The sequence below is a fragment of the Mesoplodon densirostris genome, chromosome 19 (assembly GCF_025265405.1).
Source record: "Mesoplodon densirostris isolate mMesDen1 chromosome 19, mMesDen1 primary haplotype, whole genome shotgun sequence".
Taxonomy (NCBI): Eukaryota; Metazoa; Chordata; class Mammalia; order Artiodactyla; family Ziphiidae; genus Mesoplodon; species Mesoplodon densirostris.
In genome coordinates, this window is record NC_082679.1 from 64,155,002 (window position 1) to 64,217,648 (window position 62,647).

General features: G+C 51.8%; 1 protein-coding gene across 4 annotated transcripts; it reads right to left on the minus strand.

The window, feature by feature from the left end:
- Positions 1–15,930: 15,930 nt before the first annotated feature.
- FBXO31 (F-box protein 31) lies at positions 15,931–59,446 on the minus strand. 4 transcript variants are annotated; one of them, XM_060084538.1, is made up of 10 exons: positions 59,083–59,446; positions 44,334–44,405; positions 41,031–41,117; positions 33,295–33,371; positions 30,324–30,491; positions 29,630–29,704; positions 22,227–22,336; positions 21,486–21,639; positions 20,045–20,400; positions 15,931–18,093 (listed from the first exon to the last, which is right to left on the minus strand). In XM_060084538.1, exons 1-10 carry the CDS (start codon positions 59,429–59,431, stop codon positions 17,871–17,873), a joined length of 1,671 nt encoding a protein of 556 aa, XP_059940521.1. In that variant the 5' UTR covers positions 59,432–59,446; the 3' UTR covers positions 15,931–17,870. The 4 variants fall into 4 exon arrangements, with proteins under 4 accessions (XP_059940521.1, XP_059940520.1, XP_059940523.1 ...); XM_060084537.1 differs by lacking the exon at positions 59,083–59,446 and adding an exon at positions 45,498–46,002; XM_060084540.1 differs by lacking the exon at positions 41,031–41,117.
- Between the last annotated feature and the right edge of the window lie 3,201 nt (positions 59,447–62,647).

The window sequence follows — 62,647 nt, forward strand, 5'->3', positions numbered from 1 at the left end:
GAGCAGGTCCCCACTTCACGATATTCCCAGGAGTGGCCGGCACCCTCACGACCCACCACCTGCACCTCTGCAGTGGGGCATCTGCGTGGTACTGTGGCGGGACACATGGGTGGGAGCTGGGAGGCCTGGCTCTGTCCTGAGCCTGGCGGCCTCCAGGAACAACCCTTGGGCACAACGTTTAGCCTCTCTGAGCCTCAGAATTCTCGGCTAGAGAGAGGGCTCTGCCAGAATCTTGACAACATTGGTCAGAGTCTAAAATGGATAGTCTTTGGTCCAGCAATTGCACTCCTGGGACTGTATCCCAGGAGGACACATGTGCATTTGCTCAAGAACACTCAGTACAGTACTGGCTGTAGTGACCAAACAGCCTGAATGCCTATAATAAGGGACAATAAATAATGGAGGTGGGAACAGACAGAATGGGTGGGCTTTGGAAAGAATGAGGCAGACCTGTCTGTCCTGACACAGAATGAGCATAGAGACGTGATATTAAGTGGGAAATGCAGCACTGTATGCTACCATTTACATTTTTTTTTAAAGGGAGGGGGGCTTTCCTGGTGGTGCAGTGGTTGAGAATCCGCCTGCCAATGCAGGCGACACGGGTTTGAGCCCCGGTCTGGGAAGATCCCACATGCCGCGGAGCAACGAAGCCCGTGCGCCACAACTACTGAGCCTGAGCTCTAGAGCCCATGAGCCACAACTACTGAAGCCCACGTGCCACAACTACTGAAGCCGGTGCACCTAGAGTCCGTGCTCCACAAGAAGAGAAGCCACCGCAATGAGAAGCCTATGCACCGCAACAAAGAGTAGCCCCTGCTCGCCGCAACTAGAGAAAGCCCGTGTGCAGCAACGAAGACCCAATGCAGCCAAAAATAAATGAATAAAATATAAATAAATTTAAGAGAAACCAATTTCGTTCATGGGGCAAAGTGGCCAGGCCCCAGGGATCAGCCAGTCCCGCTGTGCCAGCAAACAGTCTTGGTTGTGGGGTGGGGGGCAGTCAACCGGGGCTTCTGAGAATGTTTTATACCTGAGAAGAGAGGGAGCGTGGGAGAGCAAGCCTTTGGAAGACTCTGAAAGACTCACTTTCTGCCGTGTGTAACACGGTGTAAAACCGACCCGTGGCCACCGTCTAAGAACACTCGAAGTGACAGCACCAACACTCTGAGTGGAAGATGAAGAGAATCTGGGTCCCTGAAGACATCGTGAAGCCGAAACACCAATACGAGAAGAAGCCTCTCTCTCCCAAAGACCCTGGTTGAACCCACTGTGGGTCAGTTTTCTGTTTCCTGCAGCTAACACTTCCCTTCTGATGGAACAGGGGCCCGAGGAGCAAGCGGAAAGGGGACTGGATATCCAGGCAGGGGCAAGGTCAAGAAGGACCCCAAGAGTTGTGTCAGGGAGTTTGGTCCATATTCTTAGGGAAATGGGTCTCCACGGGGGAGTGACAGGACCAGATATATGGTTTTAAAAGCTCACCAGCTACAGATCAGAAAATGGACCGTCAGAGTTAGAAAGGATATAGGCAAGACCAGCTGGGGGGCTGGGCAGTCATCCTGGTGAGATGTGCTGGGCACCTTGACTTCTATATTCCTTCCACCCTTACCCCTGACACCCAGCAACAAAACTCAGTGGGGAGACTGCTGGAATCCGAGCCAGAGACCTAGATTCTAATCCCTGATCTGCTATGGACTGCGTGATCTTGGACAAGCCCCCGTCACTCTCTGGACCTCAGTTTGCCCATCTGCTAAAGTGAGATGATAATACTTACTCTGCCCAACTTTCAAATGATACAATGACCAACAGGAGGGACTGAGGCTATCACCTCTGCCTAGAACAATATGACTTAGTCATCTTGATACACTGACCCCTTTGAGAGTCTATTAAAAAACAAGAAATGAGAGATTCCACATTCTACAATCAGTACAGAGTCTACTGATATTAAAAGGGCAATAAGGAAATATTATGAACAACATTATGCCAATAAATTCAACAACACTGATATAATAGACAAAGTCCTTGAAAGGTATAAACTATTAAAGCTCACTCATGAAGAAATAGATAAACTAAATAGCTCTGTATCTATGAAAGAAATTACATTTGTAGTTGAAAACCTTCCCACAAAGGAAGCTATAGGCCCACATGGCTTCACCAGCAAATTCTACCAAACACTCAATGAAGAAATAATACCAATTCTACACAAAGTCTTCCTGAAAATGAAAGAATGCTTCCCAACTGATTCTACGATGCCAGGATTAATACATCATAATTAAATGGGTTTGAAAGGTTGGTTTAACTTTTGAAAACCAATCAATATAATTCATCACATTAACAAACCATAAAAGAAAAACTATAAAATGATTTCAATAGACACAGGCAAAATCCAATGCTCATTTCTGATAAAAGCTCTCAGCAAACTAGCAATAGAAGGGAACTTCCTCAGCCTGATAAAGGGCATCCAAACTTACAGCTAACATCATACTTAATGGTGAAAACTCAAACGTATCCTCTAAGATCAGGGGGAAAAAAGGATGTCTGTCTTCCCCACTCCACTTCAATAGTTTACTAGAAGTTCTATCCATGTATCAGACAAGAAAAATAAATAAAAGGCATACAGATTGGAAAGGAAGAAATAAAACCATCTCAATCTGGAGATAACATAATCATCCATGCAGAAATTCTGATGGAATCAGAAAACAGCTACCAGAATGAGTTTAACAATATTGTGGGATACAAGATCAAAATACAAAAATAAATGGTATTTCTAAATATTAGCAATGCGCAAACATAAACTGACTTTTAAGAACAATGTCATCAAAATATGAAATACTTATAAATAAAACTGACAAAAGATGTGCAAGACCTGTACACTAAGAACTGCAGAATACTGCTGAGAAATATTAAAGAAACCTAAATAAATATAGAAATTACCATGTTCATGGATCAGAAGACTCAATATGGCTAAGAAGACAATTTCTTCAAATTGATCTACACACAATCCCAATCAAAATCCCAGTAGGACATTTTTGTAAAAAATTGACAAACTGATTCTAAAATTCAGGTGGAAATGCCAAGAGCCTACAATAATCAACTTTGAAAAGCAATGTTGGAGAGCTAACACTACCTGATTTCCAGACTTTTTATAATTATAAAGCCACAGTAATCAAGTTAGTGTAGTACCGGTACGAGGACAGACAATCAGATCAGCAAACAGAATACCGCAACAGAAACAGACCCACGTGTGTATGGACAATTGGTTTTTGACAAAGCTGTAAAGGCAAGTCAGTGGAGAAAGGATGAGCTTTAATAATATGTGGTATTTGAACAACTGGACATCATCCATGTGCAAAAAATGAACTTCAGTCCATACCTCATGCCATATACAAAAACTGACTTAAAATGGACCACAGACCTAAATATAAACAGTAAACTACAAAAATTCCAGAAGAAAGCATAGAGGAAACCTTTCTGACCTTGGGTTGGCAAAGGTTTTCTTAGAAATGCATAGAAAGCATGATCCATTGTTGTGCTGGGGACAGGCATGCCTAAACAAGATCCAGAAAAGATTAAGTTGATAAACTGGACTTCATCAAAATTTAAAACTTCTGCCCTTTGAAAGACAGTGATAAGAGGATTAAAAGACAAGCCAAAGACGTGGAAAAAACACTTGCAAATTAAATATCTGGTAAAGAACTTGTATTCAGATATATAAAAAACTCTCAAAACTCACTAATCTAAAAAAAGCAGCCCAAGGTTTTTAAAGGGGCAAAAAAGACACAAATCAAGTAAGATATGCAGATGGCAAAAATATATGACGAGATGCTCAACATCATGAGTCATTGTGGAAATACAAGTTAAAACCTCAATGAGAGGGAATTCCCTGGTGGCCCAGTTGTTGGGACTCCACGTTTTCACTGCCAAGGGTATGGGTTCAATCCCTGCTCTGGGAACTGAGACCCCACAAGCTGTGCGGCCAAAAAAAAAAAAAAACACACACACACACACACACACAATGAGATACACACCTAATAAGATGGCCAAAATTTAAAAGACTGACCAAACCAAGTGTTAGTGAAGATGTGAAGAAACTGGAACTTTATACGTTGTTGGAGAGATTGTGAAATGGTACAACCACTTTGGAAAACAGTTGACAGTTGAACAGATACCTACCATATGATGCAGCAATGCCTTTCCTAGGTACTTGCCCAAGAAAAAGGAAGGCTTGTTCACACAAAGACTTGTACACAAATGTTCACAGCAGCTTTATTTGTTGGACAAAATAGAAAAAGCTGGAAATGATCCACACATCCTTCATTGGATGAATGGATAAACTGTGGTTTACCCATATAACGATACACTACTCAGCAGTAAAAAGTAATGAACTATCAATGCACACAACCACGTGGATGAATCTGAAAAATAATCATGCTGAGTAAAAGAAGCCAGACAAAAAGAGTACATATTAGATGATTCCATTTATATAGTATGAGTTGGTGGACAGTGGTGAACATAGCTGCCTTCCATTTATATAACATTCAAGGAAATGCAAATGAATCTATAGTGACAGAAACAGATGCACGGTCACCTGAGGGCCGCGGGGCAGAGAGGGTTGAGTGGAATTTCAAAAGGGCACAAGGAAACCTTTTAGGGTTGCGTACATGTACTACACTACTCCATTTTATACAAGGGACTTGAGCGCCCTGGATTTTGATATCCACAGGGCTCCTGGAACCAATCACCTTTGACTGCCTAGAGATGACTGTACACTGTCACAATTGTAGTGGTGGTTTCACAGGTGTGTGCATATGTCACGATTTATCAAACACTACGTTTTACATATGTGCCATTTATCATATGCCAATCGTATCTCCATAAATCTGAACCCCTGATCCCAGTCACCTACCTGCTTTCGGGGTCTCAAGGACAGAGGGACCCAGTAAGGCAGCACTGCCTCAGCCCTGGGCACCGGCAGGCGGCCCCCGAGTTTGGCCTGTGGCACTCACAGCAGATGGGCTCTCGGCGAACAGAGCTGGGGACAGGGCACATCTGAACAAGAGGCAGAAAAAAGAGAATTGGATGTGATGCTGCATTAGTGATGTGAGTCAAGGTACTCTCTGAAATAGTAAATCCATGCTCAGAGGGAGCAAGGTTAAGACAGGGCACCCAGGGGCAGGTGCAGGGACAGGAGCCGCAGCTCCCGAAGCTCACAAAGAGGCAGGCTATCTCGGCCTGCCCTGAGGCCCTCCAAAGTCACTTAGAGGGGGACCACCAGAGCCTGCAGACCAGGTATGCTGGGATGTGCGACCACTTACAGCCACATTACCATGAGCAAGTCTTGGATTTCCCCCCTAAAAATGAGGAAGTACAACCAACTCTAGCAGGGGTTGGGAGGGGGGAATGATTGCTCTTTTTGTGGTAATCCATGTCCATCTGCATACCGTGCTTTATGTTTGCAAAGGCTTCCACAACCACCCCATGTGATCCCACCACACCCACAGGCAGGAGGAGAGGAAAAGTCATCCTCTCCAGGGGCAGATGGGAGCTGATGCCCAGAGCAGATACTTCAAGGGGCAACATTGGTTCTCCCAGGCCTCCTGAATCCCTGTCATGAAGAACGGAGCGGTGGGGGAGGCGGTGGGTAACCCTACATAGAGATCTGGGGGCTGGCATGGTCCCTGAAACCACGGACTCCCCTGACACACCCTCTCATGAGATGCTGCTTCTGGACCCACATTCTCTGCTCTCCCCACCCCACAGGGGTGTGTCAGAGTTGGGGCAAAGTAGTTGAGATTTGCTTTCCTTACCGAATCATCTATGGGACACACTTCTTCCCCAAAAGTTTGAAATGTGCTTCTTTCCCTAGAAAAGAACAGGAAGGCTTAGAAAGTTCTGGGCTTTGTGTCAAGTGGGAGCCGGAGTACTAGGGTGAGGGCCTGGGCCAGCTTGGCTCATACCATTAAACCCCAAGAGTGGAAGGGGTTATCATTCTGAGCCTAAGAGGGGGCAGGGGGTGACAATAGAAGCAGGTATGTGCACACTCACATGCTAAGGTCTGGGGGTTCCCAGATGTCAAGCTATTTGGGAATCCTGCATCCCCAAACCTACGTGCTTCAGGCACACTCTAGCTAAACCCGTGCTAGGCCCTTTGGGAAAGACAGGAACTTTCCAGCCTGGTGAGAATCTTCCCAGACGTGGAGCTGCCAACCACAACATCTACGATGCTTTAACAGACACCCCGAGCACACTTGGAATACTGCAGGAAAACATCGTCAAAGCTCCACATCTAATGAAACTCCTTGCAGTAGAAACACCTGGGTGCTCTGTCTCTGGGATGACACAGCACCTGGGGCGGCACAGACTCTGTCACTCGTCCCATTCTCCCCCAGACAAGTTGCTAGGACGTTGGCCACTGTAGGGAGAGTGTCCGGTGGGCATGACGCCAACACAAAGCCAGGACCAGCTTCCCTGAGAGCGATGTGTAACATGGAAATGGTAAAAGCGATGCCGTCTTAATCCTCACTGTTACGGCCACCTCACTGCAGCAAGAGCTTCAGGCCACGGAGCTCAAGTCCCCCCGCTGACCCTTGACCACACAGGACGCGGGACGCTGCCCTGCACAGCACCCACGCCCCCGGACGCCCACGACAGCATGGCTGTTTCCTTGCGGGGGGCCACAACCCCAGCCAAGAAGGTGAAGCCCGCTAGTTTCCGAGGCTGGCTCAGAACTGTATTAGAACCCAAGTCAACCCAGTGAAACCCATCCTGGGACTTGGTTAAAGTTCCTGGGAAAGGGCATGTCCTTTTCTGTTGAGGTTGTAAGCCTCCGGAGGTCTTGGTGGTCATTTTGCCTCCAGGAGGGGAAGAAAGCAAAGCCGAAGATGGAGACAAACAGCCCTTGACCACCGTCTTGAGCATCTGGATACACCCATTCCTGACGACCTACTCCTGACATCCTCAGGAGACACAGTGAAGTGCCCTTCTGGGCTCACATGATGGAGGTGTGGTATCTGTCCTGCCTACCTGGTACAAGCTTCTAGGGGACAGGGTGATTTGGGGGTCCTGGGGCTTCCCCGGGCGACTCGGGGTCCGGGTTCCCCAGGTGACTCGGGGTCCTGGGGCTTCCCTCAGGGGACTCGGGGTCCGGCTTTCCTCAGGGGACTCGGGGTCCTGGGGCTTCCCTCAGGGGACTCGGGGTCCTGGGGCTTCCCTCAGGGGACTCGGGGTCCTGGGGCTTCCCTCAGGGGACTCGGGGTCCGGGTTCCCTCAGGGGACTCGGGGTCCGGCTTCCGGGTTTCCTCAGGTGACTCGGGGTCCGGCTTCCCCAGGTGACTCGGGGTCCGGGTTCCCCAGGTGACTCGGGGTCCTGGGGCTTCCCTCAGGGGACTCGGGGTCCGGGTTCCCTCAGGTGACTCGGGGTCCGGGTTCCCTCAGGTGACTCGGGGTCTGGCTTCCCCGGGTGACTCGGGGTCCGGGTTCCCTCAGGTGACTCGGGGTCCTGGGGCTTCCCTCAGGTGACTCAGGGTCCGGGTTCCCCAGGTGACTCAGGGTCTGGCTTCCCCGGGTGACTCAGGGTCTGGGTTCCCTCAGGTGACTCGGGGTCCTGGGGCTTCCCTCAGGTAACTCGGGGTCCGGCTTCCCTCAGGTGACTCGGGGTCCTGGGGCTTCCCTCAGGGGACTCGGGGTCCGGCTTTCCTCAGGGGACTCGGGGTCCTGGGGCTTCCCTCAGGGGACTCGGGGTCCTGGGGCTTCCCTCAGGGGACTCGGGGTCCTGGGGCTTCCCTCAGGGGACTCGGGGTCCGGGTTCCCTCAGGGGACTCGGGGTCCGGCTTCCGGGTTTCCTCAGGTGACTCGGGGTCCGGCTTCCCCAGGTGACTCGGGGTCCGGGTTCCCCAGGTGACTCGGGGTCCTGGGGCTTCCCTCAGGGGACTCGGGGTCCGGGTTCCCTCAGGTGACTCGGGGTCCGGGTTCCCTCAGGTGACTCGGGGTCTGGCTTCCCCGGGTGACTCGGGGTCCGGGTTCCCTCAGGTGACTCGGGGTCCTGGGGCTTCCCTCAGGTGACTCAGGGTCCGGGTTCCCCAGGTGACTCAGGGTCTGGCTTCCCCGGGTGACTCAGGGTCTGGGTTCCCTCAGGTGACTCGGGGTCCTGGGGCTTCCCTCAGGTAACTCGGGGTCCGGCTTCCCTCAGGTGACTCGGGGTCCTGGGGCTTCCCTCAGGTGACTCGGGGTCCGGGTTCCCTCAGGTGACTCGGGGTCCGGCTTCCCCGGGTGACTCGGGGTCCGGCTTCCGTCAGGTGACTCGGGGTCTGGCTTCCCCGGGTGACTCGGGGTCCGGGTTCCCTCAGGTGACTCGGGGTCCGGGTTCCCTCAGGTGACTCGGGGTCTGGCTTCCCCGGGTGACTCGGGGTCCGGGTTCCCTCAGGTGACTCGGGGTCCTGGGGCTTCCCTCAGGTGACTCAGGGTCCGGGTTCCCCAGGTGACTCAGGGTCTGGCTTCCCCGGGTGACTCAGGGTCTGGGTTCCCTCAGGTGACTCGGGGTCCTGGGGCTTCCCTCAGGTAACTCGGGGTCCGGCTTCCCTCAGGTGACTCGGGGTCCTGGGGCTTCCCTCAGGTGACTCGGGGTCCGGCTTCCCTCAGGTGACTCGGGGTCCTGGGGCTTCCCTCAGGTGACTCGGGGTCCGGGTTCCCTCAGGTGACTCGGGGTCCGGCTTCCCCGGGTGACTCGGGGTCCGGCTTCCGTCAGGTGACTCGGGGTCCTGGGGCTTCCCTCAGGTGACTCGGGGTCCGGGTTCCCTCAGGTGACTCGGGGCCTGGCTTCCCTCAGGTGACTCGGGGTCCGGCTTCCCCAGGTGACTCGGGGTCCGGGTTCCCTCAGGTGACTCGGGTGCCGGGCCCCCAGGTGTGGAGTGGTGGCCCAGAGTTTAGGACTGAGGGGGCACTTGCCTGTCATGACGCGCTCGGGGTGAGTGCGCGCTGACAGACCGAACGGACACCCGAGGGCTCCCGGAAGTGCCCGCCGCGACTCTAAGTCGTGGTGAGGGGGTTGACGAAGCTCAAGATGACGGCGGTGACGAAAGCGGGCACTGGCCCACGCGTGTCACTCCTCCCACAGACCGTCCTCCTCTCTGCGCCCTGTCCCTCCCAGGGGCCTCCTCCGACCCCCAAGGCCCCTCCTCTTCCGCCCCCCGCCCCTCAGAGGCCAGGCTCTTCCGGCGACGGCCCTCTGCGCAAGCCGCTGACTGGCCCTCGTTCAGCCAATCAGACGCTGCCTTCTAGGCACTTACCTGGCAGCTGATTGGGCCCTGGCGCCACGGGCCTCGGGGTCAGCGGGGCGGGGCGGGGCTCGGGGACGGAGCGGAGGTCGGGCAGGGTGCCGTTGACCGCGTTTCGGTTGTGGCCCCGGCCTGGCCTGGATGGGCGTCGGCCCCGGAAGACACCCCCCCCAACTCCCGGGAATGCCCACTCACCATTTCCGATGGATGGGCCTGCGGGGTTGCGGGGCGCACTAGCCAGGGTCTCTGTCCCCTGGAAGGAGAGAAAGAGGTGGGACGCGCCCCCCGAAGCCGCAGGGGCGCGGTGCCGGCCCAGGGCCGATTCCGGGTACCGGGGAGCATCTCGGTAGGAGTGTGTCCCACGCAGGATCCGGGACGTACTTGTAGTTGAAGTCGTTGTTTTTCTGACGTTCAGATTTAATCGGGCGCCCCGCATGTCACTGGCTGAATCGGGCTCAAATTGTGACTTTAGAGAATGTGTGTTTCTTAAGCAACCTGGGGGTTCGAAGGCTGTGGAATTCAAAACAACTGATATCCAGAGATGCCGTGCGGTTCTGAACGCTCGGCCCGTTTCTCTACCCGTTGGTCTCTCCTTCCTCCCCCTCGCACGTGTGCGCTCTGGGCACTTTCCGAAATGAAGACACGATGTTTGTCTTCACATTTTAGTAAAATTGAATGTTTTCTGCCTGTGATCTTTATCACAAGATCGTATTTGTATTTCTTGGAAGCATGGGAGTTCCCTGCTGACCTAGTAGTTAGGATTCCGAGCTTTCAGTGCCTTGGCCCGGCTTCAATCCGTGATCGGGGAACTGAGATCCTGCAAGCCACACCGTGGGGCAAAAAAAAAAAAAAGTATTTCTTGGAAACAGACTTCTCAGTGTTTGTTTTGCTTTTTTTCTTTTTTGGGGGGGGCACATCTCCACGTGCTGCGTTCTAGCCATGGACAAACAGGAGTTCCCAGGCACTGCTCAGGATTCTTAGCTCCTTTATTAAACTGGTAAGTTCATGACGTGTAAACAGGGCTGAGCTTCCAGCCAGTACCCCCACGCAGGCTCTCCGGGCCAGTACCGACGCTGATTGGGCAGCACCCCACCATGCTGGCTGCTAATTATTTCAGACACCACTCCCCACCGCATGTGTGTCTATAAATAATGTCACCACTGGTCTCTTAGTAGCTAATGACAAAATTATCCAGGAATCTCACCATTAGCCTAGCAATTTATTTATGGCTGGCTCGTCTCTGCCAGCCTTGGAGGGCCCTTGGCTTCCTTGCACTCTCCATTCTCCTCCTGAGCCCACTGGAACATCGTGGTAGCATAGAAGACAGGTTTGTGCCCCCGCTAGAAACTCTGGCCCTCACCCCTGGGACTTGCCATCTCATGTCAAGAGTGACTCATCACCGTCCCCATCCCCACCAAAAATAGTTAAAATGTATATTCAGGATAGCCTTGCCTAACTGACCTGTGACAGGCATAGGAGTTCCACAAACCTGAATCCTACGGGTTAAGTGAAATCATGATTTTCAAATAAAATCTAAATAGGAACTGTAATTCTTCAGTTCTCATGTCTCATGACTTTTTGGGTCTCTCCGATGTTGAGTACTCAAGTCCCTTCCCAGCCCAAGCCGCACAGCCGTTTTGGTCAAGATCACACCAGGTGCTACTGTCGCCATGGCCCTGGACATAGGACTCACTTTTTACACGGATGGCGGCCCTGCATGATGCGACAGGTTCCCACCGGTGGACAGCATGATGTCAACTCTGCTGCCCCAAACCGTACCCTTTCCTCGTGGGACCATAGGCTTCATCGTCACCCTCACTGACCGAGACACCTAGACTTCTCTCTTCGGTGGCTGACATCAGCGTCTTGGCTTCCCTTCCCTTCTTCACTGCGAGCTCCTGCAATCTGCTGGGGGACACAGGACCACTGCCATCCTCCTCCTCACTGCTGTCAGAGCACTGTGAAACGGCACAGCCAAGCCAGGCCACCAGGCTAGGAGAGTCTGTTCGTTTTCAGATGCCTCTGTCACTGTCTCACCCCCACCTCCGAGGTACCAGGGGCCCCATCCTAGTGCTTTCCCCGAAATCACTGAAGCGTCCTCTAGGAGAGGGCTCGGCACCACGTTCCCTGCACCCACGGCGCCCCGTGGGAGCTTGCCTTCCAATAGAACTGTGGAATGCTGGGAACAGAAGAGACATTCCATGGCAGTGGGGCCATCCACCTGGGCTCACACAAGCACACAGACCCACACAAATGCATACAGTACCTATAAACTATATCTGTGGTGTTAAATTGTCATGGGGAGTATTAGGGGAAAAAATGTCTAAAAAGGCTCCTTGGAGGGCAATGATAATGAATAAAAGGCTGAGAAACTGCTGATGAAAGAAACCAGACTAAAAAAGCTACATACTATGCAATTCCGTTTGACATTCTAAAAAAGGCAAAACTAGGGATGGAGAACAGATGAGTGGTTTTGGAGCAGGGTGCTGGCCAGGAAGGGGCAACACCAGGGATTTTGAGGAAGATGGAACATTCTGCATCTTGACTGTGGTGCCTGTTCACAGCTCTATGTGTTGGTCCACTGAAAGAAATAGACTTAAACTAAAAATTGACATAATTTATATCTCAAAAAACCTAACCATGAAATAAAAAAGGACAGTCCAGTGATTCCCACTACAGTGCCAAGAACAGCTATGTGTTTAAAATCATGTTCCTTGAGGTATTTTCTCTGGAATCCTCTTCCCAAAAGATTTTGGAAAAGGAGGTATTTGTGCAACATCAGAATCCTTTGAGGGGTTTGCAAAACTAGACTGCTCAACCCCTCTCCCCAGAGATCACAGTTCAGCATGCCAGGGCTGAGCAGGCATCTCCCTCCTGCTGAGGACCTAGTGACGCTGAGCTTCACACCCACCCACCCTTCGGGAAGCCAAGCCACCAGCTCGAGTGGCAGGCAGTGCTGCTGTTGATACAACAGCCATTGCCCCCTCCTGCCCACCAGGAGCCGGGGAAATGCGCCAAGGACGGTGCCGGTACCAGGGAGGAGCCCACGGCTCTGGAGCTTTGCGGACACCCCGTTCCTGGGCCCCTGCTGAGGTTCTGGGAGTGACATCCTCCTGGGTAGAGGGAGACAGGTGAGGACACAGCACCTCGCCCACCGTCTGGGCCCTGCAGGCCAGGTACCACATGACCACCTGCACCAGCTTCCATCTCAGCCTTGACCCCTCATTGCACTGGAGACAGATCATCACCTGATAGGGCACCCAAGCATCAAGGGGAGGCTACCTGAGCCCACTTGGGGGATGTTCTGTTCTGTGACCTGTGCAGGACTGAGACCCTGCCACCCGTTCACTGCTGTGTCCCCAACACTTGGCACCCTGTTTGGGGCATGGAGGTGCAGGTACTTACCCAGGGTTTCTCCACCAGGTGACAGTCCCCAGGGGACTCTGGCCGCATCTGGAGGCTTTTTTGGTTGTCACGATGGGGGAGGCCAGGGATGCGGCTCAGCCGCTACAGCAAGCGGGGTGGCCCAGCACAGAATCACCTGGCCCCCAGCGTGGAGACCTCATGCCCGGTGGAGAAGCCCCGCCCCAAGCAAGCAGCCGGGCTTGGGGACTGAGCAGCTCTAGGGGCCGAGGCAGCGGCGGGGCTGGTTTCCCCTCAACGGTCTTGTGTCTGGGGCTCGGCCTAGGCTGCGGGGGTGTGTGTGCGCCCCGAGAGCAGGACCGTCGGGTCCGCCTCTGGGGCCCCCGCGGGTGTCCCGGGCGACCTGCTGCCTGCTTGCGAGTCCGCTCCCCGGGAAGCACCGGTTCACCCCGGGGCGGGGCAGAGCTGCCAGCTCCCCTCCCCCAAGTGTCCTGAAAGGCAGCCTTCCACCCCTCATGGAGTTTCAAGTCAAAGTGGGGGGAAAGGTCTGAACACTTTACCCAAGTGGCGTATCTCTCTTTGTTGTTTTCACCTTGCTGGCTGGGGTCACGCAGCATGTAGTGACTCTACGTGCCCACTAGAGGCCGGGCTACAAAGGGACCCGGTCACAGGGACGCCGGACTGGAGGGGAGCACACTCCCCAGGGCCACCTGCCGCAGGGAAGGGCGAGCACGGTGCCTTCAGGGATGGGGTGATGCGGCGCCCCAGATGGGGGAGGGGACCTAGCCCCAACCCTTCTCAGGGCTCCAGGCCCAGCTGGATGGGAACATGAGGTACTTTTACTTCCTACATAAAATATTTGAATTTTTCACAAGATTACTTTTATAAACAGGTTAAAATCATACGTAAATGAGCTCCTCAGCTGTATGCCCAGCCGCTGAGCACATCCCCTGCCCTATCTGTCCTGCCCTTCTGTTCTCAGAAACAGCAACTTGCTTAGACTTCGGACTAAGAAAACCCACTTCGGCCCTGCCCTCAGGGCTGCCTTGCTGGGGAGGGGGACACATGTCTGCTGGGTCAAAGGGAGGGATCCAGGGACCCAGGGTTGTCTGGGTTCCCTGGGGGTCACTCACCACTCCGTTCCATAACTGGGAAAATCAAACTTTTGTCAAGATCCAGTGTGAAAAGCACAGGCCCCTGGGGAGGCCCCCACCCGTGCCCCAGTCCCCTCCCACGACCGTCCCCTGTCCACATCCATAGGCCATGTTGCTTAGGGCTCCAGCCTCCATCTGAACCACATTCCAAAAGAAACAAATTACAAAGCACACGACAAGATTTCAGAAGCTGCTTTATGGAGAAACAACCCCGCATGGTTGTCGTGTCCGGGTCACAAGCCGGGGCCCAGGCTCGCGGCAGCTGCTTCCTCGGGTCCCGGCCCTGCCCCCGCCGCACCCAGCAAGCCCCAGCGGATGCCTGAGGGCGACCAAAACTCTCTCCATCTGCACTGTTGTCTTTCTCACTCAGGGGGTGGGGTTTCAAGATCACACAGGATGAATGTTTTTCTTCTCCAAGCGGGCTATATGATCTCAAACAACAACCAAAAGTACTGAATTAAAGCTAAAAAGCAACATGTTCTGATCCCTTCACATGTTCTGGCTGGTCTCCCGGCAAGCCCAGAAAGGACCCAGAAGAGGGGCTGCCTTTCTGTCTGAGCCTCAGGTGCCACTGCTGGTCACCTTGGCCCCATGAAAGGCTGGCCTGCGGGCCACCGAGCTGTAAATGACACCGCTCCATATGGCTCCCATGCACAGCATCAGGCAAACGGACGGCATTGTGGCTTTCTTCTGTCTCTAAATTGTTCCGAGAACATACAAATTACACTTCAGATCTCCCAAAAGGAAAGACAGAGAAGTTGGCCTACGTTAACACCGGGATGGACCATGAATTGGGTCATCTATCTTATCCTCAAGGCAGGTGAGGGTTATATGACAACATTCCCGTAGGCATTCTTGAAAGTATCCAAAAGAACATGGCTACTGAGTCACAGTCAGGTGCTCCCAGTCTACACTGGAGACACCGTGGTCACAAGGAACTTAGGAAATTCCCCGAATGACAAAGGGCTGAGCAGGTTTCTGATCCTCGTCAGCTCAGCTCACAAGCACTGAAGTGACCTCACAGCAGCAGCTGTGCAACCTGGGCAACCCGCAAACTGCAACCAGCCCTGAAGGTGTCGGGCTGAGAGGGCAGCTGGCTAAGGGAGGGGTCTGGCCATCTAGAAACAACTCAGTAAGAAAGTCTGGCAGGACAACGGCACCCCTGCGCTTGTTCTGCAGGAAGCGGGAATGTAGCTAGTTAGACCGCTGTGCACTCTCCCGCCCTCCGCGTTGGCCAGGGACGCAGGCACCTGGCACTGAGCAGCCTGGTGTCAGGGGCAGGAGGGGGCAAGGGGTGGAGCAGGGCAGCTGTGGCTGTGAGCATCACCCACAGTGAGCTGGACTGTACCGGAGCAGGGGCCAGGCCCACGTCCCACGGCCAAAAAATAAGGTCATTTCCCACAGCTTCACACCAAAAAACGCTCAGCCCCAACAGGGAAAATCGCCAGTGACCCGTGTCTGAAATCTCCAATCACATCATTTCCAATCGACTAGCAGAGCGTGGAGCCCGCCCAGGTACGCAGAGGTGCACCTGAGCTTCCTTCCCCAACCTCATGGCAGCAAAGTGGCAGTGAAGGCTGTGCCAACCATGGGAAACATCCAAAGACCCTCCGAGGTCCACCCACCACCCCCAGATCAAGCCCCACGTGGACGCTGCCAGTCCCTAACCTGGGTCGAGTGCACCACTGGAACCTGCTTTTTCCAAAGCCCGGTTGCCTTTAGGCCTCGGACAATGGCGTCAGCCTTTTTGAATCCTCGCCTACAAGTTAAATGGTTGGAAGTTCCCCTCCTGAGCTGGTTCACCGTCTGCCAGGAAGGGGAGCGGCCACTGCCGGCTTTGCACACAGAACCGCCACTGTCCCTACACCTCACCTACTGACATCAAGAGCTGGCTGAGCACGGGTCAGACTGGGAGACCTCTGCACGACCGGCTGTGCGGATGACAAGCCCTCGCCCTTCACGGCTGCTGACCTGCCTGGCGTCACCCAGGCCACTGCCAGCTAGACAGACCCCACCCACAGGCCCGGGGGCCCCGCCTGACACCAGACACAGAGGCCAACGTGAACGTGGCCAAGAAACCAGGGTTATTTTAGTCACTGTTAGTGGAAAGCATGCATAGGCCAGACACTAGAGGCAGAACAGCATTTAGTTTGAGACTGGTTTTTAATCAGAAGTGCTCATCTTCGATCTGTGTGCGCTTTGCAACGCTGGGGGCCTCAGACGGAGACGGTCCCTTAGCTCTGGGTAAAATACGCATTTTCTTGATTTTATTTAAACAATGATGAAACCTAGAGAGGAACAGCCTAGCCCAGCTGTCCTCTGTTTTCACGGTCCTCAAGGCTTTGCGGCCAGTTGTCACCGTTGAGGAAGGCCATGCTTGGCACGAGATAAGAACAGCCACATTGTGAGAGGGAGGGAGCAGCCTCAGGCTCTGAGGCTCAGTCCTTCGAGAGACGCAGGAGCTGGGACCACGTTCCCACCCAACCCCGGGTCCTGGTGGAAGGGTCTGGGAGGTGGGCCTACGTGCCTCGGACGAGACGGCCGACAGTGCCCGGCGTGCCCAGGGCAGCCCCATGGAGCTTCCGGGGAGGCCCAGTCTGCGTTTCTAGGGCATGCCCAGAGCTTGCTGCTTCTGTGATTCTGGGAGCAAAGGAAGGCCAGAGTCGCCAAATGTGCTGAAGCGGGGCGGTACGGGGGTGTTATTTTAGAAAAGGGCCAGTCAGGGAGAACGCTATCACGAGACACAGGCCACGTTTCGTGGGACACCTCAGGTTGGTCTCTACATGAAGGCACCACAAAGCTGCCCCTTCCCTGGGGCCCCCACCCCCAGTGTGAGGGCTCAGCGCAGTCCAGCCGACAAGGACGAGCAACTGGGAAGGAACAGAGTCCGTCCACCTCGGGAAGCCACACGCCCTGGTAGGCAGCTGCAGCCTGGAGGGAGGGCTGAACAGAACTCCAGCAGGTCTGTGCACAGGCACGTGGGGCTCCGCTCTTCAGGAGACAGCAAGATCAGAGCTCACAGGGGTCCCCAAATGCAGGGGTCAACATGACACAGGGACAATGCCAGCAGAAGGGTCAGCGCTGAGGGTCTGCATGCTGGAGGCTCCCCGAGGGTCCTGGTCTCCAAAGTGCGCTCCCTACGTGCAGCGTCCAGAAAGCCCCCGGACCCCCCACAAAGGGACGTCACGCTCACCTGGCACAACCCCTTCTGCTGCTTTGCCTCTCTCAAGAGTGGCACCTGTGTAAACCAAGCAGGAGGAACAGACGCAGGTCATCTCAGAGGGTGCCCTGTCCTGGTTCTGAGACCAGCGGCTGCAGCTCAAGGTCTGACACCAGTGGGTGTGGGGCAGGGGCAGGGCGTGAACTAAGTGAATGCCTGTCTGAACAGCTGCAGTGAAGGTCTAGGTTCTAAAGCCTGAGAGAGGCCGGGCAGGCACACGGCACCACAGGGACCAGGGTCGGGTGGTGCTTGCAGGGCATCCGAGCTGCTGAAAGGCCTGCAGTGGCGTTCCCTAGTGACCCATATCATTGGCCCATTTCACTGATTTGGAAACTGAGATCAGGGTGATATGCCTTTGTCCAAAATCCAAGCAAGTCAGTAGAGAAGTGGGTCCCAAGCCCGACTTCCTGGAGCTCTTATTCCACACACAGTGCCCCCACCTGCCCAGGCTGTGTCGAAGTCACCAAGGCCCTCTGGCTCACTTCCTGCAGAGGGGACGGTGGAGCCCGCACACCTCACCCATGATCCCTTCCATCGGCTGGAGGCAACAGACTCTGTTGCGTTGTGAACCTCCCTGGAGGAGGATTTTGTTTTCCCTAGAAAATGGCCAATTTCTCTGGTTCAGTCACCTACATGCCCTGCAGCCCGTCCTCTAGGTCGGTTTGTTCTGGTTCTGTTGTTTGTTTCAGACATGCTCAGCTTTCCCATTGCTACTGGCAGATATGTGGGCATCCATGGAAAGCAGCTGGGGAGGCCGCGCTGAGGCTCCTATGAGGAGGTGGGTGTTCCAGTCAGAGGCCGCGTCTCCTGAGCGCACACTGCTGCCCTCCCAGCCCGGGCCGCCCGCCACGGGGGAGCGGGCCATCAGGAGGCGAGGGACTGGATGTTCTTGAGCATTTCCTCGAAGGCCTGTGGGGACGGGGCGTCCGCGTTCCGGAAGGCGGCCTGGACCCTGCTGTACAGGCTGAAGGACTTCAGCTCCAGCCAGATGAACCCAAAGCGATCCTCGTCAAACAGGACGAAGACCCCAGGGGTGCGCTCGGGGCTGGTGAAGCCATGGCCGGCGATGAGGCCCGTGCCGTAGAAACTGAACAAGGACAAGAGGGAAAGCACGGGGAGAGGGGATGAGCGGGGCCTCGAAGGCGCGTGCTGTCCCAAGCCCATCACCTGTGGTCCTGGACGTTCTGGAACATTCTCCATTCCACCTCCAGGCCACTTCCACCATCTGCCGGCTGCTCTGCACAGAGGTGGGGCCCTGTGCCTTCGGGGAGGCCGGCGCTCACCCCACACAGTCGGGCTCACCCCACCGACCACTGCTCTCTCTCTACCAGCTCACCCAAAGGACGAGGGTCCCAGGCAGCCCCACCTCGTATCTCTATCCCAAAGTACACGTCTTTATGGTGCAGACCCAGGTAACAGAAATCTCAATCCCTGGGACAGTTAGGTCCACGTATGAACAACTCAAATGTAATCAATAATGATTTATTGGCATGCAACTGACATTAACCAGAAGCAGAACTTTCAAATACCCATTACAGCCAAGTTTTGAGACTCAGGCTGTAATATGTTTATTTCTTTCCTGCAAAGAACAAGTGACGAGGAGTTAGGGGCTGGCCTGAACCTCCCAATGCGTGGAATGGTGACTGGGACGCCCACCTCCGCCCACCATGCTGAGGCTCTGCCTGGCGAGAGGGGGACAGTAGCCCTGCGCCTGAGGGCCCGTGGCTCAGAGAGTTTTGGGGGGGTGGGGCACCAAGCTTAGATACACAGAGACGTGTGTTGCACAGGCACTGTGGCAGTGCCAGAGAACGGATGAGCCCCTCCTAGCCGAGCCCCTGATGTTTAGCACCGGGTGGAGGACCATCCCATGACACAGCCGGGGGCTGGGCCAGAGCTCCCAGGCCGGCGCTGCCAGAGGGCTCTGAGCTGGCCCTGAGATGCTGCAAGTTGTCAAGTTTCCCAGGGATGACAAAGCCTTTTCCTTTATGACCTTTCAAAAATTCACACATTCACTATGTGTACATCTCCCTCCAGAAAAACCCAAATTCAGCCTCTTTTATCACAACAGTATTAACATGAAGAAAATGTAATGAATTTTTTCCATCAAGTCCACGCAGACGCCTAAGTTCCCTTTGGGGAGCTCGGCGTGCACCTGCCTACATGTGAAAAGCCAAGGAGACCACTGCGGGCACACGAGAGGCAGGAGATGGCCCAGAGGTAAAGAAAGAAACCTTCACACGTAATGTGACAAAGGCAGAGACAAGTCGGCTGTGATAATCTGCCAGGAGGCTGACAGGTTCCTCCCTCAATGAACCCCGAGGTGACTGTCCATGAGAACTCTCTATGGCAATGGAATGTTCTAGACCTGCACTGTCCAACACACGAGTGACCACTGAGCACGTGAAATGTGACCAGTGTGCCTGAGGACCTGAATTTTTCATTTTATTCTCTGTAATTAAACTAAACAGCCCTGGAGTGCAGGGGACCAGGGCAGGGCGTGCATCTCTAAGACAGGACCGTGCAAACAGCACGCCAAGGGAGGGGCTGGCAGCAGCGGGCAGGCTCTGTCCCAGACCGGGGCCCACGGCCTCTGTGGGGAGGCTGTTAGAGCCGGGGAGAAACCACACGAAGCAATGAGGAGGCGGGGAGACCCCAGGACAGGCCTTCCCTGCAAGGCCATCCAGGACGCTGCGAGCAGGCTTTCCAGTGGAGGCGCGGGGAGGGACGCCACGGCCTGCTTTCAGCGCTGCCCGACGTCTCACCTGTCTGCCTGTCTACCTTTGACCTTAGTGGCTGTGCGGGGAGAGGCATTGGGGAGGAGGCCCACTGCCTGGCAGCTGAGGCCCCCAGAGGGGTGAGGGGACAGGAGCCTCACAGTCTGCTCGGCCTGGGCTGGGACCCGGCCCAAGTAGGCAGAGCTTCCCCACCGGTGCAGGGCCCCCAACGCGGGGTCGGCCCCACCGCAGGCCACCTCCCTGCTGGCCGGGCAGAGCCCCCCTCCGGGAAGCCCCGTCTTGCCCGCCCCGCGGCATCCTTACCACATCCTGCAGGTCCGGGGATAGTCCTCGTTCCTCGAGCTCACGCCCACCGGCAGCACAAACGGCTGCCCCTGCCCCGACTGGGCGGGCGGCTCAGCCGCGGCCTGGGCCCCTCCATCCCCGGGCCCCTCGGCCTGCTCGGCGGGCGGCTCCGCGCAGGACGGGGGGCTCTGCCGGCCGAGGCCCACGGCGTCCCCGCCTTCCTGCGGCTGCTCCTGGCGCAGCTGCTCGCGCACCTCCAGGACGACGCGCGAGAGCTCGTTAAAGTCGCGGAGGCGCTCAAGGTCGGGCAGATGGATGCGGCGCCTGAGGTCGATCTCTACCGTCTGCTGCCCGGCAGGGATGTTGGGGTCACCCTGCGGAGCCAGCGGGCGGCGGTCAGCAGGCTCAGAGACCGCGGCCTCCAGCCCCGGTCACACCTCCGGCCGAGGGCGCTCGCTCAGCCTTCCTACTGATTGGGTGGCGACCCCTTACAAGTCAGAAGATCCTAGAAGCCCTTAAAAAGCAGCACCCGGCGCAGGCAGCCTTCTGTGAAGGACCTCTGAGGACAGGGAACAGCAGCACCCACGAGTGACCCTGGGAGGGCCCGCAGGCACATCTGCACCCAAAGACCTCAGGTGGGAGCCAGCCTGCGTGACAGCTGAAGAGATGCGCGGCCTAGAGAGGTCCACGGACCCTCCCCGGTCAGATGGGGGCAGGCCGGAAACACCAGCCCAGACCGTCTGCCTGGAACACGAAAGCTCCCCAGCATGGACCTGGGAGAACGCCCAGGCCCCGCGGCCTGGTCCCAGGCCCTCGTCCACAGGGAGCCCGGCCAACGGAGCTGCGAGTAGTGCCCTGTGAGGACCAGGAAGAGGCCTGCTCTGCGCCTCCACAGAGACTCCCCCAACACCTGCACAGCGACAGGCAAGCACGTGAATAGCAGCCCCTAAAGCGGGTGACAGAGGGCCTGTCATCCGAGAACCCCACTCAGCTCAGAAATCCTCCCAGTGCGTTCCCCAGCTGCTGAGGCCAGGACGGGCCACGGGGGCCAGAGTGCTAATGCAGAGGGTATCCACCATGGCCACACCTCAGGGTCACCCAGGGAGCTCCTGGAGCCCCTCACCCGGCCCACCCCCATTAAATCAGAATCTCTGGGATGGGGCCCCATCATCAGTGTCTCCTCCACCTCCCCAGGGATCCAGGGTGTGGCCAGGGCTGAGAGCCGTGTGGTAAGGCTGCCTTGGAAACGTTCAGAATCGCCGGGAGATCTTGTGGAAGGCAGGCCCTGGATCAGCAGGTCTGGGTGGGGCCTGCGTTCCCAGCAAGCTCCCCGGGAAAGCGGTGCCACGGTCCGGGGCCCACACTGAGCAGCCAGGGTGCGGCCCGAGTCACACTACGCCACGCCGATGTGATGGAGTCCACATGGTGCTGGGCCTGCCAGGGCAGCCCCTGGACTCACCGTGATCTTCGTGCCCCTGGCGTGCTTCCCGTGGAAGCTGAGCATGACGATCTCTAGGCCATGGCTGCCGTAGGTGCCCTTGAAGAGGCCAGGCCTGATCAGGTCGTCCGGGTGGCTGGGCGGGAGGTAGATGCGGCGGTAGGTCAGGCAGTTGCTGCAGGGGGAGCAGGCAGCATGAGAGCTCGGCCACAGAGCCGCACGGGAGCAGGGGCAGTACAGAGCTCATGCACCTCCGGCCATGCTGCACAGGGCGGGCTGGGCAGGGTGGCCCAGGGCAGCCAGGCTTAGCTCCCCACTAGGGGCACCCCTAGTTCCTGAGCTAGGCTCCCCCCAACGCACATGTGCACAGCACACCTCACACCTTCTCCATCACCCTGGGGCAGGGACCCCTGAGACTGCCAAGGGGCCAAACAGGGGCCATGGGACAGGGTCCGGGGGCAGAGGGCACAGCAGCAGGGAGGCTAAGAGGCCCCCCAGGTGGACGTGGGAAAGCAACTATGAGGCTCTAACACACAGGCTAGGCCCGTGACAGCACACGCTGGTGGGTGATGATAGTCCAACGGACAGAAAACAGACACCGGGGTGGGCCAGGAGGCAGGGAGTGTGCTCATAGTACCCTGAGAAAAGGACCGTGTTCACAGTATGCAGAGAGAGGGACTGTGCACACAGCACCCACCAGGAGACCGTGTTCACAGTACCTGAGACAGAGGCTGCTCACACCCAGCGAGGGGCCGCACTTACTCGTACTGACTGGTGTAGATGAACTTCATCAGGATGAGCTCCTGCATGTGCTCGTGGAAAATGTCCTCCAGCGTCCGCCCCCATTCTTCCCTCAGCCACGTGCGGAATTCCTTCGAGAGAACACAGGTCACGAAAACCACAACGCTAGGGCTCGGAGAGGCTGTGATGCTGAGTGCATGGGATGAAGACAGAGGCTGGGCAGGAGGGAGGGGAGCTGCTGTGTGTTTGGTCTCCCAGCTCCTGGCCTCCCTTCCTGTTGAGGCGTGGCGCCAGGGGCTCTGGTCCCCGCTTTCCCCGACTTCAACAGGAAGGAAGCGCGGGGACCGTGGGGGTCCTTCGGGGAGGATGGGGCCGCAGCCCGTGTCGAGAGCACCTAGGAGGCAGCTGTGCAAGCCTCACTTCTGTGCCACCCACACAGGTGGCATCTACACTGAGCCTGGTTCTCAGGTTTCTGGGGGAGTGGGCACAGCAGACGCCCGTGCCGGCCGAGTCAGCAGAACTGCTTTCTGCAGCCACCAATGAGGAACAGGATAGGGACACGCGGGGCGGAGAGTGTGGGCGGATTTTCCTTTTTAAAATGCTCCTTCACTGGGATTGACATATACACACTACTATATATAAAACAGATAACTAATAAGGACCTACTTGTATAGCACAGGGAACTCTACTCAGTACTCTGTAATGACTTATATGGGAAAAGAATTTTAAAAAGTGTGGATATATACGCATATGTATAACTGATTCACTTTGTACAGCAGGAAATAACACCACATTGTAAATCAACTACACTTCAATAAAAATTTTTTAATAAAATAAAATAAAATGTGCCTTCACAGTTATGTTCAGTAAGTATATTTGTAAAAAGAAAACTTTCATAAACACCTCATCCGCAAAGCCCAATAATTCATTATGGAATCGAACAATGAAGGATCGTTAGTGCTTAACAGTTTCATTCTGTACACTTAACATAACTAATCCACAGCTCTGAGATCCTGACTCAACACAGCATTTCTAATGAATATTTAGAATTAGCTCTACAAACAGAAGCAAAAGCAATTTACAAAAAAAAAAAAAAAAAAGCTACAATCTGTCAATTGCTTTAATATGTTACTGCCCAAACCCTGGCAAAGAAGAGAAATTACTAGTGACTGAAATAAACAACTATTAGAACTACAAGGTCAACATATAAAATTAACTGAATTTTTGTATACTAGCAGCACAAAACCGGAAAGTAAAAAAAAAACTTAAAAATCCTACTTACAACAGCCTCAAAAGACATAGGACTTAGGAATAAACATTACAAAACACGTGTGATACCTCTACTCCGAAAACCACTAGATGCTGCTGAAAGGCGGGGGAAGAGGCCTACAGAGCAGAGGCACCTGCGAACCGGGAGACTTGGTATTAGGTCAGCAACTGTCTCCAAACTGATCTACAGACTCAACATCAGGCCAATCGTAATCCCACCATGCTTTCTGTAGAAACTGACAAGCTGATTCTGGAATTTGTTTGGAACATCCAGAGCAATCTTGCAAAAGAACAAGGTTGGAGGATGTACACTAGCGTGCACTGTGACCCACTACAAGACGACAGTAACCAAGATGGTACCTGAGCAAGAGGGCAGAGCTAAAGACAGAACCTGGAGGGAGTTCCCTGGTGGCCTAGTGGTTACGATTCCGGGCTTTTGCTGCCATGACCTGGGTTCGATCTCTGGTCGGGGAACTGAGATGCCGCAAGCCGTGTGGCCAAAAAAAAAAAAAAAAGAGAGAGAAAGAGAGAGAGCCTGGAAACACCCACGTGTGTCTCAGGAGTGGACTTTCGATCACAGTGTCCAAGCCACCCCCCAGGGAAAGAAAGTCTTTTACACAAATGGTGCTCGAACAACTGCACAACCACAGGGAGCAAAGGAGCCCCGATCCCCACCTCACACCACACACAGGAACCATTCAAGATGGGTCACAGATCGAAAAGTAAAGTGAAGCTACCAAACTTCTAAAAGGAAGAGAGAGAGAGAGAGAGAGAGAGAGAGAGAGACACTCTCTTTGCAACTGGAGGGTAAGCAAAGTTTTTTAAGACAGAAAACAATAACCACTAAGGAAAAACCTTGACAAATTAGACTTCACCCAAACCAAAACCTTCCACTTAAGTGGCTTAACTCATGAAGGGTAGTCCCTTAAAAAAAAATCAAATAGAGAAATAACAGATAAAAATGGAAGTAAAAGAATGTAGTGATTTCAGTGTTGCCATGGTGCATAATCAGACTTGAGCTAAATACCATGAAGCTGGCCTGTGAACAATCATAATCTTATTTACTTTGCATGAGAAGGTCAGTCATTAAGAATACCAAGCAGACCCAATTACTCAGAACAAATATGCTTACTATGAAATTATCTTACCAGATATGTATCCACAAGGAAAAACACAGGGGCCTAGAACATATCAGACAAGAGTAAGTCCACTGTGGACCCAGGGCTCGTCCACCACGGCCAACACAGCCCCATCACTGCTTCACTCTGCACAGCGGCCTAGGAGCTGGGTGCTAACATCTTCCCTGTTCTACAGAGTTTTGGGGCTTGGAAAAGTCAACAGACCTTTCCAGAGCCACCCAGCTAGCAGGTGGCAGAATTAATCCTAACCAAAGGCCACGTGCTAACTGGTCTCATCTCTGCCAGGGCCAATGCCAAGGCTGGCAGGAACGTGGTGAGGCAGGGGGCTCATGTGCCCTGGTGGGCTGTAAATGGGGACCAGCAAACTGACAGCATGTAAAGAGAATTTGGAACATCTTCAGGGCCTTTTACCCAATTCCATTTCTGTACAATCCAAAACCACAACGTTTTTCCAGAGTTCAGGCAACGGGTCACAGTAATAATGCCCGGCATCTCTCCTGGGTGGCTCCAACCAGGCCTGGCACTAAGTCATTCACCTGCAGCGTCTTACTCAACCCTCCAGAATCACTCGGCACCGCAGGTAATCTCATGGCCCCATTTTACAGACAAGGGCTGAGGCTCCCAGAGGCTAAGTCACTGAGGCACATGGTCAGGAGGGTAACAGGGGAATATCTGACCACAAACCCCAAGTCCAACTGCAGGACGGTCACACACCTACACACCTACAGTCATTACAGCGCAGCAGATGACAGATGGAACGCTGCATTAAAAATAAAGTTTGGGGCTTCCCTGGTGGCGCAGTGGTTGAGAGTCCGCCTGCCAATGCAGGGGACACGGGTTCGTGCCCTGGTCTGGGAAGATCCCACATGCCACGGAGCGGCTGGGCCCGTGAGCCGTGGCCGCTGAGCCTGTGCGTCTGGAGCCTGTGCTCCGCAACGGGAGAGGCCACAACAGTGAGAGGCCCGTGTAACGCCAAAAAAATAATAATAATAAAAATAAATAAAATAAAATAAAGAAAAATAAATAAATAAATAAAATAAAAATAAAGTTTGTAGGGACTTTCCTGGTGGCCCAGTGGTTAAGATTCCACACTTCCACTGCAGGGGGCATGGGTTCAATCCCTGGTCAGGGAACTAAGATCCAGTATGCTGCACAGCATAGCCAAAAAAAAAAAAAAAAAGTTTGTAAAGAATTCTAATGAGACTGGGAAATGTTTCTGGAATAACGGTTAAGCTAAAAAAAAAGAAAGAAAAACTATCCAAATTAGATAGTTAGACTGCAATTACATCACGAAGGCTGAAGGAAACTTGAAGGGATGATGGAGGACGGGCACGGAGGCCGCTCCTCGTGGGGCTGTGTCAGCACTCTTTTCCCTCCCGATTCTGGGGATTTCGTATCTGATGATGACGAGGTATCACTTTAGGAATGTGGCAAGAAAGTACATAAGACAAAGGAAAGCAAAATAAAAGCCACTTGTGTGCAACTGAGGGGAGTCCAGCGCCAGAGCCTCTCTGCAGGGCCGAGCACACTGCAGGTAGGGCCAGGCCACACGCCCTTCCTTATCTCTGCTCCTCCTCACAGCGCCCCCCCCCCCCGATTTCCAGAAGCATCAGGCTGCAGGGCCTGGACGGGCACGGGCAGGGAGGGAAGATGGTGGCTCAGCCACGCCATCATCCAGGAAGAAGAGCAGGCAGCGTCTGCAGCCGGAGCCAGAGAGCAGACGCACTGCTGGGGTCTGGGCGGACGAAGGCCTGAGCTGCTCTCAGAGGCCCAGGAGATGAAGCTGCAGTTTGAGCAGCACAGGGAGGGCCCCCTGGAGGGGCACGTAGGAGCAAGCAGGACACCCCAGTCCTGAGGGGCCAGATCCTGCCGCAGGACGTGGCCTTAGAAGGTGCACAGAGCTGGCAGAAGTCCCAGAACTGGGGACTGGGACAGGGAGTGGGGTGGTTGGCAAGCCTCAGGATGCAGCTTATGCAGAGCTGGTCTTGGGTGTTGACGAAGGGATCACAGCCAGCACAGCCTGCAGGGGCTGGGGCAGGCATCTCCACATCTCTCCACGGTACCAAGGACAGCCTTCTGCCTGGAGACAGTGATAAGCAAGGCCCGTTCACCTTCCTACCCTCCTAGGCCACCAGGAGTCCTCCATTCCCTTGGGAGGCACCCTTGTGGCCCAGAATTTTAAGTGACTATCAACCATCAGAGCACAGAGCAGCCTGGAACCTGGGGCTGACTTTCACCTCTTCTTCAGAGCTGTCAGGACACACGGCAGTGCCCACCTCACAGCTCCTCCTCTCTCCCTGGTGCCTGAAGCCACGCTCTGGGTCTGAAAGACTCAGCTAGAGAGTGAAGATGTTTCAGGCTGACACAGGAATCCATGGGAGAACCCGTCCCCCAGTCCCCCAGCTCCCCCCTTGGAGGGTGAGAGGGAGGGAGACGGGAGACAACACAAGGAGCTGGCAAAGCGCCCCGGGCAACTGAGATGGACAGACAGACTGTGCCTCAGACAGCAGGCCCCCCTGCCCCCATGACTCTAGACTCTAGGGCGGTCTCTCGGCACCTCAGGCAGCCCAGCCCCTGCTCTGCCTGCAGGTGTGCGGCATCTCCCCACCCCAGCCCAGCAGGAGTCCCAAGTCCACTATTAAATGATTCCGAGGCCTAGAGACAAAAGAAAGGCTCCCCAGTTCTAGAAGCCAGCGAAAGACTGCTCCTAAAGCCAAAGACGGCACAAAAAACGTTAGACCAAGCCCGTTCGTCAATGCAGAAGTCCTAAATGAAACAGGACCAAAGAGCATCCAGGAGCAGAGAGAACTGTACCCCACGATCAAACGAGATCTCTTCTCACAACTTCAATGTGGTTAGAAATCTATTAACATAAGTCAGCTCATTACTAGATTAAGGGGAAAAAAATCACCTGATGGTTTCCACAGATGCTCAAAAAAACTGGTAAATTCAACATCATTTCTCAATTAAAACAAACAAAGCCCTCTTAATAAGACACGAATAAACAGCTCTATCCCTAGCATAATAATGTATATCTTGACCCGAGGCCACCTTGCTGCCTCGTGACAGGACCATGTGAACCACACCCACCACTAGACAAGGGTGTTGTCCTCACCACAAGGGGTTGAGGAAGAAGGAAATGTGATTATTTGCAGATAATCAGTATTATCCTGGAAAACTCAAGGTAATCAACTCAAAGATGCTCATAAAGGAAAGAGAAGGCAGTAAGATGGGTGGGTACAAAATTAATATGCAACAGCTTTTATATATAAAATCACCAGCTGAAAGATACGAGAGCCAAGAGTCCATTTACAACAGCAACAAAAGACCAGACACTTTACAACAAACGTGCAAGATCTACCTGAAGAAAATCAAATTCAAATGGCAGCACAGGACAAAGATGGCATTTTGAATCGTAGAGAAAATCTGGATCACTCAGCACCAGTGATGGGGTGACTGAGGGGTACCTGCACTATAGCCAAGGCAGGCTGAAGCTCACTCTACAGAATAAACCCACAGAACCAGCAATAAATGTGGGAAACACATGAAAATGAAAACACGAGCTCGTCTGTAAGTATAATTTCAAAGTGGGGAAAGGATTTTAAGATGACATCAAACTAAGAAGCTATTAAGGAAGGGGAACTCCCTGGCGGTCCAGTGGTTAGGACTCTGTGCTTTCACTGTCGAGAGCCCAGGTTTGATCCCTGGTCGGGGAGCTAAGATCCTGCAAGCCACACAGTGTGGCCAAAAAAAAAAGGAAAAGACAGATACAATTGCAAATATAAAAATTAAAAACTAAATTCTACAAGTGAAAACATACCTCATATCAAACCAAAAGACGAAAGAATGAAGGAGGAAAAAATATTTGCATCTCGTATCTTGAAGGGTTCACTTCCTCACAGGATGAAAGCTCCTACAAATCAGTTAGAAACATAACAACACCAAACAGGACCAGGCAAAGGATATGAACACAGATTTCACAGAAAAGGAACCACAGGACACTAATCTTAGCCTCAGACATAAGAGAAATGCAAATTAACCACCAAAGTCAGGATTCCAACAAAGCATTTTATTCTCACCTTAACTTCTAGGTGTTTTTCTAGTTTCCACAAGGAGCATGTTATTACCTTCATAATGAGAAAAAATACCATTCCGTCTCCAAATTGGTGAGGCCACACACGGTAGCTGGCTCACAGGAACTTTCTCTGATCCCAGAGTGCATATTTCCAGAAATCCATTACATGGCCCTTTTAAGGTCTCGACAGCTGAGGAGGTTCTATTCTTGGAAAATATGTTGTTGACGTCTTTCACTTAAATGTGGACTTGGAGCAGCCACTGATGGGTATGTGGTTGTATGTGAGACCGTGAATGACGGTGTCATTAGGGAAGGAAGCACGTCATTACCATCACCTCCACATACCATGCGTTTGGGAAAACAAGGGCCTCGTTTACCCTCAACAGATTCCAAGCAGCACGTGTGTACTGTCCATCTGCACTGTCTCCCCGCAGACCCCTGGCTACCAGGGACCCAGCAGACTCAGAAACGCTCAGAGATGCACCCAACAAATAAATGCAAGCTGCAACGAGCATCCTGCATTTAAAGGTCCGAGGTTTTCCTAAGACTGCTTCAAGATGGTGGTGTAACTAACACTCAAAGGCGATGTGAGATCATTCGTGTGGAAAGGAAATCCGAAGACACTCACGCAGGCTCACCCACCACATGGCTGTGACCTGGGAACCTCCACCACGGGATTCACGCCAATAAAGGCCTCTGGTCTCCCTGCAATTCACATCCAGGAAGAGACCCCACCGCCCACGGGCCTCTTGTCAAAGGGGCAACAGAGAACCAGGTAGAGAACTATTTCTACTCGGCCCGTTCATCCTGGGGGTGGTGGGGACTCAGAAGCTGGGCCCAGCACACACGCCCACAGCACCAGCATGAGCCCGGGAGGTGGCCCTCCCTTCAAACCACCCACCCTCTCGGCTGTCCCGCAGGACAGGAGGGTCCAGCCTCACCTCCTGCCTCCCACCAGACATCCTGTGGTGGTCCGTCTGGTTGCACTTGGTGGAGAACTCGTCCTTCTTCACAATCTTGAGGGTCCACAACAAGGAGAAAGGGTAACGAGTCAGCCCCTGACCCCCACCAGAGCAGGCGTGCACCAGTCCCTCCTGCACCCATGCATCCCACTCATCTACAGGAGCCCAAGAGGCCGCCAGATCGCGGCTGGTCTAAGAAGGAAGGTTGGAACCCCCCTGAGCACACGCTTCCCTCCCAGGGGGCCAGGCGTCGCTGTCCCCCGGGGCGTCCGAGAGCAGCACAAAGGGGCTGGCGCTCTCCTACTGAGACAGAGAACAGGCTTGCTCTCAGGCTGGCCACCTGCCAGGCCCACATCCGAGAGCAGAACGTCTGGTTCCAAGCTGATGCCCTTGCGAAGAGGAGAAAAAGGAACAGTGAGGAATCTCGCTTGGAAAGACAACTGGTTCTAACCAGAGGCAGAATCAGGGGAGGCTCCGGCAAGTGAATCCCTGAGGAGCAACAGCGGCATAAACAGCGCACAGAAGGGCCGGACCAGGGCCCACTTCCCGTTCCTGCTGACCAGCATGGGCGCGGTGCACAGCTGGGAAGACCCTGGCAAACAGCTGGCAGCAGGCCCGGGAGGAAGTGAGGAGACCCAGCCCCTTACCTGCACACGCTGCCCCGCGTGCTCACCTGGACGTGGCCATTGTGGGGCCCCCTGTGGCCGTACATGCACTCCACCGTGGCCGACTTCCTCTCCATCAGGTGGATTCGGAACAAGGGCTTGAACCGCATCGGGTCGTCCACATGAGGGTCGTGGGGAGGCAGGTACATCCAGCCAATGATGAACAAGCCATCCACCTGTGCAGAGGTCCACACACGGGTGAGGGGGAGGCGGAGGCTCAGCATCCGCACCCCCCAGATCACCACGAGGACCATTCCCGTCTCCACACTCTGGTCCTGCGGGGACCTTGGGGTCCCATCTAGCGCAGCAGGACGAGCACGGCCCCGCCCACCAGTGTGTGTTAATCGAAAAGTGGTTTATGCAACATGAAACATGGTGACTAAAGTTGATAACACTGCTATACCACTGAAATCTACTAAGAAATAGAACTCAGTGCTCACCCTACCCCTCAAAAAAAATTAAAATGTGAGGTGATGGGTACGTCAATTAACTAGACGGGAGAATCCTTCCACGGTGTGTACTTGTACATCAAATCAGATCACCACAAGGTACGTTTTATATATCTTACAGTTTTGTCAATTATACTTAAATAAAGCTGAAAAAGTAACTAAATGTTTTAATAGAAAATATAGTGGTTAGCCCCAAATCCGAGCAAACCTTTTAGAGAGAACTTCCAGCTATGAAGTGGGGGTGGGTAGGTGCCGGGAGCACAAGCTAAAAGACATAAGAAAGAAGCAGGAATGATCCAGAAAGTGCGACACCCAATAGGGCAACTGACCAGAGGAATACGGGGGTGCTGCTTTCCGCAGAAGAGACTCAGGAGGCAAAACAAACCAGGCAGCACGAGGGCCTGGTTAGATCCTCATGTGAACAAGCCAGCTGTCGAAGGCAGTTCTGAGACGGTCAGGGAGCCTCAAGCGTGGACTGGGTCTCACGTAATCCAGGAATTACTACCACTGCTGTGAGGTGTGGTCAGGACCTCACATGTGTGGGAACGTGGGAAATACCCACGTGGTTAGAGATCCACACTGAAGTACAAACATGAACTGACACGGGCCTGGGATTTGCTTTAAAGTACTGAAAAGAGGGGCTTCCCTGGTGGCGCAGTGGTTGAGAGTCCGTCTGCCAATGCAGGGGACACTGGTTCGTGCCCCAGTCCGGGAGGATCCCACATGCCGTGGAGCGACTGGGCCCGTGAGCCATGGCCGCTGAGCCTGCGCATCCGGAGCCTGTGCTCCGCAACGGGAGAAGCCACAACAGTGAGAGGCCCGTGTACCGCAAAAAAAAAAAAAAAAAAAAAAGTACTGAAAAGAAAAGGCAAAAGGGCAGAGACAGATACCGTGAACCTGGCGCACTACGGCCAACCTCTGAGTCCAGGAGGTGGGCGTCTGTGGGCGTTCACCCTGCCATTCCCACTACCCTTGTATGTGTTCAAAATGGCAAATGATAGAAGTGGTGATCAGGTTAAAGGAGGGGGCAATCTCCAGGCACATTCTCAGTGGAGGGGAGGGGGTGGCCTCTGGAGCCCACTTGGGATGCCCCAGCAGTTGCTCCTGCCTTCCTGGGGCAGCCTGGGTCCACAGCTTCCAGCTCTAGCGACAGAGGAGAGAACTTAATCGCTTACCGTCTGAGACAATAGCCAATTGGTGGTGTTCTGTCATGGGCTCTGTTTTCCCCTAATTATCCCCTGCTTTCAGAAGGCTTTTTTTTTTTTTAAACTCTATTACTCACTGCCAGTAAGACAAACAATTATCACCCTCCCCGACTAAAAGAAAGGAAAGAACCTGCCCACGCTGGGAGCTGTCTGTCTTGGCCCCTGTGAGAATGTTCTAAAAGCAAGGCTTCTCCAGTGATATTAAACAGAACAAATGTAAAGCAAGTTTCTTAACAGATGTTTCCACCAAATTATAAAGAATATGAAGCAATATTTATCCCTGCCCAAATCCCACCTGGTGAGCAAAATACAGAGTGACGAAGTAACCAGTCACCCCGTGGTCTACGTGAACCAGGCTCGGGGGAAGCCACAATGAGGCTCCCTGGGGGCCCCAAAGGCCACAGAGAGGCAGACCCACTAGCCGTGACACGAGCTGCGGCCAGTCCACTGGACTTGGCTTCTGGCCTGCCGAGCGCGTGTGCAGCGCCGGCCAAAGGGCACCTGGCTGTGTTTTCCCTGCATCATCAGCTGCGGCAACATCGAGGCCAGGCCCCTGCCCAGAGCTCAGCAAGTACAATGGCCCCACTCAGGTCCCGGCTTCTGTCCCAGAGGCACCACTCGTGCCTGGCAAGAGCACCGGCGAGGGCTGTATCCTGCTAGACACTGACAGCAGTTAAGCCCAAGAAAAGTCAGATCTGAGTTTCTCAAATGGACCCCAAAATGAGCAGCTATTATATGCTTCTAAGCAAGTGACCAAGAAGCATATAAAAATTGAAACCAGAAGACTCTTCTCCTGGCTACGACCAAGGAGCTTGTATCAAACAGCCCCTCCTGCTGAGACCAGCTATAAAGACTGAATAAAGTAAAGTTAAAATGCTGCTTGTAGACCTCAGGGGGCAAGCCTGAAGAGAAGGGACAGACACGTGCCATGACACCAAGCCTGTGCCACTTGGTAACTGGGTGGAGCAGGCCTGGCATGGGCTTTCTGTCTAGGGCCAGCCTCCAAGGGCCCCACACGGTCTCCTTTTCTTTTAGCCTGCAGACCCGATTTAGGGCAATGAACCAGTGCACAAACCAACACTGGAGTGTCCTGGAGGTGTGAAGGCCGATGGCCCTCAGTGTCCAAGAGGCAGGGACCGGGGAAGGCATCCCGTCATCACGAAGTTCGTGGGTGTGGCAGAAGCCAAGAGCTACTTAAAATGAATCTCTGCTCGTTTAGAAAATAAAATCTGGCCCAATGAGCCTTTGTGAACGACTGGCCTGCCCCTTGGAGGGAGAACACAGTCCCATCCGCAAGAACGCAGGCCCGACGCTCTGGGACTTACCACCACATTCAGCAGTCCTCCATACGGCCCGATATCCGGCTGCCACAGTCCCAGAATGTGTCTGTATCGGTGAAGCACTACAGGGAGAGAGAGAGGACAGGACTTCATTGTAGAGCCAGCTGATCTTCACTTTACAGTCAATAATTGGAGGAAAGGGCGTGAGAAAGAGGAGGAGGGACGTGTGAAGAAATCCCTCACGAAGGCTCATAACAGAGCCTTGCAAACAAATGTGGATTCAAGCAAATCTTACAAGTGTCTAAATCATTCTAAGAGTAAAAATGTAACAGACAACTGGGTCATTTTGAAACCCAGCCTCTGCGTATCAGCTCCAATGACAAGGAACTGCTGCCTTGAAGAACGTGCAGTGGGCGCCCTTGTGAAGCAATGAACCTCCCCTCCCATCAGTCTACACAACGGAGGAGATGTGGGATTCTTTACCAGGGGCAGAGTCCAAAACATCATGGGGCTGTAGAGTAAGATTTAATTGGGTCATCTGTCTTTCTTTTAAACACACACACACACACACACAAACACACACCTTCCCCCTTATTTCAAAAGCAGTGCATGTATATTCACTGACGGCAACGGGAGAAAAGGGCACCTGATGCCGACCTGAGACCCCACTGCACAGCCATGGCCAGCACAGTAAATGCCCTGGGGAAGAGTCCTTTGCTTCCATTTCCTCTGCATGTGTATTTGTTGAGTGAACAGTGAACAAGTGAAAGAATGAGCAAACTGCACAAAGAAGACAACCAGCTCATGCAGGGCCCTGCCTGCCAGCTTCAGGGTCTGGGGTCTCTCTGCAGCCAGTGTGTGGTGGTAAAGTTTATATGTCAACTGGACTTGGCCATGGGGGGACCAGACATTCTTAATCAAACATTATTCTGGTATGTCTGTGTTCCCAGATGAGAGTAACATTTAAATCTGTGGACAGAGAAAGCAGATTGCCCCCCCTAGTGTGGTGGGCCTTGTCCAATCAGTTGAAGACCCGAGTAGAAGAAGGCTGGTGCTCCCACCAGTAAAGAGATGCTCCTGCTGCCTGGCTGCAGGCTGGGATATCAGTCTTTTCTAACTTTGAAATCTAACTAAATCATGGGCTCTTCCTGAAGAGGACAAAAAGGCTAACCCTCCCACAAATACAGGGGAATTTTCTCCTGCCTGACTGCATTGAGTTGGGACATTGGTCTTTTCCAGCCTCTGGATTCGAACTGAAACATGGGCTCTTCCTGGGTCTGGAGGCTGCCGGATTTTGGACTGGAACTACCCCATCAGCTCCTGTGGGTCTCCAGCCTGCTGACTGGAGATCCTGGGACTTGTCAGCCTCCACAGCTGTGTGATGTAATTCCTTATAATAATCTCTTTATATATGAAGAAATTGGTTCTGTGTCTGAAAACCCTGCCTAATAGTGGGAGCCATGGACGGTCTCCAAGTGCTGGAGCTGCATCATCACAACAGACTTCAGGAAGGAAGACCAAGCAGCAGGGCCCAGAGGGACCTGAGCCCAGACAGCAGTTCTCTAGCCACCACTTGGTCTGAGGTACAGAGAAGAGGAATGTGAGGCCAGAACCATCCCAAGCCTGCAAGGCATTCAGACGGCTGGTGGGAAAATACCAACTGTTCCCCAAGGTTTCAGCCTAAAGACACACTTCTCTAAAGGAGCCTTGATGGTCTGCAGGGCGCCTGCCACTCATGCCCAGTGCAATCCTCTGAGTTGGTTTACAAGACACACATTAAAGTCAGTGGTTATTTTATGGCCATACCTTGATGGGTTTTGTGTTTGTTAAACAAGCAATAATAAGCAGGGTCAGGAGCCATAAACAAATACTGAACTCAGACAGTGCAACACACACTCAGGTGTTTAGGGGTGAAATTGACTGATGGCTGCCAGTTACCTTGAAATGTATCGCAGAACAGGATGGACAGATGGACAGATGGATGGGTGTGTGGGAGTGAAGTGGAGCAGGGTGCTATGGAATCGGGTAAAGGGGTGTTCACTGCACAATTCTTTCTACTTTTCTGTGTGTTTTTAAAATTTCACGATAAAATAGTGGAGAAAAAATTAAATGGGCCCCTATAGCATGGTCTTCTCTTGTCTCCCCTCCCCTCATCTCCCAACTTGACTGCTGGCAACGTCTGGTTCTTTCCAAGATCAATCAATCTGATCTCGAAGCCCCTGGAAAGACTGTTCAAAGAATATGCCACAGACTCAGCAATTCCCAAAGGGGAGTTCCTTGTTTTGATTTAAAAGCAACATCTCTTTGAAATAAAAGTTCAGCCTCCCATGTGTGCTTAGAGCAGCAACTGTCTCTGGATTTTAAGCTCTGTGCCCATTAGAAGACTCGGGTGTGCCCCTTGCTCCCACTGACACGACGCTGGCTCGCCCAGCCTGGGCCCACCCAGGACAATCCGAGGGGAAGTCAGAGACCAACGCCATCAGGTGGACTGTGAGGCACAGGATTTCCTAAGGCCACGCAACACCTGTGTTTTATAACGTGTTCTTTAAGAAGTCTCAGAGTTGGTCCGGCAGAAGTGACCTGAAAGACTCAGCAAGTCCAGAGAGCACTCAGACAGAAGGAGTCCACTTGAGTCACACGAAACTCTAGGTGTCAGGAGTGGGAGGGCAGCCTGTCCACACGGCGACCTTGTGTGCCCGGGGCCTGCTGGACAGGGCAGCTCTAAGGCGTCACCACCACAGGAGGTACGGAGCACGATGAGCTCAGGCACCGGCCCCTGTGCACTCCTCTGACCCGCACCCGGACCCTGCCTAGGGCACACAAGGGGCCTGCAGGCTTAAGACAGAACCCACAGCACCTCCTGGCCCAGGCGCTGACCACACCCCAGGGCTCCTCGCCTGGAAGAAGATTCCAGCTCAACAAGCCCTCCCGACGCTGTTTCCAAACAACCACTGACCATGAAGGAGAGTAAATGGGATTAAGTCCCAGTGACACCGGCTCAGGTGCAGACGGCGGGCTTGGGACCTAAGACAGCAAGTGGACTGGGTCAGACCCTTCGGGTGCTTTCCTGTCAGAGACAGGTGTGCTCAAAGGACCCAGCTCTCAGGAGACCACAGAAGGCAGGCATTCGTGGACAAGGGGACCCAAACACCAGAGAAGCACACTTAAACTCTTGTCAGAATAACAACACCACTCCTGCTCTCAGCCCCACGAAGCGGGACGTGGGCCTTCCAGAATGAACACCAGCTCAGAGACTCTTCCAACCATTGATCCCCGAGGTCAGCATGGCTGTGTTCAGAAAACCATCCCTGACTCTAACGCAACCCTCCTACTCCCCAAAATAGGAACAATGGTCCAAGATGGCTAAGGGATGGCTCAGCTCAGGAGCTAACAGGAAAAGAGTCCTAGTCAGGGTTCTCATCTGCCAACAGGAAGGGTCACTTAACAAGCCAAGTGGGAAACTCCGATACACTGGACAACACCCAACCCAAAAGATCCAGCTTTCCTTGCATAGCATGCTCTGATACTGAGCAGTCGCTTCCCTGCTGTCCTACCAGCAGCTGCCATTGCCCACCACACTGGGGACAGTGGCCCACCACCCAGCAAGGCCATAACATCATTCTTGAATCACCACATCTGTCACTGCAGAACTGAGGTTTCTTGCCCAAAGGAAAATCATACATGCAACTAATGGTATCTCCTGCCACTTGCTAGGAGCTTTTGGTAATTAGAATAAAATCAGAGGAGGGAACACTTCCAAACTCATTCTATGAGGCCGGCATTACCCTGATACTAAAACCAGACACAGACAGCACGATAAAAAAAAATTACAGGCCAATATTCCTAATGAACATAGATGCAAAAATCCTCAACAAAATATCAGCAAACAAAAATGGATCATAAACCATGATCAAGTGGGATTTATCCCAGGGATGCAAGGATGGTGCAACATCTACAAATCAATCAATGTACTACACCACATTTACAAAATGAAGGCTAAAAAATCACATGATCATCTCAATATATGCAGAAAAGGCTTTTGACAAAATTCAACATCCATTTATGATAAATGGGTATGGAGAGAATGTACCTCAACACAGTAAAGGCCATGTATGACAAACCTACAGCCAGTATCACACTCAAAATGAAAAGCTGAAATCTTTCGAAAGACAAGGATGACCACTCTCCCCACTTTCAGTCAATGTAGGATTGGAAGTCCTAGCCAGAGCAATTAGGCAAGAAAAAGAAATAAAAGGTATTCAAATTGAAAAAGAAGAAGTAATACAGTCACTATATGCAGATGACATGATACTATATATAGAAAATCCTAAGGACACCACCAAAAAGCTATTAGAGCTAATAAGAGAATTCAGTAACATTGCAAGATACAAAATCAATACACAGAACAAAATCAGGGGAAACATTCCATAGACACGTAATCAGCAGGGGGTCTCTCCTCTCTCAGACATAGATACCGTTGGTGCCCCACTGCCCTTTCCAGGAGCACCCTTCTGTTTTATTCTTACCAATGGTCTCCTTCCTTCCTCAGTAACCATCCTGCAATGTGTTCTTCGCTCCACTTGGCAGACTGGACTTTGGAGGGGCCTTCCCCTCCAAAGACTCTACCCTGTGTTATCTGCACCTGAGGATTAAAAGTGGTCTGTCCATCTCCTCACCAGTGGAGGGGGCGGGTTTCCACCAAATTCCTCGTATCTACTCGAGCAATCTGAAGCACTGCCCAGATGCTGGGTGTGAACCTCAAAACCCAGAGCCCTACAGGTACATGACGTTATTTTTAAGTTCAAAGTGCACTCAGACAGTCACCATCGATTAGCACACACAGACACATGTTAGACCCGTCGTAAAGGCAATCCCCTAGGACACTCCCGACGCCTTACAGACATGGATTATCAAGACCATCAGGAAGCTACATACACACATCAAGAGCAGCTGATCTGGGCCACAAGGCTGTGGGGAGACATCATCTCTTGGGTCCAAGGGAACGTGGCCCAGAGGACTTCAGGGGACCAGGGGACACGAGGCCCCACGGCTCTAGGAAGAGCACAAGTGGATGAGGAACAGCCCCAGGGCCTCGTTCCTTACAAGCCAGTCATCACAGCACACGTCTCTGGAGCTTTGGCGAGTGTCAGAGGATGAATTCCAAGCTGCCCTCGGTTAGGACACACTAGGACACTGAAACACAGAACACCTGGGCATACAGAGGTTTCAAATTCAGTTGAAACTGGTTTTTTGTTCATGCATGTAAGTTTTTCACTGATGTTTTAGGAGACCATCCAGGTAACAGACCAGTCCACAGAGAAAGGCAACCAATGCTGACAACTGGTTATTTTCATTATGTTTTCTAGATCTTTCAGGTCTTCTACTGTATTTTTATAACTACACTCACACCTCAATGGGACAGTAGTCCCCAGTTAAAACAAGTCTGCAATACAGCTACAAGCAACTGGGGGGCATCTCGGTATGTGGCTCTAGTCCAGACACTCTGGACATGGTCTCCTAGAAGCATGGTAGAAAGTCTGGACGTAGAACTTGTCCTCATCAGCTGCAGGAGTTTCTGCCCACTGCTTGGGGGCAAAAAGAACACCCCCCCAAACAACTCTAGGTGCTTCCTAGGTCCCAGCCACCGCCAGAGGTGGGTCAGAATTCCACATTAGCCCTATGGTATTAAGTTCCAGATAGGCTGTTGTTCCACAAGAAGCCTGTGACAGCGGTGTGACATAATGGACCTCTAAGTGCTTGTCTGCTTGTATCGAAAATCCCCCGGCACCCAGTTCCCGTCAGCACAGCCAGTGTCATTGATCCGCTGTTCTCATCAATACCCACTACGTCACCGTCTCTCCCGTGGGGCTGGAGAAGGCTCCGGGACTCACTGACTGCTAAGCAGAGAGAGCAGCGCAGTCCGTGACAAAATGTTCTAGAGAGCCTACTGCCGAGATGGCAGGGAAAAGAACAGAACTCGTGTCCTCATAGCCAGCCGGCCCAGCCCCAGACCTGTGGTGATGGCTCCCACACCCATCCCCCTGGGGCCTGGGTGACACACAAGGTGGGTTTGTTAGCCCAGACACCACCCCAAAGCATGCTGCCCACACCCGGGCAGCCCTGTCTGGACCCCAGGATAACCCCCTGAGTAAAACGGGGCCAGCCAGCACATGGCAGCTAGGTGGCTGGAGTCTGATGGGGGTTAGGAGAAAATCCACAAATGACTCTATTCCCTCTACTCTGAGTAGGTTTTGTTAGAAACTGGGCACTTCTTTTTTTTTAAAAAGATCTTTTTTGATGTGGACCAGTTTTAAAGTCTTTATTGACTTTCTTACAATATTGCTTCCGCTTTATGTTTCGGTTTTTTTGGCCGCTAGGCATGTGGGATCTTAGCTCCTTGACCAGGGATTGAACCCAAGCCCCTGCATTGGAAGGCGAAGTCTTAACCGCTGGACCACCAGGGAAGGCCCGAAACCGTGCACCTCTAAGACCCAGGAGTGGGTCTGCTCCACGGTGGCAATGCTGACATGAGGAGCACTCAGAGGGGTGGAGTAAAGAGCAGAAGGGGTGTCCCTGTGCTTCTCGAAACGTAAAAACAGCTTTCAGGACTTCCCTGGTGGCTCAGTGGTTAACAATCCACCTGCCAACACAGGGGACACAGGTTTGATCCCTGGTCCGGGAAGATCCCACATGCTGCAGAGCAACTAAGCCCAAGAGCCACAACAACTGAAGCCTGTGCACCCTAGAGCCCGCAGGCTGCAACTACTGAGCCCACGTGCCGCAACTACTGAAGCTGCACACCTAGAGCCCGTGTTCCACAACAAGAGAAGCCACCGCAATGAGAAGCCCGCGCACTGCAATGAAGAGCAGCCCCTGCTTGCTGCAACTAGAGAAAGCCCGTGCGCAGCAACGAAGACCCAACACAGCCAAAAATAAGTAAATAAAATTAATAACTTAAAGGAAAAAAAAAACAGCTTTCAGTGCATCTCGGCTCAACCCAACAAAAGGCAGGGACAGCGGGCTTCCCTGGTGGCGCAGTGGATGAGAGTCCGCCTGCCGATGCAGGGGACGTGGGTTCGTGCCCCGGTCCGGGAGGATCCCACATGCCGCGGAGCGGCTGGGCCCGTGAGCCATGGCCGCTGAGCCTGCGCGTCCGGAGCCTGTGCTCTGCAATGGGAGAGGCCGCAGCAGTGAGGGGCCCGCGTACCGCAAAAAAAAACAGAAACAAAAAAGGCAGGGACAGCATTCATCACCTATGGAACGTGGCTTAGAAAATTTCCAGAGCTCAAGTAATGCCAATCAAAGGAGGAATTAGGACCTAAATAATCAACTGTTTCTACACACTTCTGTTGTGTGTGTGTATGTAAACTTTTTGAATTGACAAATGCTGTGAAAACGTGATTGACTAATAAAGCCTAGATGTGAATGCTTGCGTTCCATTCTGGAATAGAGAGGTTTTGAGGCTTCTACTCTGCCTCAAGAAGCGATAAATGCTAAAATGCACAGCAACGTGGTGATCCTGCTTGGCACAACCCCAAAACCCAAAGCTGCCGCGGACACCCAGCCCGTCTGTGCAGCTGCCCTGGAGTCGCCGCTTGAGAGTGACCCTGGTTGTGCCAAGCCACGGAGGATGCTGCAGCAAAGTGAAAACCAGCAAAAGCCAAGGAGGTCAGCTCGCTCTCGGGACCAAAGCTGTCTCGTGCTGTCAGTGAGAGGCCCTATCCATGCAGCTTCTCGGTCTTGCTCGCCCACAAAAGCGGAAGCCAGCAGGAGATACGTACGGCAGGTGTAAACATCTCTGTATTCCATGTGCTCGTAATCGGGAAGAATTTTCATGAAACGGCCCGACTTCACACGAGGGTTTATACCTGAACAGACACAGCAGGGAAAGGGCTGAAGACGGTTCTGCCTCCTCGACTGTAGAAACCATTTTCACAGGACCCAACACCTGTCCCTCACCGACATCACACGCTTCCCTACATCCTCGACCCCCAGAACCTTGGGAGGCAAGCGGTTGCCAAGGAGGCAGGCCTGGCCAGAAGGAATTGTGGTGACAGGTGTCCCTGTCAGTCAGTGATCCACACCAGGAACTCATGATGGCAGGCCCGCTCGGGACCCCCTCCGGGCTCTCTCCCCATCACCCACCACTATCAGCGGGGCTCACCGAGGTGGGAGGGCAGAGGTCGCAGCTCACAGATATTTGGGGTGACTGTATAGGGAACCCTGTGCTCCAACTAGGATCCCCAGCTTGCCCGCTGCACACCTGGCACTGTCCTTCACCTGCTGCACGTGTGTGTTTTGTTTTTGACAAAGGACGGTGTTTGCCAGCCTCCTAACTCAATCAGACCCCTTCACCCCTGGATTGAGGTAGCTGACTCTACCATCTAATTAGGAACTAGGGGCGACTGTCTTCTACCACCTATTCCAGAAGCTAAGTGATTTTCTCCTGGATAACGCCTTCAAAGCAAATTCACAAAAACACAGTTCCTGCACTGTGAGAATGAAAACTGAAGCTCGCTTTGGCCGGGGCAGATCAAACGCTCTGGGGCGCTGATAACAGATAATATGAATCAGTCTCTGGATTTGGCAACCATGTTCAAGGGGTTGAAAACCAGCAGTCAAAGAAGTCTCCAGATGTCCTCCTTTGCCTGTGACCTCATCGTGGCCCTTGTCCCCTCTCCCTGGCCCACCTGGACCTCCCCGTCTCCTACTCACCGGCCCATCCATCTGTGTCCAGACGTCCCCTCCACAGGACAGATGCCCCCAAGGCCCGGGCAACCCCTCCGCCCACAGCTGAGATGAGCTCTGTGGGGGCCTTCATTCTCACACGTGTTCTCCTCTGGGTGCTTCAGCCCCCAACACCTAGCAGGTATGAGCACCTGCCTCCCTCCAGGAGTATTTTGAGGGCTTACAACTCTTAAACAGAACTCAAGTTGCTTTGAGATGATATCATCAAATGGCCTAACAAACTCAAAAAGCAGTGAGATGATAAGGACTTCTCATATTAGATCCTCATGGAAACAGCTGACCGTCCCAAAAGCCAGGAACCTCTCGCTTCTGTGCGCTCACAGGGACTCCTGTGGGGAGTGTGCCTCTGACTTGGACACGACACCCATAGCGAGGGGGGCCTCCTGGGTTCTCTGCTCTGGGAGCCTTAAGACATGGACACTGGGGAGCAACACTGGAGCCGAGAGTGGAGCAGGGCCCTGGGGGCACCCCCAGAATGGAGGGTGGGAGGGGAGGGAAGGGGACACAACCACCTTTCCACCCCTGGAACTCCAGGCTTTGCAGGGTTCAAAGTGGCACTGTTCTCACCACTGAGACCACAAGACAGGAAGGAGTTACATTTTCACAAGACGTGACCAATCGGGACCCAAGACCCACTTCCCCTGGAGACACGCATTCTCTTGGGTGGGTGGGACACGAAGCAGAGGCCAGAGAAGGAACCAAAGTGCAAAGCTGCACAGGGAAGGAGGCGCGGGAGGCCTTGCGCAGACCAGCCCTGCCCTGGGCTTCAGGACCAAGGACAGAGGCACGGGGGTGGAGTGGGGTGCTGGCTTGGGATGGCGTCTGAGGGTAGGTGAGGATGCAGCCCGAGCCCCTCGGCAAGTGGGGAGAAGGGGATACTGGGAGGTGGCAGAAGTGGGGCTGGGACACACAGGGCTGCCAGAGAAGGTGGGAGGGGGCGACAGGCTCGAAGGCACAGCCGAGCGCCAACACCGAGAACCACACGTGCCCAGGGCGGCCGGGGAAGGCCCACGAAGAACTGAGAGCCTCCAACAGGAGATCTCCCCACTCGTGAGCAAATTCTAACCCAGGAACACTGGCCAATCCAACATCCCAAATGGCCACGGGATCGAGGTGGAGAGAAGTCTGATGGGATGAAGAAATCAGCCCAGATTCAGGGACCAACTGCGCCCCCCCGGGCTGTCTCCCCACAGAGCTGATGCTCCGCAGAAGTCCACACTCTACCTGTGCGGGGGATGCGGGACACAGGAGGAGAGGCGTCTCCCAGGGGGGGCTCTGAGAGCAGCAAATGCACTGAAAAGAGGGAACACAGCAAGTGACACCAACGAGCAAGCCCCTGACACTGGAAGGAAGCCTCCAGCACGCTGGCTCCCACCCAGCAGCCTGGCCCCCGGGAAGTCCCTCCATCCTGAATCACAGGTTTTTCCGAGCAAGAGCCCGGTCCCCAGCCTCTGGGTGTTTAAGTAAGAAGCACCATCTGGTCTAAGTGTTCAGTGCAGAGCTGGTGCAGAGTTCAAAAGAATGTGTAAGCCAAAATCCACCAAGATGGTGTCAACATGAACACTTCAGGCCCCTTTCAGCGAGGTCAGCAGGTCAACCTCAGGCCAAAGAGCCGTGGGCCGTCACGATCCTTCTTTCCCCGTCCTTTACTACCCAGCCCCGAGTGTTAACAACACACGCCACACGCCGCTGGGCAGGGACAGGCGGGCTGCTCCCTGCGGGATGGTGTGCCCACTGCCCCTGGGTGATGTCAGTGCCAACAGACACCCTCACAGCCTCACGCAAAGGGCCCTGAGGAAGGGCCGGCAGAGAGGTGCTTGGGGCCGGGGGCTCCAGCATCATGGACTCTGAAAAGCAAAGGGGCGGGGACGAGAAATGGGGGCGCTGGGGGACTCAACGTGCCTGCAGGAGACAAGCCAAGGAAGGGCCGGGCTGGTGCGGTCAGGGTCGCGGGGAGGAGCCCTGGCAGCTGTCACAGTCGCTCCTGGTGTCCACGTCTCCAACCAGGCTGCGGGCCTGGGATCTAGAGAGACTGGCACCTCCAAGCACACCAGAGTTGTTTCCAGGGCAGCCACGTTTCCCAGAGGAAAGACACCTTCATCCACCTGCACTGCAAAATCAGGGTCATGATTCACTCCGAAAGGGAGAAGAGAGCCCCCGACCTTTTCAGTGCTGTGACTACCAGCACCGTCTCTACAATGTCAAAACTGAATTTAAAGGGCATCTGAGAACAGACCTGTGGGCTGAGGGCCATGGACTTTTATTTTCCATGGCTGATGTCACTGAGCACCTGCTTCTGGAACAAGTTAAAAGAAGATGGTGACAGATTAACTTACGCTTCGCGTAGACGTCTCGACAAGACACGCCCGTGATCTCCAGCTTCCGCAAGTTTTCACAAACGCCGTACTCTGCAACAAGAAACGTTTGCTGGAAATGACAGTCCAAAAGTCATAAAGCAGCAGAAATATTAATAGACAGACATGCGGGTGGGTGTGGAGCAGGCATGCCTCAGCCTTGGCCTTGTCTTCTCAGCCTGACCCTTCTTTCACTGTGGAGATTTCATGGGCCTTCTCCACATTCAGTCAACACCCTCACTCACCAAGGAAGCCACGATTCTATTTTTAGGCAACTCCACTCCGAATGAACTAGCAACCTGCCATGTCTATTCTGATAAGCTCTAGAAACCTAATCGCTCAAACCCACAACCAAACATCCTGGTTTATGACCACGGTGTGGCAGAAACTGAGACTGGAGACAATGCGAGTTCCCCTGGAAATGAGACCATCACTGGTGTCAGGGTTCCACAAAGGCCCCCCAACCCCCTCCTGGCGCTGCCCAGGACGGCCTTGAAGCACATCCCTGACGCCCACCTCCACGGCCAGTACTCTGCCCCCACCTCTGGGAGAGAAACCCAGGCGCGGAGAGGTTGGTGACGCAGCAGTCCTTCCAGAAGGGGGACTGCAGTCTGGCCAGCAAAAGGCTGCCCACCTCGTCACATCACAGACCCCACCCCGGCCCCAAGGCCTGGTCTTTTCAGTGGAATGGATGATGACACTAACCCAACGCTTCTGTGAGGATTTTGACCATATCCAAGCCAAGCTCAAGATGCAGACGGTGGAGAAACTAGCTGGGCCAAGGCGGTTAGCACCTGGCAAACCTCCCTGAGATGGGCCTGCCCGACGGGGCGCTTTCCCTGCTTCCACGGCTGATGAGCAGACCATGGCCTTGCTCATCACCAGACAAAAACACACGTTTTATCCTCCTGCCAGGAAGAATGTGGGCTCCACTCTGGAGTGTTATGCAAGTTACAAGAACTTGTGAGGAACTAGATAACAGAATGTGCTTGTTTGTGACCTTGGACGGGGTGACACCTGCATGTCACATGAGTCACCAGCACCTGAGAGGCCCTGGTTTGTCAAAATCCTTGCAGACCATGCCAGGGACCAGCTGGAAGGGCCACTCCTGCCCCCTGGTTGGCGACCAAGCTGGAGCTGGTCTACCCGTGCTCTTGAGAAGAGCTCCGCTCCACCATGAGCTGTCTTCATGATTCCCCGTCTGCCCTGGGATGTCCACCACGGCCAGGCGGCCCTCCTGACGACCACAGCGGCTGTCACCACGTCGTGTGCTCTCCATAAACAGCGTCCTTCCCTCGCACCAACCGGGCGCTCCAAAACCGTCACCACACAAGACTGGTGCCTCGGTTTGTTTCCTACATGGTGCTACAGGACAGCTCCTCTCCCGGTTCCAGCAGCGACCAGCACACGGGATAGACGGGATGCGCCTCTTGCCGCCTCGCTGACCAGACGGTTTGGGAGCCGGGGTAGGGGTGGGGCGGGGGGTAGTCTTCTCTGAACTGCGCGCTGTTGTGATACATGTGGACACTCTGCCGGTGAGACGCAGGGCACAGACCCAAGGCACATCCGAGTGTGCGCCGGCGGCCTGCAGCACACTGAAGCAGCAGTGCTGCTGCACAGCACCTGCCGACCCAGTGGGTGATTCTCGCATCTGAGCCCAGGTCATCCTCCGACCTGCTAGAGACGACGCACCACCTCCCCGCACCCGCTCAGACTTCCAAGCGATTCTAAGGTTTTTAGCCAGGATGACCAAATTGTCAAGAATCTCTGCACATCGTGTCAAGAAAAGGTGCTGGTAATATCACACAACAGATGAACCTGCACGAGCAGACAAACCACCCACAGAAACGCCACTAACAATCAGAAGAAAAGCAAAAGTATGATGCAGTGCTAATAAATACAGCAACGCTTAGTGGGTTTTTCTTAATGTTCCCAAAAGATAATCAATTCACCAAAGTGGAACAACGTCATTCTGACCCAACTGCTCCTTCAAGAAATGTTCAGTATTTTTCACATGATGGAAAAATCTTTTTTTTTTAAACAGTGGCTCAGAACAATTCCACATCCTCTGACTGTTCCATAAACCTTCCCATAAGTCATCAGGGAAAGTGCCCTTAAAATAGCATTAAGGCCCGTGTACATGCAGCACCAGGGATCCTTCCCCCTAGAAAACCTCACCCAAGACCAGCGTCAACGCCGCCCTGCCCAAGATGGTTAAAGTTAGCTCAGCAAACCGTGCTGCCCACAGCTGCTTGCTAAGTGCCAAATTTGGGTTGCAGGCTGCCGATTCAAATACTTTCCTTGCTAATCTATGACATAAAGTAGCTTGTGAAAGTCTGTTTTGAAAGTGTCTACTCCAAAAATGGCAGCAAGTAAAAAACAGTTGGGAAGGGGGAGAGAAGTGGGTCAGCTGGACTTGAGGAAATTTAAATTAACCATGGAATTACCATATGATACAGCTATATCCTATTTCTGGGTACATACCCAAAAGAGATGAAAGCAGAGACTCCGAGATGTTTGTACACCCATGTTTATAGCATCACTATTCACAATAGCCAAGAAGGGGAAGTCGCCCAAGTGCCCATCGATGGATGATGGGTAAGCAAAACAGGGTCCATCCACACGATGGAATATTATTCGGCCTTAAACAGGAAGGAGAGTCTGACACCTGCTAGAGCCTGGCCGAACTTGAGGGCGTTGTGCTGAGTGAGATAAGCAGTCACAAAAGGATTCCACTTATATGAGGTCCCTATAGAATAGTCACATTTCACAGAGACAGGAAGTAGAATGGTGAGTGCAGGGGCTGAGGAAGGGAAAACAGGGAGTCCGTGTTTAATGGGGACTCAGTGTCAGCTGGATAAGATGCAAAGGTTCTGGAGATGACGGTGGTGACGGCTGCACAACAATGTGAACATACTTAATGCCACTAAACTGTAGCTTAAAAATGGTTAAAGTGGGCTTCCCTGGTGGCGCAGTGGTTGAGAGTCCGCCTGCCGATGCAGGGGACACGGGTTCGTGCCCCGGTCCGGGAAGATCCCACATGCCGCGGAGCGGCTGGGCCCGTGAGCCATGCCCGCTGGGCCTGCGTGTCCGGAGCCTCTGCTCCACAACGGGAGAGGCCACAACAGTGAGAGGCCCGCGTACCACAAAAAGAAAAAAAAAAAAAAAAAAAAAAGGTTAAAGTGGTAAATTTTATTTTGTGTATATGTTACCACAATAAAAAATTAAGTTGCCACTTCAAATACTCCAATCAGAAAATTTCCAGAAAGCTATTGAACAAATGTTTCGCCAACACGGAAAAACAGCCCAGGAATCTGGGCCAAGTCGACACTGAAGCTCCATCCTCTGGTGACCTGACTGCCAGGGCACACTTCCTGTCCAGTGAGGTCAGTACTGTGTGACGGTCATTACCGAAAACCCCTGCCCCCAGAGCATGTGTCTGAATGTGCAGGAAGTCTATCCAGTCTCTGCGGGTGGGAATGGGTGAGAAGAGTTTCCTCTCTCCCTCTTTCCCACTCTCTTGCCCCTACAGGAGAACCTAAGGAACACACGCTGCTTCCTGAGGCTCCTTCCCTCGAAGAGAAGATGAACGGAGATGATTGTGCCAGCCGTGGCTGAGATGTGCACACTCTCTGCATCGGAATGGAAGATGACGAAGTTAACATCATAATTCTATGCACTGCACCAGCCTTGGTACCTGCAATTAGAGGGAACTTAGCCCCATGCTCCCCATAAATGCCGCTTATGAGGGTCCCTGCCACGTTGGAAGGGCACAGCACTAAGACAGTCTCTGAAGCAAGTTGGTGGGCACACAAGATAAGGCTGGAAAGGGGGTGGTCTCCTGGTCCTGCCAGAGCCAGAGTCCACAGGAAACGCAGAAGCACTGAAGAGTCTCAGGTAGAAAAGCAGCCTGGACTGGGTAACCTGTGGGTGGAGCCAGCGGAGACACACCTGGAGACGCAGGTGGGGGGGTCCCATGAGGAGGCCACTGCACCACCAGGTAAGGCAGAGGTGGCAGGAAAGGATGGGGGAACCCAGCTGGAACCCAGCTGTGGCCCCCGGCAGGCAGGAGAGAGTGGGAGAAGGAAGAGTGGAGGAGTGCTGCGGGCTTGTTTCCCACCTGCTGTAAACTCACACAGTTTTCCAAATCAAACCAAAAGGCAGTATTGATTGCAAATTTAGCGCATTTTTGTTTGCACTAAATTAGGGGATAATTATATCCCTTAATAAAATATGGTTAAAACTTTACTTCCGAGGGAGTTCCCTGGTGGTCCAGTGGTAAAGAATACGCCTTCCAACGCAGGGGACTCGGGTTTGATCCCTGGTGGGGGAACTAAGATCCCACATGTCACGGGACAACTAAGCCCGCGCGCCACAACAACTGAGCTCGTGCACCTCGATGAGAGAGCCCGCAGGCCGCAAACTAGAGAGCCCACGCGCCCTGGAGCCTGCGCACCACAACTAGAGAGAGAAAACCCGCACGCCACAACTAGAGAGAAGCCCTCGCGCCGCAAGGAAGAGCCCGCACCAAAATGAAAGGTCCCCGCAACTAAGACCGAACGCAGCCAAAAAAATAAATAAGGAAAATAAATAAATAAAACCTTTACTTCTGAAGCTGAAAAAGGAGGCAGACGCAGGGGTGGGAGCTGGTGGGGAGGGGGCTCCGCCAGGCTCAGGGGTGTCAGGCAACTGGCCCCCAGGCTTCCTGACACAGCTGCTCCGAGGACACCCCTGCGACAGCAGAGTGCCGCTTCCAAACCCCTGTGTGTCCCCCAGCTCGCTGCTTTCCTTAGCTATTGCTATAACTGCATGAAATGCCTGTTTGTTTGTTTTTTAATAATGTAGCAGATCTGGAAAAATACTGTGCAGCCAGCTCATCTTAGGATGGGAAGAATGTAAAAATCAAAACCTGGATACAGCCCATAGGCATCTCCTATTCAACACCTAGAATATTCGGGATGCTAACCAATAGTTCCCAAGGACAGCTGACAGCGCCTACATACTCAGTGCGACTTCTTCCCAACCAGCTCCACCCCTGCAAAGATGAACAGTCTTTGGTACCAAGAGCAGCCTCGAGAAGTCTCACCCTGCCAGCCAGAGGACGCTGACCCTGTCCAGCTCCACGATAGGTATCCCTGGCCAAGGGAGCCCCACTCCAGCTGAGGCCCACCTGTCATGCCCGGACACTTCTTCCTGGTGCGCGCACACCTGCTCGGTCTCGCCACCCACTCGTGAGACCAGCAGGCAAGCAGAGTCTGACCCTGCCATCACCTCACCCCGGACCCCTTCTCAGATTTCAGATACTTCCCGACTCCCCACTAAAACTCCTCATACAGGCTTGGCTACTCTGGGTTTCCTCCCGGGTCCATCACCACTGGGCGGACAGTGAGGGTGTCACTGGCCAAGGATGCTGACTCATGAGTTAGAACCCAGGCCGCCTCCTGACTGGGCCTGGGTTTCTCACAGGACACCTGTTCCTCCAAAGTCCCAAAGACGCCCTTGTATTTGCACACTCTTTCCAGCCAGAAAGACAAACCAAGATCCTCAAATGCATTATGTAATCACTTTGTAAACACAGCGAAACAGTGAAAACGGCCCATCAGTTCTTCCTGGCAAGGCAACCATATCTGCCCAATTAAGCATGGCCAAGGGGAAATCTTCACTCGGTGCTTTCTGGGGGCCAGGTCCACTGTCCAGCTCGCTTTCGTAAGGTCAGCAATGTCCCTCAAGAGGCACCGCTTTCTTTTACCCTTTCCTACTTCGCTAACTGGACGGATTAGGTTTCTCTGTGAAGCAACACATGAGATTCGACTTCCAAAAATACAGAGACTGCAGTCCCAACAATAGCAAAGCAGAAGAAAAGGATAAATGTTCCCCTACAATTCTGAGATCCTGCTGTATGTTCAGGAGGTGGCCTGCTTTCCTCTTCTCATGGTTGAGGCAGGTACACTTCTACAACCTCAACATCGCCCACCCCAGCCCCAAAACAGGAAGGCTCAACAAGCATCTGCTTAACAAGAATCATAAAATATGCCCAAAGCCGACTTCAAAGCCAACAACTTGCCCATTTCACCTCTTCCCAAGATGACCCTTCCAATTTCAGCCATGTTTAACAAAAGCCACATTTCTCACATTTCACATCAGCATATCAAACAGAATAGAAAGCGTTTTCTTCTGCATGCAAATACAAAATTACATATTGGTTTTTAACTTCCCATTTCTGTCATAAAGCTCATACATTATGGGAAAAGGGTATTTCTAATTATGATGGAATTTAAGCCCACTTTAGACTTACAACTGATCAAAATATTATACAAATATTATTCCAGGTGTCATTAAAACACTTACCATCAAGGGGAGAAATGGACAAATTGTATATTATAAATTCAAAACCTCACTCTATGTCTCAATATTTAAGAGTTTGGTGTAGAAGGTGGGAGCACTTCCTTTGCATTTCCTTTGCTTTTAAATGTTTCTTTTGTTATTATTTGAATGTTCTGATTTAGAACCATGGTCTGAATTTTCTAAACAACTTAGCCTCAGGTAGACCAGCCAGCATTTCAAAATTCACCAACTAAACAGTGAAGGGTTAACCAAAAAAAGCCTCCGCTGGGTCAAAGGCAAAGAACTGACTCGGCTTCTACGCTATGCTCTGAGAAATGATGGCATATTTATAGCCCCACATGCCAGTAACTGCAGGAGGCCTGAAGCCAAAGGAGGGATGCATCAAAACATTGCTCGGCTCCTGACCCCGTGCCCACACTGCAGGCTGGGGTTGCTCTGGTTTGGTTTCCTGTAAGAGGGGAAATAGCGCCTATTTGGTGGATCTGCCCCCAAAACAGGAGCACAGATTGGGCTTTCTTTTTTCAACTTTCTTTCACCCGCCCACAGAAATACCACCTGAAAATAGTTAATCAAATAGCTCCAACAGGCAGGGGGCTCAAAAGACCAAATTCTATAAAAACAACTGATTTATTATTGTTGACTTATTATTGCTAGGACACTGAAAATTGTGAGATTCTCACCAAGCGCTATAAAGCTTCTCACTTTAAGTTTGTAGTGTCCATACGCACCCCCCGGCCCCGAGTCATCCTCTCATTTTACGAAGAGCCACCGACATGCTCGCCCTGCCCGTGCTCTGGAAGTCCGTCACGGCCCAAAACGCTCTGAAGCATTAAAATACAGGTGCGTGGCACCCTCCTCCCTGTGCCCCTTTCTGTGGCTTGTCTTCTCCTCTGGGAAACCCAATTATCAAAATACAGAAAGCAAACGTGTAAACACTGAGTAGTAAACGGGCAGACTCACTAACGTCTCACTCACCTTCCCAAGACACTGACAAATGGAAGCACCATCGTGCCGTGTCAGGGCCGGACCTGGAGCTTCTGGGCCAGGAAACCTGCTGGGCTAGGACCACCCACCTCCTGCTCACCAAGGCTGGGAGCACTTTGGTTTTTGCCTCTGTGGACATGACTTTGGCCTTAACACCCACCACAACCAAATGTCTAGTTCAGGATGGAAGAAGTTTGGGGCTCAGGGAAATAAGATCAGACTTGTCTCGCACATGACTATTCTTATACATATTCCAGACTAACCCTATGAGATGCCTATGAATTACGCACGGAACTGCCAACCATCCAATGTTGGACCCAGATGAGCTGGAAATGAAAGCTACCAGAATGAACTAGTGAAACTGAAGACCTTCATAACCTCGGGAGGACAATGATTACTTAAACCCAAAGTTAAAAGTTCGTAACTTTGATTAACGTTGTAACTTTTACAGAAGTCACTTTGACTAACACGGTAACTTTTGCAAAAGTCACTGTAAACGAAGTTAAAAAGCAAAGGACTACTGACTACGAGAAAATGTTTTGCGTATATTAAACAGAAATTGACCCAGATTAAATAAATAAAACCTGCAAATCAATAAGAAAAAATAATGATAGAGAAAAAGGGCAAAGATTAAGAATACGCGAATAAGAGAAATCCAAATTGCCTATAATTTTATTTCTTAAATGTGCATCTTCACGAGTTATCAGCCATCTGCAAATTAAAATGAGATGCTGTTTCTCACCCAGATTGACACAGATTTTTAGAAATGAATCATTCAAACTAGAAAGAATTTAGAGGACGCTGGATTAAATGAGATAACTTAAAGGACCCAGACCACAAAGACAGCTACTTTGTGAATAAACACAGAGCATTCCTGTCACTTTCAGTGACTTGCCTGTGCACACCCTCGTGACAGGTGTGCAAAGAAGAAAATACAACTATGTTATATTTGGAGTGAAGAATCACTCCAAAAAAATAACTGGTCAGTATCTAGTAAAACTGCAAATCTCACAGCCCACTACGCCGGCAACACCACTTCTGGATATATTCCTTAGAGAAATTTACAAATTTATCTGTGTCTGAAGACACGTAAGAGCTTCTTTGCTGTAACACTGTGTACACTGTATGAAAAAAATAAAAATGAGCAAAGGAACACGTGTGGCCTCTTCAAATTATGAACCACCACATAGTGTTCAAGAAGACTGAACCAGACTTAAATGTATTAACATGGACAGAATTTAAAAACACAAGTTGACAGGGGCAAAAGGCAGATGCACAATACTTATGGTATGATATATTTCTTAAAATTAAAGTACCACAAAACAATGTTATACATTGGGGATGTTACAGGAGTATGTATATACAAGTAAACTCAACCCACAATAGTGGTTGCTTCTTGGGAGTGGGAAGGTCAGGGGTGATCAGGAGGGACTTAAATGCTGGCTGAGAGGTTTTCTTTTAAAAAAGGTAGAGGGCTTCCCTGGTGGCGCAGTGGTTGAGAGTCTGCCTGCCGATGCAGGGGACACGGGGTCGTGCCCCAGTTCGGGAAGATCCCACATGCCGCGGAGCGGCTGGGCCTGTGAGCCATGGCCGCTGAGCCTGCACGTCCGGAGCCTGTGCTCTGCAACGGGAGAGGCCACAGCAGTGAGAGGCCCACGTACCGCAAAGGAAAAAAATAATTTTAAAAAAATTAAAAAAATTAAAAAGGTAGAGATTTCAAAAGCAAATATGACAGAAGACTTAACTGTTATTTACTGGGGATGACTAGGAATATGCCTGTTTTACCATGTTTGTTTTTCATTTTTTTAATTTCTCAAAGTGAAAATTCTCCTAGCTGCTAAGCCACCTTGGTGAAGGAGAGACCTTGATCCTACCATCATAGTGTCTGCTGTCCCAGGAAAGCTGAACTGAGAAGCACAGAAGCAGGAAAAGAAGGACTGAAGAGTCCTTCTCGGTCTGCCCCCTAAAGTCTTTCTACATCTTCATGAGGACTTTTTATGCTTCCACTAGCAATGCTGAGAACTTGCCTGAGCTGTACCTCCAGTTAATTTTACTATGTGGCATACCTTCGACTTTTCTGATTATACAGAAGTCTTCTGTTACTCTCTCTTGCTACATACCTTACAGTTTCCCCAGAGACAACACCCGGAGACCACCACACAGGTTTGGCTGACTGATGGAGAAACTCCACAAAGCACAAAGGAACATCTGTGATGAACCTGGGTCTCACAGGTGTACAAAATGCAAAACAAAGCAAATGAAAAGGTGGAACTCTCTTTGCCTCTGTTTTAAAATGTCAAAAGAAACTCACTTGCCAAATAGATGACAAAAGGTTAATACTGCTAATATTCAAAGAAAAGAGAATGAAAAGAAATGAAGACAGCCTAAGACACCTCTGGGACAACATTAAACGCACCAACATTCGCATTATTCAGTCCCAAAAGGAGTACAGACAGAGAAAGGACCCGAGAAAATATGTGAAGAGATTATAGTCGAAAACTTCCCTAACATGGGAAAGGAAATAGCCACCCAAGTCCAGGAAGCACAGAGAGTTCCAGGCAGGATAAATCCAAGGAGAAACACACCAAGACACATAGTAATCAAATGGACAAAAATTAAAGACAAAGAAAAATTATTAAAAGCAACAAGGGAAAAACGACAAATAACACACAAGGGAACTCCCATAAGGTGAACAGCTGATTTCTCAGCAGAAACTCTACAAGCCAGAAGGGAGTGGCACGATATATTAAAAGTGATAAAACGGAAGAAACTACAACCAAGATTACTCTACCCGGCAAGCTTTACAGACAAGCAAAAGCTAAGAGAATTCAGCACCACCAAACCAGCTCTACAACAAATGCTAAAGGAACTTCTCTAAGTGGGAAACAAGAGAAGAAAAGGGACTTCCCTGGTGGCGCAGTGGTTAAGAATCCACCTGCCAATGCAGGGGACACGGGTTCGAGCCCTGGTCCGGGAAGATCCCACATGCCATGGAGCAACTACGCCCATGCGCCACAACTACTGAGCCTGTGCTCTAGAGCCCGTGAGCCACAACAACTGAGCCCACATGCTACAACTACTGAAGCCCACGAGCCTAGAGCCTATGCTCTGCAACAACAGAAGCCACCACATTGAGAAGCCCACACACCACAATTAGAGAAAGCCCGCGCACAGCAACAAAGACCCAATGCAGCCAAAAATAAATAAATAACTTTTTTTTTTTTTTTTTTGGCGGTATGCGGGCCTCTCACTGTTGTGGCCTCTCCCATTGCGGAACACAGGCTCCGGACGCGCAGGCTCAGTGGCCATGACTCACGGGCCCAGCCACTCCGCGGCACGTGGGATCCTCCCGGACCGGGGCACGAACCCGTGTCCCCTGCATCGGCAGGCGGACTCTCAACCACTGCGCCACCAGGGAAGCCCCAATAACTAATTTTTTTAATGTAAAAAAAAAGAGAGAGAAGAAAAGAACCTACAAAAACAAACCCAAAACAATTAAGAAAATGGTAATAGTAACATACATATCGATAATTACCTTAAATGTGAATGGATTAAATGCTCCAACCAGAAGACACAGGCTCACTGAATGGATACAAAAACAAGACCCATATATATGCTGTCTACAATAGACCCACTTCAGACCTAGGGACACATACAGACTGTAAGTGAGGGGATGGAAAAAGATATTCCAAGCAAATGGAAATCAAAAGAAAACTAGAGTAGCAATACTCATATAAAATAAAATAGACTTTAAAATAAAGAATGTTACAAGAGACAAGGAAGGACAGTACATAATGATCAAGGGATCAATCCGAGAAGAAGATATAACAATTATAAATATATATGCACCCAACAAAGGAGCACCTCAATACATAAGGCAAATGCTAACAGCTACAAAGAGGAAATCGACAGTAATACAATAATAGCAGGGGACTTTAACACCTCACTTACACCAACGGACAGATCATCCAGACAGAAAATTAATTAGGAAGCACAAGCTTTAAATGACACAATAGGCCAGATAGATTTAATTGATATTTATAGCACATTCCATCTGAAAACAGCAGATTACACTTTCTTCTCAAGTGCACACGGAACATTCTCCAGGACAGATCACATCTTGGGTCACAAATCAAGCCTCAGTGAATTTAAGGAAATTTAAATCATATCGAGCATCTTTTCTGACCACAATGCTATGAGATTAGAAATAAATTACAGGGAAAAAATGTAAAAAACACAAACACATGGAGGCTAAACAATATGCTACTAAATAACCAAGAGATCACTGAAGAAATCAAAGAGGAAATCAAAAAATACCTCGAGACAAATGACAATGAAAACATGATGATCCAAAACCTATGGGATACAGCAAAAGCAGTTCTAAGAGGGAAGTTTATAGCAATACAATCTTACCTCAAGAAACAAGAAAAATCTCAAATAAACAATCTAACCTCACACCTAAAGGAACTAGAGAAAGAAGAACAAACAAAACCCAAAGTTAGTAGAAGAAAAGAAATCATAAAGATCAGAGCAGAAATAAATGAAATAGAAACAAAGAAAGCAATAGCAAAGGTCAATAAAACTAAAAGCTGGTTCTTTAAAAAGATAAATAAAATTGATAAACCTTTAGTCAGACTCATCAAGAAAAAGAGGAAGAGGACTCAAATCAATAAAATTAGAAATGAAAAAGGAGAAGTTACAACGGACACTGCAGAAATACAAAGCATCATAAGAGACTACTACAGGCAACTCTATGCCAATAAAATGGACAACCTGGGAGAAACGGACAAATTCTTAGAAAGGTATAACCTTCCAAGACTGAACCAGGAAGAAATAGAAAATATGAACAGACCAATCACAAGTAATGAAATTGAAACTGTGATTAAAAATTTTCCAACAAACAAAAGTCCAGGACCAGATGGCTTCACGGGTGAATTCTATCAAATATTTAGAGAAGAGCTAACACCCATCCTTCTCAAACTCTTCCAAAAAACTGCAGAGGAAGGAACACTCCCAAACTCATTCTACGAGGCCACCTGATGCCAAAACCAGACAAAGATACTACAAAAAAGAAAATTACAGACCAATATCACTGATGAGTACAGATGCAAAAATCCTCAACAAAATACTAGCAAACAGAATCCAACAACACATTAAAAGGATCATACACCATGATCAAGTGGGATTTATCCCAGAGATGCAAGAATTCTTCAATATACACAAATCAATCAATGTGATACACCATATTAACAAATTGAAAAATGAAAACCATATGATCGGGCTTCCCAGGTGGCGCAGTAGTTAAGACTCCGCCTGCCAATGCAGAGGACATAGGCTCGAGCCCTGGTCTGGGATGATCCAACATTCTGTGGAGCAACTAAGCCCATGCGCCACAACTATTGAGCCTGCACTCTAGAGCCCGCAAGCTACAACTACTGATCCCGCGCGCGCCGTAGAGCCCGTGCTCCGCAACAAGAGAAGCCACTGCAATGAGAAGCCCACGCACTGCAACAGAGTAGCCCCCGCTCACCGCAACTAGAGAAAGCCCACACACAGCAACAAAGACCCAAAGCAGCCCAAAATAAATAAACAAAATAAATTAATTAACAAACAAACAAAAAACCCGTATGATCATCTCACTAGATGCAGCAAAATCTTTTGACAAAATTCAACACCCATTTATGATATAAACTCTCCAGTAAGTGGGGATAGAGGGAACCTACCTCAACAGAAAAAATAATAATAATAAAAAACATACTGCTAATATTCAACAAGCTCTTACTAATTTGTAAGACAAAATAAACTCCCTAAGGGGCTTCCCTGGTGGCGCAGTGGTTGAGAGTCCGCCTGCCAATGCAGGGGACACGGGTTCGTGCCCCGGTCTGGGAAAATCCCACATGCCGCGGAGCGGCTGGGCCCGTGAGCCATGGCCGCTGAGCCTGCGCGTACAGAGCCTGTGCTCCGCAACGGGAGAGGCCACAACAGTGAGAGGCCCGCGTACCACAAAAATAAATAAATAAATAAATAAATAAACTCCCTAAGAAATAAAGAGACCAAAAAAACCAAAACAAAACACAAAAAAAGAGGTGAAATTAAAATGGCCAAGAAGCATCATAACCATTTAGGGGGTGAGGGCTTCACCTGCATCATCCCATTTAACCCTGAAAGTCACCCTATGTGAGCAGCACTTGCCAATAACACTTGGGAAGGTGAAGCAGCATCTCCAGGATCTCAGAGCAGATAAAAAGATTACAAATCAGTCTTGACCACTGAGCATTATGGCAGAAAGAAGATGACTGACTGACCCCCTGTTGGGAAGGATTTCAGGAAAGCGGTCTTCTCATGCAGTCTTCCTGGGGGTGCAAATACCAACAACTGGGCAATGAGTATCTAAGGTGTTATCAGCGTGCACACCCTACTGCCCACAACCCCACTTTGGGAAGTACACTCCAAGAAGATAATCTCAGAAGTTCTGAAAGGTACATGTAAGTCCCATGAACTCCTATAAAATGCACAAAGGCACTCTTGATAGCACTGTTTACAACAAGAAAAAACTGCAAACTTAAAAGTCTATCAGTAAGGGACTAGTCTGTGGCATACATAGACAGTGGAACACTATGAAGCTTTTTTATACTAAATTTTTCCAAAATTTTAAGAGTGGCTTATCTTTGATTGCAGGGGTCCCGGAAGATATTTTACTTTCTTCCCTTTGTTGTCCTTCACTGTTTGATTTTTTTTTCTTACCTATTGTTTTTACCAAAACATGAGAGCTTACTGAACATCAGAGATCTATCAACGTTTAAATGAACAGAGAGACTTGAACTGTGGATTAGGTAAAGCTTTCTTCCTGGGATTTGTTACAAAACTACTCACTATTCCTCACTTCGGCCACCACCATCCCTGACGGGGGCATCAGTCCCCTGCAGCACTGCCCGGCTCCACCTACCGCTCCACAGACCAGGTCCTCGCCCTCAGGGGACACTCCAAACCCTCGGGCTCCCCTAACTATTCAAGTTCACCCTCATCGTTCCCGTCAGCTCCGCCCCCAAGGACTGAGGACCAGGGACAGACGTCAGCTTGCTCCCCGGCCTAAACCCAGCCCCAGCTCGCGTCACTGCCCTCGGCGTCCTGGCCCCCGCAGCTGCGGGACCCCTCAGCCCCCTCTGATCACCCCATGCAGGCAGAGCCCGGTCCGCCGCCCACCCGGAACTCCACCGCGCCCGGAACCCGCGGTCCCGGGTCTGTGGCAGGGCCCCCCGGGGTCACAGCACGCCCCGGCGGCCGGGACCCTCCTTCTGGAGCACCGTTCCGAAGCAGGTGCCCTTCTAGAGCCCGTGGTGACACCGCCCAGAGCTTCCCCCAGCCAAGCCCCCTCCACCAGGCCCCGCCCCGACGCACTTACCCTCCCGGCAGCGCCGCCTCCAGATGGTGTCGGTGTGTAGGATGCGCCGGAACTTGGTGCAGACCTGGGCCAGGCTGGGCAGGTCGGTGCCGGGCAGCGAAGCGAAGATCTCCACAAGCAGCTCGGGCGGCAGCTCCAGCAGCGAGCAGCGCGGGGGCGACGAGGGGCCCGCGCTCCGGCCGCCCCCCGCCCCGGCCAGCGCCGCCGCGCCCGCCTCGATGCGCTCTTCCTCGGGGTCCGTGTCCGGCTCGCTGTCGGCCGCTGCCGCCTCGGCAGGGCCCCGGCGCTGCTGACGGCGCCGGCATCCCCGCGCCGGGCCCACGCCGCAGAGGCGAGCGCACACCGCCATGCCGGCGACTGACGGCCGCCGCGCCGCCGCCGCAGCCGGTGCGCACGCGCCGCCAGAGAGCCGAGCCCCGCCCCACCCCGGAAGGGAGCCTATCCCCGCCCCGCTGAGAGTCTAGCCCCGCCCCCTGGAGAGCCTAGCCCCGCCCGCCAAAGGATCCGAGCCCCTGCCCCAGGAAAGCAAGACACGCCCCTGGGATTCGAGCCACACCCCTCCCTACTGTCAAGCCACGCCCACAATGCATAGGCGACCTCGCGGTCTAGGGCTTGGCCCCGCCCACCAGGGGGGACCTGCAAAGACCAGGGCCGAACCCGAATGCCTCCCGCCTACCCCCGCCCTCCCGTGTCATTGGGACCGTCTCCCCGTGGCCCCACGACCCCCGGGGGGACCGGCGCCTGGGCAGCAAATGGCGCGCTGTCGGGTGTGAGGGCCGAACTTACCACCTCCCGAGTATGGGGCTGACGCGCTCTTCCCGAGATCAGGCCCGAACACCCTACGGGGCACCTCCCCCCAACCCAGAATGCCCCAGGAAGGCCCGAAGGGCCCCCGCAGAACCCCCCAGGAAGGCCCAAAGTTGCCCCCCAAGAACCCCCCCTGAGCACCCTTCCATGAAGAATCCTCCAGGAAAGCCCAGAGGACACTGCTCCGAGGACATCCCAGGAAGGCCTGGAGGAGCCCACCAGAACTCCCCAGAGGACCCCAAGAACTTCACGCTAGGTGTGTAGTCTGTCTGATCTTGCTGTGCCCTAGTTACCTTATTTACTGGGTTCTGGAGGCTGACTGGGGCCTAGGGCGGGGGTGGAGAATGTGCAGACCTTCTCCTGACAGTGGCTTCACCTTAAGGAGCACTGATAACAAGAAACTGTCCAGAGAGGAGGGCCAAGGGTATGGATGTGATTACAAGATTACAGGATTATAGGAGCCTCCGCCTGGGTGGGCCCAACTCCTTTCTGGTCAAGACTGACTTCAACGCCCTGAAGTGCTGGAGAGCCCTTCAGGAGCCCAAAAGGAAGACTAACCAGAGCCCAAAAGGAAGTTAAGAATACACAGACCACCCCAGTGTTTCTGGTCAGCGTTTCTATTTCTACTCAAATAGAAAATAGTGACCGCGCCAGTTCCCTGGGCCCAGCCTCCACAAGGTCCTGGCTATTCACTACCTCCCTAAGGAGGTCTCCAAGCGGAAGAGAGGGCTGCCTACCCCAGTCCACAGAATCCCATAAACGGGGAAGTTCATCTTCTGACAGAAGTAACCATTTTGTACTTCAAACCTTGACCATCTCCCCTCCAGGCAATTGAAAAACAACATGTAGGGACTTCCCTGGTGGCACAGTGGTTAAGAATCCGCCTGCCAATGCAGGGGACACGGGTTAGATCCCTGGTCCGGGAAGATCCTACATGCCACAGAGCAGCTAAGCCCGTGCCCCACAACTACTGAACCTGCGCTCTAGAGCCCGTGAGCCACAACAACTGAGTCCGTGTGCCACAACTACTGAAGCCTGCGCGCCTAGAGCCCGTGCTCCACAACAAGAGAAGCCACCCAGTGAGAAGCCCGCGCACTGCAACGAAGGGTAGCCCCAGCTCGCCGCAACTAGAGAAAAGCCCGCGTGCAGCAATGAAGACCCAACACAGCCAAAAATAAAAATAAATAAATTTAAAATAAAAAAGACTCCGCACTCAAAAAAAAAAAAAGAAAAACATGTAACTGCCCTCCCTGTATCTCAACGGTTTTTCAAACTGTCCTCCACCCTGTTATCAGAACTCTCTTCCTGCAAATAGCAACACATAAACAAAAGCATACTCATCACTTCACTCACCTATTTAGAAATATTTAATGGCCCCATTGACTTCTTATGACATCACACAAAGTACCTCACAATCCTGTCCTAACCTCCCAGTCTGGCATCATCTCCTGTCTCTACTGAAACTCACCATGTCTGCCCCTTGTTCAAGCTGTCTCCTCTGCCAGGAGAACCCTCTCCCCAGTCTATGCCAGTAAACAGCCACCCCTTCTCAGAATGTCCCTTTATTACAGCACCATCATTTGTTTTATTGCAAACATTTGCTTCCTTTGGTAGCAGCCTTACTAGATGTATCTCCTGTCACATGATAGACCTGCTAACATACATCATGTAATCGGCAAATGTGTACTGACTAAGTGTTTGTTCAATGAAAAAGGAACAAATGATAAACTGGCTAGAGGCTAAAAAGTGAGGAATGTGAACCAGATTTAGAGAAGACTAGTGGATTTATCACCTGAACTATCCAAGCTAGCAAGTCTCCCAGCAAACAGCAAACAAATGCATTAACTAATGTAATAAATATTTATAGAATGCCTGACTAACCTACATGCTATGTTCTGTTCATGGATTGTAAATCATGAGCTTTGCTGTTATATATTTCAATCAGTTTGTTTTTTAAATCTATCTACTCCCTACTAGGTCCTATTAATAAAATACAGTATTCAACAATTAATAAAATACAGTATTCTCCTATTAATAAAATACAGTATTCTCAGGTCCTATTAATAAAATACAGTATTAATAAAATACAGTTTAGAGTACATTAAAATGTACAAAAATTTCCATCTTTAGAAGAATGGTTAACGTATGTTCATAATTTGAATAATGCATAATTCAGTGAAAAGATACCTCTAAATCTATATACTCTTGACAGCAGGAACAACAGAGGGCTGTGTACAATAACCCACAAAGGTGTGAAAGGATGGAATTTGTGCTGACCATCAGAACAGAAAGAAAAGGATGGCCATGAGAGCTTGGGTAATCCATATCGGTGGAGAGGAACCAGAGGGGAAGAGTTAGGCTGTAGCAGAGAACTATTACACATTGAACCCTGAAAGCTTTGTGTCCTCGAAACTTTTACAATTCCTTATATAGAATGGTATCCCTTACAAAGATGCTAAGGAGTGTACATTCATAAATGAGGAAAACCTAGATAGAAGAGGCCCTTTTTATGGAAAATTTTTAAAATTTTATACAATTTTATACAATTTTAAGGCTTACTTTTTATTTCCAGTTATTACAAAATTTTGGCTCTATTCCCCGTGTTGTACAATACATCCTTGAGCCTGTCTGACACCCAAACATTTGTTGTATTTTTAATTTAATTATTTTTTTTTCAAGAAAGCAAAGTGAGGATTTACTAAGTGAAAGTACCATCTCAGTGGGAGAGTGGGCAGACTCAGGTGAGTAGCTGCCTCGT

Bases quoted from the DNA above. Each gene is read 5' to 3' on its own strand.
- FBXO31 (XM_060084537.1), bottom strand. From the start codon at position 46,002: ATGCGAGAATCACCCACTGGGTCGGCAGGTGCTGTGCAGCAGCACTGC. The intron at 44,406-45,497 runs GTAGACCAGCTC...TTCTTGTTGCAG, and splicing joins AGCTCTTCTCAAGAGCACGG to AGTACGGCGTTTGTGAAAAC. The intron at 41,118-44,333 runs GTAAGTTAATCT...GTGTCTGTTCAG, and splicing joins TCGAGACGTCTACGCGAAGC to GTATAAACCCTCGTGTGAAG.